At 48.1% G+C, this 71,266-nt stretch overlaps 1 protein-coding gene and 1 non-coding gene across 9 annotated transcripts; one reads left to right on the top strand and one right to left on the bottom strand.

Moving 5' to 3' along the window:
• Positions 1-21,734: 21,734 nt before the first annotated feature.
• Positions 21,735-61,200, bottom strand: RFT1 (RFT1 glycolipid translocator homolog). 8 transcript variants are annotated; one of them, XR_011648198.1, is made up of 13 exons: positions 61,088-61,200; positions 57,483-57,568; positions 55,396-55,512; positions 51,288-51,477; positions 50,164-50,289; positions 46,378-46,515; positions 39,353-39,431; positions 34,711-34,761; positions 33,490-33,620; positions 32,239-32,383; positions 28,350-28,455; positions 22,424-25,522; positions 21,735-22,135 (listed from the first exon to the last, which is right to left on the bottom strand). XR_011648198.1 is itself a non-coding variant. In XM_071213609.1 (13 exons), exons 1-13 carry the CDS (start codon positions 61,148-61,150, stop codon positions 21,968-21,970), a joined length of 1,650 nt encoding a protein of 549 aa, XP_071069710.1. In that variant the 5' UTR covers positions 61,151-61,200; the 3' UTR covers positions 21,735-21,967. The 8 variants fall into 8 exon arrangements, 7 of the variants coding, with proteins under 7 accessions (XP_071069710.1, XP_004464502.2, XP_071069712.1 ...); XM_071213609.1 differs by having other exon boundaries at positions 22,424-22,673; XM_004464445.4 differs by having other exon boundaries at positions 22,424-22,673; positions 50,164-50,265.
• LOC111765591 (U6 spliceosomal RNA) lies at positions 52,235-52,341 on the top strand. The gene has a single exon (XR_002797889.1). It is a non-coding gene; the product is annotated as a U6 spliceosomal RNA (small nuclear RNA).
• Positions 61,201-71,266: the final 10,066 nt, after the last annotated feature.

Genomic DNA, 71,266 nt, shown 5'->3' with positions numbered 1-71,266 from the left:
AAATCGTGGCAGCGCAGGGCCGCGCGAGGTATGAGAGGGCAGAGGAGAGCCGGGGCTCCTTCAGTGGGGTGGGGTGAAGGGGGCGGGAGCCCAGCCAAGTGGGAGATGGCATAGGGGTGGGTGGAAGGATTTCGAAAGCTTTGGGGAGGGGAGGGCAGAGAAGAAGGAAGAGGGGTGCAGTGGGGCCGGACCTGCCCCTGCAGAGGTCTGGAGGTGGGGCTGGGGGCGCCTGCGGCGTGGTGAGCAGTGAGCTCTAAGGCTGCAGGGGGGAGCTCGGGGCGCCTCAGGAAGGCCTCAAGCCCAGAAAGCTGCTCACACTGGCCCTGACGTCCCGGGGCTCACAGTACTCGCTGTCTGCTTAAACTCCCACGGCAGCTCCCTGGGGACAGAGGCTCCGAGAGGGCCACCAGCCAGAGGGGGTGGTGCGCCACACCTTCCGTCCCTGTGCTCCCTGCCCGGCTGCTCACTGGGCTTTTCATCTGTAGGTACTGGGGAGACAGTCACGACTTTTAGCAAGGAAACGACAAGACCAGACGTGCATTCTTGGCGAGAAAGCGAATGTCCGTATGACAAATGGCACCATACACAAAGTTAAAATACAAGAGAAAGACTGGGGGAAACATTTGCAACAGGTGTAATAAAGGTTTAAAGTCCAGATTATATAAAGACCTACAAATTGATAAAGAAAAGAGAAACACATAGTGGGAAAATGGGCAAAGGATATCAACAGACTCTTCAGAGAAGAGGAAATAAAAATGATCAACTAAGCAAAGAGCAAATTCATAAGTCATGAGGGAAATTCACAGTGAAGGGAGACACTTTGGAGCTATTCTGGCAAATGTTAATGCCACCAGTGGCCTCCCGCTGGGGGTGGGCACAGGATTTTCCTGGGGTGATTTAACACCTGCCTTTCAGCCCAGCAATTCCAGTTCCGGTAGACTCTGCTGGGAGCACCCCGGTAGAGAGCCTGGAAGAGGGGGTCCTCTGGACCGGGAGGTGGGCGCTTCCTGCCCTGTTTAGATGTTGGCTTTCCCATCTCCCCACTCTCCCCATTCCAATCCAAACCTAACTGCTGTGGGGAAAAGGAGAAAAGAAATTCTGGAAAGAATTTGAGGTTTAAGGCTTGTAAAGGAATAGGATAGGACAGAGTCTTTTTTTTTTTTTAAAGATTTATTTATTTATTTTATTTCTCTCCGCTTCCCGCCCCCCTCCCCGGTTGTCTACTCTCTGTGTCTATTTGCTGCATCTTCTTTGTCCCCTCCTGTTGTCGTCAGCGGCACAGGAATCTGTGTTTCTTTTGTTGCGTCATCTTGTGTCAGCTCTCCGTGTGCGCGGCACCATTCCTGGGCAGGCTGCACTTTCTTTCGCGCCGGGCGGCTCTCCTTACAGGAGGTACTCCTTGTGCATGGGTCTCCCCTACGAGGGGGACACCCCTGCGTGGCACGGCACTCCTTGCGCGCATCAGCACTGCGCATGGGCCAGCTCCACACGGGTCAAGGAGGCCCGGGGTTTGAACCGCGGACCTCCCGTGTGGTAGATGGACACCCTAACCACTGGGCCAAGTCCACTTTAAACCCTGAAAAGAGGCTGGTCAGGACCAGGACAGCTCGAGCAGGCTGCTCCCAGGGCAGGGGCTGTCAGCATAGCCACAGGCACTGGAGACACAGTCCACTGTCACTGGGTGCAACGAGCTGAGACATTCGACAGATTGGTTATACTTGTTAAGCTCAATAAAACTCAATAAAACTCCTTTTTAAAATATATGAAATAAACCTGTTTGGGTAGCACAAGTATTATTATTCTCATTTTATAGAGAAATAGCAAACTGCTAACCCTGGTGAACCCAAGCTTGTGGAGAACAGGCCAAGCAGGTCTTTTGATTTAATTTTATTGTATTACATTTTCACAACTAGGATGTATGTACTTGTATATTTCTTACGTAACTTAAAACTGAAATAAATATTTTTTTAAAATCTGAAAACACGGAAGTGGTTGTTGCTCAACTGATAGAGCATCCACCTACCATATGGAGGGTCTGGGGTTCGATCCCCAGGGCCTCCTGACCTGTGTGGTGAGCTGGCCCACACACAGTGTTGCCGTGCGCAACAAGTGCCGTGCCATGCAGGGGTGTCCCCTGCGTAGGAGTGCCCCAGCGCAGGGGGTGCACCCCGCAAGGAGAGCTGCCCAGAAGAGGGGCTGCATGCACGGAGAGCTGACGCAGCAAGATGATGCAACAACAACAAAAAAAGCAACAGTTTCCCGGTGCCACGTGACAAGAATGCAAGCAGACACAGAAGAACACACAGCTACTGGACACAGAGAGCAGACAACGGGGGTGGGGGAAGGGGGGAAGGGGAGAGAAATTAAAAAATATATATATATATATAAATTCTGAAAACAAGGAAGAGAGAAAAGAGAGAAAACTGAAACCAAGGAGTCCAGTGAAAAAGCTACCAGCCAAGGGGCCGCCTGAACCTGGGTGTCCCGTCTGTAAATGGGTGCACAGATCCCCGAGGTCACCAGGGGTTGCTGAGAGGACCCCTGCACTAACAGGGGTGCACTCTGTAGTCTACGGGTTTTCTCCCTCAGATATTGGCAGAGGGACTCTCCCAGGCGCCTTGCCTGGTCCTGCCTGCAGAAATGCCCTCCCAGGCACGCCTGACGCTTAACATCCCAGGGGCCAATCAACATGTAGAGAAAGAGCCAGCCTTGGGGCTACCACTCCCGTCAGCCCCCAGCCCCTGACAGGGCCTCCACTCTGGCCCAGCAGCCAAGCTGGGTCTCTGTGCAGATAAGCCACGTGAGCCACAGCTCCGCTCAGTCCTGGGCCGCAGGAAGAGGTCACTGAGACACCCGCCTTCTCCAGGGCTCCTGGCAGTGTTAGGGCAGCCGGGACCGGCCTCAAACTGCTTGGGAACCTCACCTGGGAATCGTACCAACAGCTCCAGAGCCTGTGCCTCCTCCCTCTCTGGGCAAGGGCAGGGGGCCCTGCCTGGGCCAGGCACTACCCAGCGCCGAGCCTGGCAGCAGGAGCAAGGCCAAGCCAAGGGCATAAAGGCAGGTCCTTGTGCCGTGGCTGCAGGCACAGCCTTCAAGAGGTCCAGCAGGCCTGCTGTTGGTCTCCTCGATTGGCACCCACTTCTGGTTTTAGTGTCACTGGGGTGCCAAGTGGCCCTAAAGGAGGGGTGGTCATGGCCTGCACCGCACCTGCTGCCCAGAGGAGGGGTGGGCGTCCCCGTGGAGCATGTGCCCCAGGGGCAGCTGCTCCTGGGATTCGATGACGGCTGGGCCCCCGTTCCTGCTACAGCAGACAGGGCGCCCATGGGTGTGCACACACACTCATGCCAGAGGGTCCTAGGAGGGTGTCTCTGGGTGTGATGATGCAGGGGCAGGCAACACCGGGCCGTGGCTCAGACGGCAAGCTCTGCTGTCCCCCATCTTGGGATGGAATCCTGGTGTCACCTTTGCTGTGGGAGCTCAGGTAAATGCCAGCCCCTCCGAGCCTCGGTTTCCTCATCTGCACAAGCAGGGTGAGTCTAACAGCACCACCACCGTTAGGTAGTCATGGGTGCCATCCCTCAGGGGATGTCTGCCCCGACTTGGACCCAACCTCTAGGGTGCGGTCAGGTGAGTCTTCCTCACCTGTTTCCCCACTGGACGCAGAGGGGGCTAGAGGGCCCACTCTCCTGACTCCTCTAAAGCTGATGTTCCAAGGGGAGAATGGCCGGGCGGGTCACCCACTGCCAGTTCAGAGCCAGGCGCCATCCCCGTCCACTCAGGGCTCTGGGGATGCAAAAGTCTAAAGGCTCAGGGAGGCCTTGTGGGGTCCAGGGCCCAGATGGACCCCTGGCCGGCATCCCAGCCTCCCCTGGGCCCCGCTGGCCGCTGTGTGGCCCCTGCCTCCAGCTGCACCCCGCTCCATCACTGTCTCCTACCCGCCCTGGTCACCGGCCCTGCCGAGGAAACACAGGCGGGTCCTGCCCCCTAGCGGCCGGGCCTCCCCTCTAGGGCTCCCGGGCCGCAGAGGAGCCCAGCGCCTGCCCTCCGTTTTCTAGTGCCAGCTCCACAGGAAGGAGCCCCGGGCTCCTGACAGCTGAGCCTGCCAGGGGCTGGCACCCAGGAATCGGCCTCCCCGAGCACCTTTGAGCCCTGAGGACCCCACTTCCAGATGTGAGCACCCCACCCCCAGACCCTGGGTGGTCCTAGGCTGGGTCACAGGGTCTGAGTCCGCTAAGAGGGGAGGCTGGCTGTGGCCCGGATAAGGCTGCTCATGGTCGATGGTCAACACGAGTAGCGCAGAGAGAGCCGGGGTGGGGGCAGGGAGAGCCTGCAAGGCGCTGGGGCGGGGGCCATGCCCACATGCCCACACCCCGTACAGCCTCTGACATCAGATGGTGACCAGTGCCCATGGGGGGGCATTCCAGGAGTTGAGAACCTGACCTAGGGCTTGGCACAAAACGTGCTGTGCCTTTGATCACCCCATCCCTGCCCCAAGTGGAAGGAGGCAGGGACACGGGGAGGCAATCCAGGGAAGACGTGCCTCTAGACTCTGCTCCCAGAGCGGTTGATCCTGAGGGAAGCACAGTGCCCGGGAAAGCAAGTCTTCCTATTGCCTCAATAAGAGCCATGGGCTGAGGCTGGACGGAGGGTCCTCGAGGAGCTTCGGACCCTTCAGCCCTCTGCGCCTCTTGGCAGGCCCTGAGCCCCTCTCCCCTCCAGCCCTGGACCTGGGACACCTGTAAAGAGGTATGCCCTGTGCCGTGCGTTGAGGATTCAGGGTGAAGGGGGTGGGGGCTGCCCCGGGCCCCCGGGGGAGGAGGTGGCCCTGACAGCCCGAGGCCTCTGCAGAGCAGGGGCCCAGCTGCGCGTGGACATGTACACGATGCGCGGGGGAGCCCCTGCAGCTCTGCCTGGGACCCCCCAGGCCCCGCAGCTCTGGGGAGGGGCCTGTCCCAGGGCGCCAGGCGCTTCTGGGTCCCGACAAGGACATCAGGGTGCCGCCCCGCACCCCACACGCACCTCCTGCTCCCAATTAGCACTAATTGGACTGGCGGGAGAACGCAGGCTGCGTGGCAAAGGCCGTGAGTCTGCCGGGGCCCGGACCCCGTCAGGCACCAGGTGAGCCAGGCTCTGGGGACGGGCCTTGGGCTCGCTGTCTCTCTGAGGGGGATCAGATGACAGGGCCACATCTGCCAGAGGCTCCTGTGGCCCCTCTGGACCAGGGCAGAAACGGGGGAGCCTGGTAAACACCCCCTCACAGCCTGGCGCTGGAGGCCTCCTCACCCCCCCTCGCCACGCCTCGCCCATTTTCTCTGCTCCCGGTGCTCACGCGCCACGTCACCCATTCGTCCATCCATTCATGCCTCAGGCGTCCATGGAGACCCCCGTGGCCAGGCCCTGGGACCACAAAGTGGCCTTGTCCTTGAGGCCCTGCCGAGGGGCCAGGTCTCATCCTGGGGGCCCGGAGGCAGGCCAGAGGTGGGGGGGGGGGCTGAGGGCAGGGAGGTTCCTGCTGCTCACCTCTCTTTCTGTCCCCACCCCCGGCCCCCCCAGGCCCGGGGCCACGTCGGCAGAGGCCACGTAGCCACCGCTGAGGCCTCTCCATTCCGTTCCCAGTGGGGAGGCGGCCAGGTGGGCAGGGCTGTGCTTGTGCGTGCGTGGCTTTGTTTAGCAATCGCTGCGCGAGGCTGTGGGTCCCCGGGGCCCTTCCGGCTGGACTCGAGCGGGTGCTGCCGGGTGGCCCACGCCCCTGCCCTGGCATGTGGGCAGAGGCTCTGCCAGGAGGGCCTGGGATTAGGGGACAGGAGGAGCAGCAGGCTCCAAACCCAAGACGCTCGGCGGGGGCAGGGGGACCCGGGCCTCAGCAAGGGGCTGGCTCTGGAACCCACCATTCAGGCTCCCTGGGCCCCAGGCCCCAGAGTGACGGCCTGAGCCTGTCAGCCCCCTGGGCACTAAGCTCAGGCCCTCCGCCCCCCTCCCACACAGGGGGTCCGGCCTGCTCCATCCAGAACAGCCCCGCCAGGGAGATGAGCTCAGCTCTGCTCCGCCCCCTTCCCCACCTCGGAGACCAACCCGGCCCCGGCAATTTGGTGTTGCCATGGCGACCACACAGTTCCTTCTTCCCTGTTTAGCAGATTGAATCTGAGTTGCAGATTGAATCCTGGTGAGTTGTCTGCTTAGAAAGCAAAGGTCTACGCTCCTGCCATCGCCCCCGTGAGCCTGTCGCCCACACCTTGTCTCTTGAGGGCCGAGGCAAGGGAGGGGTTCCCTGCACCCAGTCCCTGGCCCCCGGGGCAGAGCCTCGGACCCGCCAGTGCGGGACGCCCGCCCCAGGTGTGGCCCCGGCGGGGACGGGGCCCTGTCCGCTGGGCACTGGTTGCTGGAGGCTGGCGACGCTGCTCAGCCTCTCCAGTATGAGCCAAGGGCCTTCCCTCTGTCCTCTTCAGGCGTGTGACTGACCTGGGCCACCAAGGGGCCCCTAGCACCACCGTCACCTCACCCTTTCCCCAGAGCTGACCTCAGGACCTGGGATCGGAGTCGAGCTCTGTTCCCTGGACAGAGGAGAGCTGGGGCGGGGGCAGAGAGCAGCCCCCGGCTGAGGGGAAGCAGGGGGAGGGCCAGAGAGGACCGTGGCCCTGGGGCCTGGGATCAGCCTGGGACGGGGGATGGAAATGAGCCTGGGGAACACCCCGGGCCACTCTGGGACTGAGGAAGGGCGGGGAGACGGGGCCTGGAGCCCCTGCACCCCATCACACGGCTCCGCCCCCCTGGGCCGCAGCACCCAGCGCCCGCCTCTCACCCCACCTTCCTCCACCTCAACCTGGGAGGGGGGGGGCAATGGACAGGACCGGGAGAGGGCAGCAGGAGGGTGAGGGGCTCCCAGATCCACGTCTCCAGAGAAGCAACACAATCCACGAGACGTGCGGGGTTGACTCAAGCGGAGAAGAGCTTCGTGATGTTTGGTCAGAGTTTTGTGATTTTGTAGGCAGAAGCGAAAAAAAAAAAAACACAGCAGATGAAAAAGCTGAGATAAACAGAGTTGTAGCAGAAAGGAAATGTAATAATAGGATACTACTTGGTTCAGCAGAGAGAACAATGTTTACACAGTTTTAAAAATTTAATCTCTATCAGCTTATCCAAAAATCGTGACATTGGGAGGACGGGGAGGGAGGTGTGTGGAGAAATGGCCAGCAGAGCTGTTGTTCCAGAGTAGGAAATCAAAAACTGCTGTCAGAAGACTTCTCCTGCACCCTCCCAAAGCCCGGAAGCAACAGGGGGCAGGGAGTCCATCCTTCAGCAATGGAGAAAGCCACCCCCAGAACCCCTGAAGAGACGAGAGCGGGACCCTCGCCTCCCGCTCCCGCTCTGCTGTCTGGGTCAGCAGGCAGGGTCAGCAGGCAGTGGGCCTGCGGGAAAACGGCATCCCCCAAGCTGCAGAGGCGCCTGAGCCTCGCAGAGCTGGGGAGGGGGCCGTGCGCCGCACAGGGGGCTGCGTGGGCCCCCACCAGACGCACCCCAGATCCGGGCTCTGGGGGCGAGGAGGAAGGGCTGGTGGGCCGCCGGCCACTCATGCCATCCAGCCACCGAGGGTCAGAGCCCCCCGCCGCCCCCAGGATCAGTGCCCGGTCTAGACGTGTGGCGTCTCCCTACTGGCCTCGTCCCCACCATGGCCAGGACACCTTCTTTTTAGAAAACCCCGTAACAGGGGCCCTCGGACAGGACCCTCTGGGGGCCTTAAATTCTGACCTTTCTCTTCCATTCATCCTCTCCATCCAGGAAAGGAAAAACAACAAGAGCAGAATTTGCAGGGTTTTAAGTCTGAGTGGGTGGCGGGGGAGACGATTTGCTGTCTTCTCTTTTTAGGGTGAGGAGGAAAAACTCAGGAGGAATCAGAAACAGCTTGTGAGGAGTGGGGGGGTGGGGGTGGCCAGAGGGTGGGTGAGGCTGTGTGGGTGGGAAGGTCCTCTTGCCCCATCGGGCCTGGGGAAGCGGGTGCCGGGGAAGGCCGGCAGCAGTCTGTGCCCGCGGTGGCCGGCAGAGGGCGGGCAGGGGCAGGCCCCCCGGGGCTGGTGCCCGCGGCACTCACGGGCACGGCAGGCCTTTCCATTTTCCTCAGAAACCACCAGCAACAGTGGCTCTCCCTGGACAAAGCCACGCTCTCCTCCATCACCGGGGGCCTTTTCTCCTTTCTGCCTTAATCGAAGGCGGCAGGGAAAGCTAAACGACCGGCTGTGGCCATTTCTGACCTCGCTGGAAATCATTTAACAAGCTGGTTCTGGGCAGACGTTAGGCCGCCTGAAAGAGGGCATTCGCCGACAGCGCCCGGCCCTCCCCAGGAGCCATGGTTCTGCTCCCCCCGGACTGGCCACAGCGGTCTTCCAAAATTAAGGAGGCCTCGGGCCGCACCCAGATACCTCCCTGCCCCCTTCTACTCCTCCTGGGCCGGCTGGGCTTAAGGGGAGCGTCCACTGCCCTTCACCTGCAGCTCTGCCGTCCAGGTGAGGGGAACGAAGGTTTTCACTGAAGGAACAAGGCTCGCAGCCGTAGGCATGCAGCTTCCATGGACAGGCACTAGGCAGGGAGGAGGGCGCAGGCGGAGGTGAGTGGAATGTTCCCAGGGCCCTCGGCCCCTCTGAAACTGTATTGACAGATTTACAATCCCCATAACTAAGCAAACACGAGGCTAGCATAGGCAGCCCCTGCTTAGTGCCTGACCTACATCCTCCCACTTCATCCTTGCTACACCCTATGACGAGCGCTAGTAGGCATCTTTTTAGATTAGTAAACTGAGGCTGAAGGTTACACATTTGGAGAGGTGCAGCAGGGCTGGGCCTGAAGCCCCGCTGTAGAACCCCCACCACAACCTAATTTTCAAGGGAGAAAGAAGATAGGGCTGTTGGAAGAAGGAGCAACAAGATGGAAACGGGGGCGCGGAGGTGGTGAGCTGGAGGTAGGGAGGTAGGGCACTGGGGCCGCAGTGGCCCAGGGCAAGGGGCCTGCAGAGTGGTGGGAAGACGTATGAGGGCTGGCGGTGGACAGAGAACAGAAAATGGTCTGGGTTTCCCAAGGGCACCCTGGGAACCAGCCCATGTAGGAGCCTAGGAAAAGGGGTGGGGACCTGCGTTTACCAATGCAACGCATTCGGGGCTAAGTGCCTTCTGTGGGTGACAGGGCTGGAGGACACGCCACTAAATCCTCAGTATCTGTCTAGATGGGTATGATCTGGTTTGCAATGATGAAAGTCTGAAAATAGTGGTGAAAATTACACAGTATTGTCTACATACTTAATGTCAACGATTGAACACTTAAAATGGTTAAAATGTTTGTTATGTATGTTTTACCACAAATAAAATGGCTTTTAAAAATCATGCATGTTTGCGATGCCTCTGCTTCTCCATCCCTTGCCAGCTCAGCCATAAACAGGCCTTGGCGTTGAATCAAGAGGGGCGAGGATGGATAGGAGCAGAGCCTGCGGTGGGGAGGGTGGTAGGAGAGGATGAGAACTGCCCTGGGCAGGGGAAGCAGAAAAAAAGGAGGGTATATTGGCAGGGGGTAGGTAGAGAGAATACTGAGGAAGCCTTGCTATGAGTTCGGTTTGCAAAGCTTCTGGAGCCGAGTCTGCCTGTCCCGCCTCTGCCCTCCTTTCATCTTCACTGGACTATGCGAGGACGGCTAGCGACATGTCAGGAAACTGAGGCACAGAGATGCCAGATCTCCTGCCCACCGATACAAAGAGGAAGTGGCCCCAAGGGCCCAATGTTAGCTACCTTCCCACTTCTCGGTGGTGTCACTTTGGGCCCATGACCAGGGTCGTGAGGTACAGAGAATTTTTTCAGATAAACAAAACAAAAATTCATTTACTGGGCTTTGTAAATGCAATATAATTTTTTTTTGGCCAGATTTATTTCTCCCAAACATCTCTTATTCATGTTAATGCTTGGACCAAACAATTAGCTTTCATTATTTAAAAAGGGATGAAGAATGAGGCAGAGAAGGAACTACAGGAAAATAAGTCATGGAAGGTCAAGAATGGAGTTCAAAACAAATCCCATCAAGTACAATTTTTTTTAAAAAAAGACCCCTTCTTTTCAGCAAACTTTTTTTTAACAAATCAATTTTATTGATATATAGTAATACAGAATACAATTCATCCAAAGTGTACACTCAATGGTATTTGTTATAATCACATAGTTGTGCATTCATCACCTCAATTAAAAGAACATTTTCTTATTTCAGTAATAATAATAAAAAACAAACTAACAAGAAAATTCTCTTGATCCCTAAATTGCAAAGCAGGTAACAATGGTGCTGCTCCAGCTGAAGTAGGAGCAAGGGCCGGGGCCCCCCAGTCCTCTCAGGATCCCAGTCCATCCCCCTTGTTAAAAAAAAAAGGGGACCCGAGCCCAGTGGCAAAGGGCATGGGATCAGGAATCAGGCAGACCTGGGGTCAACCCCGGTTCTACCCCTTCATTCCTAGCTGTGTGGCCCTGGGCAAACCAATCTACCTCTCTATGCCTCCTTTTCCTCACTTGTAACGTGTAGACAATAGATGGCGGCTGCGGTTTAGCTGCAATAGCCAGCACGCGGAAAGTGTGTCTCACACAGCCCCTGGCATGAGCTCGGCGGGCACCCCATAACTGGTGGAGCAAGGAAGGGGGCGTGTGTTCAAGGACACCCAGTGAGTTAGAAAAGGGAAGCCAGGTTGGGGTAGAGCCGATGGCTGCAGGCAACATAAAGCATCATTTAGGAAACCAGACCTGAAAACGAAACCCTGCTCGTGTACTGCAAGAGGCAGATGTGGCTGCGAGCGGATTTCCCCAGTGACGGCACAGGTGGAAGAAACCCCAAAGGCAGGACACCTCTGGGGTTCTTCTACTGAGCCTGGCTCTCGGGCCCGGTGGGGGGCGGGTCCGGCGCGGGGATAGCAGGGAGGAGGCGAGGCCAAGTTGCCAGCGTGCGTGGGCAGCATGCCCGCCAGCCCACCGGGAGCCAGCGCCCCAGACGGTCTCGCTCCTGGTTACAAATGAAAAAAATGCACGTAGCTCCCTCCCTCCCATCGCCCCCACGGCCTGACATCGGCACACCTGTGAGCACGTTCTCCTGTCATTGGAGAGATGCCATTTGCGGATCTCAGAAGCCACACGGGGAAGAAAGGAACCTTCAGCTCTAGCTCAGAAGACAAATGTTAACACGGCTTGTCCCTAAAACGTCGATGTTAATGCCCAAGAGGGCCAGAAAGGGAGGCCCTTTGGGGATTGTGTGTTGGAAATGTTTCGAATCTTTTGATTCTCCGGGTCTTCGTGGTTCTCACTGCCTGTGCCGGCTCTGAAGAGACATACAAGCACGCCTCGGACTGGGGAGGCTGGAGCTCCCGACGCGCACCCGCTGACAGAGCCAGGCTCCTCCGCCACCCCGCTGCCCTCTCTGAGTTGCCTCATAATTCTGGGAACAGGAGGGGGAATCAAAGTCCTCCCGAGAGGGCCCTTGGGCACCTCTTATGCTGTTCACCCTGTATCGCCTTTTGTGATTTTCAAAAGGAAGTGCAGAAGTGAGTGAGGAGAAGGTGAGCTGGGAGCGAAACCAGCGCTGCCCACGGTGAGTCACGCTTTCGCTTCTGACTGCCCCCTACCCCCCAACGTGGCTGTGTGGACGCTGCGCACACTATTAATTGGAAAGTGTGTTAGGATCTCCCAGACACAAACCAGAAACGTGCTGCTTAGCTGTCACCTCCAACGTGACTAATGCTGTCGTGTCTTAATTAGTCACTGCTCACTGACTGCGCTGAAAGCGTCGGCGGCCCATTCCAAGGCCCCCAACGTGAGATATGGTGGTGCAGATGAGATGAAAAGGGAGAGGCTGGTGGGAAGGGAGGGCAGTAGCTGGCCAGTTTTTGAAGCCCCTTTCCCACTGAGTGCTGGGAGCCTTGGTGGTCTTTGCTGAATGTATTTGTCAGGTCAGAGCAGTCACTGTGACAGTAGAGTGACAGTAGAGTCAAGAGGGACATCACTTTGGGACTTATTGGAGGGAGGGAGGAAATGAATCATGGAATGTGATCGGAAGATCCCTTCTCGGGCCAGTGTTGTGTCGCGAGCCCTCATCCTGCCAGATGGGCTGGATGAGCCTGGCCACCTGCCCAGCCCCCACCCTGGTGATAGCTGATTGGGTCGGGGGGCCCACCTGACCCAAGGGCAGCCCATCCATCCACAGGCTCACTTACGACCCAGGACTACAAGAGCTGCCCTGTAAAGGTGACCTACGCCAGATCCATTTCTCCTTCAGGAACAGAACCCAGAACTGAGCGGGGGTGGGGGCTGGAGACAAAAGGTGGTGAAAGAGATACCATCTCGTTAATGGAGGAACATGGGCCTCTACCTGAGAGCAACACCTGGCTCTGGGCTTCCTCCTCTCACTGCCCACCAGCCGGCTGCCGGCAGCCGGAGCCCCAGAAGCAGTGAGAGCCACCCAGCCTGACGCCAAGAGGAGCTGCTCCAGGCCCGGCCCCGCTAGCGCCATAGAGGCTGCCCCACAGGCATCGCCTCGCTGCCCCAGCACCGCCTTCCCTCTCTCCCAAGCTCAGGGCCCTTTGTTGGTCTGGCCTCACAGGCGCGTTGTGCAGGGCCCCCCAACCTAGTGTTCAGGAACTCACAGAAATGATCAAGATGGAAACAAAGCTTCATGGCTCCAAGATGCAGACAGAGAGCTTCAAAATCGATGTCTAAGTGTCTGCAGAGCATAACATCATGTCAACTTGCCAACCACAACTCTTCTACACTGAAATACTAGTGGGTTTTTCTGTTTTTAAGATTTATTTTTATTTATTTCTCCCCTCCCATTCCCTCCCCCCCCCCCCCCCCCCCGTTGTCTGCTCTCTGTGTCTACTCACTGTGTTCTTCTGTGTCTGCTTGTATTCTCATTAGGCAGCTCTGGGAAATGGTCCTGTGACTTTCCAGAGTGGGAGAGAGGTGATTATTCTCTTGTGCCACCTCATCTCCCTGTTCTGCTATGTCTTCTCATTTCTCTCTTCTGTGTCTCTTGTTGCGTCATCTTGCTGCACCAGCTCTCCACATCGGCTGGCACTCCTGCACAGGGTGGCTTTCCCACACAGGACGGCATTCCCACGCAGGGAGGCACTCCTGCATTGGGCTGCATTCCCGCATGGGCCGGCACTCTGCATGGACCAGCTTGCCCTCACCAGGAAGCCCTGGGCATCGAACCCTGGACGTCCTATATGGCAAACAGGAGCCCAATTGGTTGAGCCACATCCGTTTCCCCTAGTGGTGTTTTAATGTGGGACACGAGTGTACTGTAACAAGTTTGACAAGCTGTGGGTGGGGTGGGTGCCTGCAGAGGTCAGGACAAGGTTCTGGGTGCGCTTGCCCTGCTGAGAACCTTTCACGTGAGAACAGAGGCCTCATTCCGACATCTCACCTCCAACACTTTCCCTTATCCACTGTCTGAGAAGAATGGAGAACTGACTGCATTTTGGGACAGGGCAACTTCTGCCAATTTATCTGGAGGATAATTAAGGAGGCTCTATGAACCTTCCTTCATTATGTCCCTGGAGGATACTAAACTACATAAAGAGCCCAGGTTTCCTGTTTTGCTGTGCTATACCCACAAAGTCTGTTTAAAAATAAATATGAGGAAAGAGGATGCAGCTCAGTGATTGAGCACCTGCTTTCCATGTATGAGGTCCTGGACTTGATCCCTGGTACCTCCTAAAAAAAAAAAATTTAAAAAAAGACACCAAATAGTGGGACTGATTATGTGCCAAGGTAATTGGGTACTGACTGATGACACAAATCAATCTTCTCTCTCCCCAAATTCTTCAGATATAACCGTTTTTTTAGGTACTCTCGGACATTCATTAGCAATTGAAATATTTATAACATTAAGGGCTAATTCACCCAGGTACAGTAAATAAGAGTAAAACAGAGTTTTTCCTCTGAATATGACTGGCTCAGAAGTCTTATCTCCAAGCTAAATTCGTGAGTCTCAGGCACTTCCTGGATACTCACAGAATACTGAGCTAATACAAGTGGTATTTCAGACCAGTGTTTTGCTCAGTTGCTTTCTTCTGTTTCACTGTCTTCAAGAAATTCTAAGGGACCCCTGACACTTCCGCCTCAGCTCATTTTCTTTCCAAATCACGTGCTTTCTCCTGGCTTTCAGTCTGCCTTTCAGATTTTCTCCTCAGGGCACCGCACCCTCGTGCCAGGGTGCCCTGAGCCTGTGGGCCAGCTCCCTGAGGGTCCTCAGGACTGGGCTCCTGGCAGGAGTGCTCAGCGAGCACCTGCCACGGGGGCACTTGGGGCCACACACCCAGCCTCACTTTGCCCTCGAGGTGAAGGCTCACCTCTGCCTCCCCCCTGGCCTCCCCCCGATAAGGGTTTTGTAAGTATGCAAAAGGTTTCTCCTGCCTTCTTTTGCCCCATTTCCAGTTAAGGTTCTTCCTAGACCGGACAGGGGTAGGGGTAGGAGTCTCTCCTGATTCCCTGGCTGGAACTGAATTCCATCCATCCCAGAGTGACAGGGCGGCCCTCAGGGCCTTCCACCTTCAGGGCCCGCCCAGCCTCTCATCTGAGCCCCTCTCCCCATTTCAGGTCCTGGGTGCTCCCGGCTCCTGTCTCCTCCTCAACATCAAAGCTGCTCAGGAAACGATCCTCAACGGGATTATTCTTTTTTTTTCCCTATCTGGTTGCATCATTGTCTTTTTCTTTTTTTTTTTTTGAAAGATTTATTTATTTATTTCTCTCCCCTCCCCTCTGCCCCGGTTGTCTGTTCTCTGTGTCTACTTGCTGCGTCGTCTTCTTTTGTCCGCTCCTGTTGTTGTCAGCCGCACGGGAATCTGTGTTTCTTTTGGTTGCGTCATCTTGTTGTGTCAGCTCTCCGTGTGTGCAGTGCCATTCCTGGGCAGGCTGCACTTTCTTTTGCGCTGGGTGGCTTTACTTACAGGGCGCACTCCTTGCGCGTGGGGCTCCCCTACGCGGGGGACCCCCCTGCGTGGCAGGGCACTCCTTGCGCGCATCAGCACTGCGCATGGGCCAGCTCCACACGGGTCATGAGGCCCGGGGTTTGAACCACGGACCTCCCATGTGGTAGACGGACGCCCTAACCACTGGGCCAAGTCCGCCGCCGCATCATGGTCTTTTTGGTGCCACTTTGCCATGCTGGGACCTGCACCTCTCCATGCCGCATAGATCTAGGACACCTATTTTCTTTTTTTACCAGGAGGTCCCGGGGACCGAACCCGGGTCTTCCATATGGTAAACAGGAGCTCGATTGCTTGAGCCACAGCTGCTTCCCTCAATGGGGTTATTCTACATCTTAGTGTGAATGAGTCAGTCCTCTGATGGATTTGATTTTCTAGTCTCCTCTGAAATATGAGTCTTGGATCTCAGTGAAAGGATATTCAAGCACATGACTGAGGAAGATGGAGGGTGGACTGACTGTTCTGGACCCCTAAACTCACAATGCCTAGGGTCATCCCTTGCTCTGCCCACCCCTGAAACTAGCCTGTCAATGAACAATTGTTTAATTTTAAAATGACCAAGGGGTGGGGTAGGGTGTGGGGTATATGGGAACCTCTTACAGTTTTTAAGATTTATTTTATTTCTCTTCCCCCACCCCATTGTCTGCTCTCTGTGTCCATTTGCTGTGTGTTCTTCTTTGTCCACTTGCATTCTTGTTAGGCAGCACCAGGAATCTGTGTCTTTTTGTTGCATCATCTTGCTGCGTCAGCTCTCCATGTGTGCGTCACCATTCCTGGGTGGGCTGCATTTTTCGGGTGGCAGCTTTCCTTGGGGACCCACTCCTTGCGCATGGGGCACTCCTACGCAAGGGGCGCCCCTGCTTGGCACAGTAGTCCTTGTGCACGGCAGCCCTGTGTGTGGGCCAGCTCACCACACAGGCCAGGAGGCCCTGGGTACCGAACCCTGGACCTCCTATACGGTAGGCAGATGCTCTATCATTTGAGCCATGTCCGCTTCCCTCTTATATTTTTTAACATCACATTTTTTGCCATCTATATATCTTTAAAAAAAAATAGACAATAAAAAAAAAATGACTAAGAGCAAGACCAGGCCATATAGAAAAGCCAAGAGGGAAGAGACTGAGATAAACAGTGGGAACAATGCTTAGGGAGGGAAGGGGACAGAGTGAGTAAGATGCCAGGCCTTTCAGTCTCAGAAAGATGCTCCACCCAGAGGGCAGGGAGCTGGCACCTGTTCCAGCCCCAGCCCCAGGCCCAGGCCCAGCCACGACAGCAGCATAGGGGAATATGAGGAAAAAGTCAACGAGGAATAGAAATGCCTACCTTCTTTATGAATAAGAATTTTTTCCCCTTTTGGCAGGGAGGAGAGGTGTAAAAGATCTTTACAAAAATAGGAAGAAATTTATTCCTTTTTAAACCAGGGAATCTACATGAAACTAGCAACATGAATATACGATTAAAGAAGGGGAAAAAAAGGTAGGAGGAAGGGAGTGTTTTGCTTAAATTAAGTTGGTAAGTGGCAGGAAACAGGACAGTAGCCAAGTCGCCATTAAGCATTCAGTAGCACAGCACTGTGCCCTCACTGAAGTACCCCATAGGCCAGATGTGAATCACCAGTGCCTCCGGGCAGCCAGAGGAGCAGAGAAAGCCAGCACACTGGTCTTCCTGCCACCAAGGGCTCCTTCCTTCATAAAAGGACGTGCCTTAGAGAAGTTTCTGTGGGGAAGTAGCCCACTATATTTTAAGTGGTATTTGAAGCCAAAAGTATGATTCACATCCCCCCACCCCACCCCAGCCCCATAAAGTCCTTTTTGGGTAAAGTGAGGCAGCCTGGTACACATGTATTCATGAGTATCCAGGAAGTGCCAAGAGAACAAGTGTGGCTCTAAGGGGACCAGCAGGGGAAAGAATGGGGCGCTGACCAGGTCCAGTTAACAGAGCTTCAGGAGGTGGCCAGGAGCCAGAGCATCCTTGGAGAACTGGACAGGGCCTGCTGCCAAAGTGACAACAGCCCAGGAGGTAGATGCAGTAATGGGAAAGACACCTGGCCACAGGAAGGAGCCCTGGGCTGCTGTCCCAGCTGACCTGGGCCTCGAGGCTGCCCCACAGGGACAGCAGCACCAGGTGAATGGACAGGGATGAGATGAGAGAATAAGCATGTGCAGTCAGGGCCTCACCACCCATGAGAGTGGAAACCTTGGTGATTCTGCTCCCAAAGAGTCTCCGAAGTCAGTGTCTTAGTTTCCTAGGTGCTAAAACAAATACCAACCAATGGTTTGGCTTAAACCATGAAAATTTATTGGTTCACATTTTTGAGGCTAGAAGTCCAAAATCAAGGCATGAGCAAGGCAAAGCTTTCTTCCTGAAGACTGTGGCATTCTGGGGCTGGCTGCTGGCGCTCCTTGGCTTTTCTGTCACATGGCAGTGTACATGGTGGCATCTTCTTTCTCTCCCAGGTTCAGATGACGTCCAGCTTCTCCTCCTCCATGTGGCTTTGTCCACATCAAGCCTCCAGTAACAGGATTAATGCCCAATCTCAGCCATTTGGGCCACACCTTACCTAAAAATAACATCTTCAAAAGGTTCTAGTCACTCTAGGTTTGCATGCACAGGAATGGAGTAAGATTAAGAGCATGTTTTTTTTTCCTGGGGTACCTAACCCAACCTACCACAGTATCAATTCAGCTCTTGCGACAGCAGCTCTTTCTGGAGCAGAGAAAGGCCACTGTGAGCATGTGCACATCTGGCCCTGGGCCCTGAGGCTGAAGAGGACGGCAGAGGGTGACAGCAGTTCTCCAGCCCTGGTGGCATGATGGTTACATGCGCTTGCCAAAGAAGTTGGTCCCAGAGCCCTGCCCCCAGAGATGTAGACTCCCAAGATCTGGAGTGGGTCCTGGGAATCTGCTTCTAACCTGCAACCCCAGGGATTCTGAAGCAAGTAGCCTGAGGACACACTTTGGGTCTGGGGTCAAGTGGGCTTGGGGTGGGTGGCAGGGTTCTGGGGGGGAGGGGCGGTCAGTGGCTGCAGAGGAGGGGTCTGTGAGGGCTGAAGGTCCACCCACTCGACTCCATGGGATAATCCATTTTTCTCAGCCAACCTGACCCTAGCCAACAAAAGCATGACCAAGACCATGCTTTTGGAGGGCCTCCGATTGCTCAGTGACACCTTGTATTTAGCAACTTTCCCCCCAAAGAGTGCAAGGCATTTTCCCTTTGAAGAGATAAAAATGTGTCAAGGTGACTAGGCCCCAGTGCCTTGGTGCACTGGAGGGTCTTGATCGTTGGCCCCTCAGCACTGGTTCTGGGCTACTGGATGTAAATGAACACATTTAAGCCAAACCACTGTCTGCAACAAGTTGCCCTTACTGGCCCAGGTGAACAACCTGCTCTCTCAGTGTAAACATGGAAGGCTTAGAGAAATCAGAGCCATATGATCATTACCTATCAACATCTCAAATACAGTTGGTACATGTGGCTCCAAAAGTTAATCACATCCGAAGGGAACAGATACATTAAAAAAGAAAGAAAAGCCCTTTACTACCCTGGAACAAAGCTCGGTGACCTCACCTGGAGGATGTAGGCTGCAGGGAGGTAAGGCTTAGCCGGGGCTCACATTGTCGCCTGAAGCACCAGACCCCTTCTCTGGGCCTGGGGCTGGAATTCAGTCGTACTGAGTAATGCTGGAAGTGCTGGGTCAGTGGGAGGGCTGGACTCAGTGATACTTGCCACAAAGAATTTGACTCTATTTTATTCTGAAGGAAAACACACTTATTCAACTTTGTCACCTGTGCAGTTCCCACATGGGAGGTTACAGTCACCTGCAAAGCAGCGTTTCCTTAGAGCACAAAGGATCTTACACTTGGATTATGATTTCCTTCAAAACCCCTTTTTGGGTGGCCAGGCCAGGAGTCTTCAACCAGCGTTCATCAAATCAACAAATAATGAGGGCCCACTCAGCGTAAGGCCTGTACTGGCCTGGGGATACAGCCATGAACAAGAAACGAATCTGTACACCAGTTTCAGGAAATATGATATGAACAAGTTAAGAGATTATCGCTGTGGAAGGTAAAAGGTTTTATGGTGAATCTGGGGAAGTACTGTATAGTGTATATATGAATTTCAGTGATCTAAGACTCTTGTGAAGCTGACATTATGCTGGGATTGACTTTACAGGAAGTTTTGGATCACAGAGTGGTTCAACAATGGCAGCGGAAGAATACTGATATAGGATGTTATTGACAGGATATATATGGTTGACAGGGAGTTATACAGGGCGTATGCCCAGGGTATATAGTAATGTCTAGATATACTCATAGTGGAAACAATTAAAAACAATAGCCGGGGGGTCACTGTCGTGGACCCTGGGGGAGCAGCGGCACTCCCCCAGGTGCAACGGCAAGAATCAGGAAGGAAGGAGGGCCCAACAGTGGGCTCCTGATACTTATGGCTATGCTTTTGGGCCTATACACCTCCAATAAGAATAAGGCCTAGAATAGCACTGTGCCTGGGAGTTTCCTCCTGACAGCCTTCATGTTACTCAAATGTGGCCACTCTCACAGCCAAACTCAGCATGTAAATGCAGTGCAGTCCCCCCAGCGTGGGACATGACACCCGGGGATGAGCCTCCCTGGCACCGAGGGATCACTACCACATATCAGCTGAAGATGCAACTAGAAAAGGACCTTGAATTAAAGGTTCAACACGGATCAGCAGAATATCCCTGTCTACATATAATAACATGACTTCAAAATGCTATTTGACCTAATATAAGGGGGAAATGGAAAGGAGAAATGAGAATATAAGGCTATGAGTCTCTAAAAAAGAGTCTGGAGGTTGTCAGAAGGAATGCACTTATGCACAAATGAGCAGAGTCTGAGAGACAGACAAAGTAGATACAACCCCAGGTATTGGTTCTTTTGAGGAATAAAGAGACCCACGGGTTCTATGATCATGGCAGATGGGGTTCACTACCATGGCAGATGGTGGCCCTTCTTTGGAGCTGGTGTTTCTGCATGATGGAATTGGACTCAGAGGGGATCTCTTTTCACAAGACTTGCATGCTACTTTAATGGAATTGTAGTAGGTACTGGGGTTTTAGATATATTTAGGGGATTTGAATCTCTGGACTGATAATATGACACCCAGGCCCAGAGCCTCAACAGACTTCAGCTCCTACACTTTGATTTATTGGACTTACCCCACTCAGCTAACATCGAGTTGAAGAAGGCCAACCACCACACCATGGAGCCTAGAGTGTCTACAACTGAAAGCAGGAGGAGTGCATCCAGTATCCATGTGGAATCTAAACCCCCACTTGACATAGATGTGCAATGGACACAACCAATCCAATGTCCACAGAGAAAATGTGGAATGGGTGTGGGAAGGGTAGCCATGGGGGCTGCTGGGTTTGGGGAATGGGAGGAAGAGATGAGATGTGGAGGCGTTTTCAGGACGAGGAGATGTCCTGGGTGGTGCTTCATGGACAATTACAGGACATTGTAGATCCCCCCCAGGGCCCACTGGATGGAACGTGGGAGAGTGTGGGCTATGATGAGGACCATTGACTAGGGGTGCAGTGATACTCAGAGATGTACTTACCAGGTGCAATGGATGTGTCACGATGATGGGAGAGAGTGTTGCTGTGGGAGGAGTGGGGGGTGGGGGCAGTGGGGTTGAATGGGACTTCATATTTTTTGAATGTAATTTTTAAAAATAAATAATTTAAGAAAAATAAAATAAAATAAAACTGATATACTTGTAAAAAAAAAAAAGAAAATGCTTGAATATTAATCAGAACTTTAATAATGAAACATACTGTGTACTTAAGTGATTTGATGAACTCTAAGTGATACATAAATGTTCCTTGTTGAATGTATATGTAAATCTCTTGAACAATCCTGGGACTGAATATTTTGAGAAAAAATTTAGTGAATATTGTTTAAACCTAAAAGTGAAAATATCATGCAGGAAGCTTTGTTAATCAGTGAAACGTCATTTGCTTAGACTTCGCAAAAACAAAAAGGGGGAAATATGGAAAAAAAGAGTTTCACCTGTTCTATTGTAGCTATTGCCTTATTGTAGATGTTGCAGTTGTTCCTTATTATTATTAAAATGATGTTGCAGTTCTAATAGCAAACAGTTGCTTGGTACTTTCCAATAAACACCAGGTAGAAACTAGGGTTGAGTCTCTGAGTTCCAGAAGCTGTGAGTCCCCTGGTCCTAGCTGTATTTCCTCTCTTGTGTCTTCTCTGCACTTTATTTTGTAAAGTTTTGCCTTCACTTCCCTTGAGCACTATTGTAAGCTGATCGAAGCACACAATAGAGGTACTCAATAAATTTTTGTATTGTTAATTGATCAAAAAAAAAAAAAAAAGAAAGGTGTGATTCCCCCTAGCTAACTCTGGGAAACGTGATCTGAAAAACTTCAGTTTTAATTTCGTGGATTTCTCACTGAGTAACATTTTTCTTCTCTAAAAACTCAGACCACAGAGTTGACCCACAGAAAGCCACAACTCCATGGCCACTCTTTGCTCTTTTCTGTGCACAACATCAGGTCTCCTTACTTCCCTAAAGGAAAAAATTAAGTATTTGTGTGAAGGGTAAAAAAGTGACATCTCTTTTCCAGGGCCAGGTGATGATTAACTGTAAACATCCAAGATATAGTTTGTTGGAGCACAGACCTCCAGAAGTTAATCAATCCAAAAGGAATGCATACATTAATAAAAGACCAATTAGAACAAAATGCTGAAAAAAGTTTATTTAAAAAGGACTTTTGGGTCCCCATTTAAAAATGGAATCCTCATTTGTGTTGAAGACTCAAATGGACAGTAGAGGTTTATCCAGTGTCCCCCAACATCTCCCCTGGCTGGGCTGGTCTCACTCTGCTGCAGGGCTCTTCAGGGCAGGAAATGCGTCCCACCCACAAAACCACCCTGCGACTGGTCCACGCACCACAGATGTCAACGCCTCCCCAAGTCACGTCGTCTTGTCGGGGAGTCTGGACACACTAAACTGAGTCCTAAGAAAGTGGATCAGCTTGGTCTCTGTGAGGAATGCTGTTCCAAGAGTCACGGCCAAACAGAAGGCCCCCACGGCAACGTGCACCAGCCTGGCTGGCCAGCCCCGCTCACAGCAGAGCAGCACCTGTGGGAAGAAGTCACTGCCACTGCCGGGGCCTCTGGCTGTGCCTGGCTCCCCTGGACACCTCCTTCCTCTGGGGCTGGCCAGGAAAGGCCCTATTGTTCCAGCTTCCAATTCAGGTAAAAGAACTAACAGCTGCATACTGCGGCCTACTTTGTCCTCCTGGTGACAGTACTTTGTCACAGGGTCTATCATAAGGTGCTGTCCCAGAGGCTTAGGAGAAGGGAGAGGAGGAGGCGATAGGGGGACGCCTAGGAGGAAGGCCAGTGGACCACCTGCAGGGAGTCTCACCTCTGAAACACTAGTAATCCCACCGCTGAGGGCAAAGGCCCCGAGGAGGACGGGCGACAGGTGCAGGCCAGCCAGGGGCCTGTGGGGGCTCCCTCGGTAGTAGCGGTGGATAAAGCGAAGGCTCTGTGTGATCCGCATGCTCATGTTAAAGCAGTTGGCTAAGATGAAGCCCACGCTGCCACACCAACGGGTCAGGAGATAGGAGAACAGCAAGAACGAGGATGACAGGGCCAGCATGGTGAAGTTGTACCTGAGGGGAGGGAGACCAGCGAGGCAGGAGAGTGGACATGTGGTTCCAAGACAGCAGCAACACAAAAAAGGGGCCGTGAACATGAGCTCACAGAAGACCCTCAGAATCCCCATAACCCACCTGGGTTTAATAACACTGACTGCTGAGTGGATAGCATGGGAATGTTGCTGTCCCCCTCACCCCTGAAGGAAGAGTAAGAAAAGGAACTCGAGATATTTTTGGCTTTCAAAGGAAAATAATTGGGTAGTTCAAGTGAGACTTAGTGATCCAAACACATAGAAATCCTACTCAGACTAAGCACTCAATGTGAGAAAAAAGACTATGACATGGGAAGTAGTTAGATATTGAATGCTAACTTTGTGCCAGTCTCTGTGAGGAGTCCTGGGATACACTGGTGAGAGACACACCTTGCCTGTGGAGCTTAGGTTCATTTTACAGATGAGGAAACCAGGCACAGCAAGGTTGAGTAATCTGCCTAAGGAGCCAGCCGATACTCCAACTGGACTTCTGGCCCCAAGCTTCGGTGCCTCACACCACTTTTCCTGGGAAACGCAGCAGTCCCAGAACCCTGGGCAGTGGACCATACTCAAAGCAAACGACTGACCTTCAAAAGGTAATTTAACAGCGAGCAAAGTCTGGATCATCTTTGATGTTTCCAGACTCCTGCATATCCTTCCTCCCACTCTGTACTTCTATAACTCTCTGTGACTGAACAGGATTAGACTGTTCCTTTCACTTCTCTGATTTCAAATCAGCACTTCACTTCATCATCATCATTTCTCAGCAAAGGAAATTGAGTGTCAGCATAGATACACTGGCTACCACAGTTCTCCCCAAAAGGCATGTGCTACAGCCATGAACAGAATCCCCCCAGGATCTGGTTTCTGCCTAGTGCATAGGAGGCACTCTAAGTATATAGTTGTTGATGAAGTCGAACCTCTTGGGTCACCAAGCTGAGTCTTCCAGGTTAGGTAACTTCAGAGATTCTGCATATGAGGGGTGGTAAGCAAGCCACTGTGTCCCCTCAAGTGCTGGGGCACCAGTCCTTGAGCTGACCAACTGCAAGGTGCTATAAAAGTAAGCTGTACCATAATGGGAGGTAAAAGTACAGAAAAGAAGGAGGGGGGGAGGAAAGGAGGTAGGGAGGGATGTTATACTCCCAAAGGGGAGGTGCACTTTTGTCCAGAATTCCAAGGAGGACGATTATTTGCCTCTCAGTTGAGTCTCTTTTGATGCGCAATGGAAAAAGAAGCGTCTTCACCTCCATAGAATAAGTTTCTTCATTAACTACTAATCGATGATCACAATAGCTAACTTTTCGACAAGCCACTGAGGATGGGCTGCATCACAGACGCATCATTCTTTTTCAAATAAGAAGACAAGGTATACAATCTGATGTTTTTTGGGAACTCTCTTAGAAAGGTCTACTATACCAACCCTTGGAGTTTAAGGCATAGATTGACAAACTTTCAAAGTCATCCTACCCAATCCAAGTAAAATGGTAATAGTGAATGAAACCAATAGTTAATTTGTGCTAATTTAAGCATGGACAAATTTAGCAGTGCAGCTTCTTTGGTTGGCCATTTGGGGGGAGCTGATAATGATGAGGCCTGTTGTTTCCCATAGAAGAGGGCTCTGTAGCTGCTAAGCTTTCCAGAACTAACAAATCTACAGTCTAGAGGCCTATCCACTTAAGGGGAAAAATAGAATTTGAAAGATACAATTAAAATACCACTTTCTCAATCAGTACAAGATTATTAATCAGGAACAATGACTATTCTATAAGATTTGGTTAACATGCACAGTAATTATTTATAAATACTTATTTCTCCATGCCCTCAAGAAGATACTAGACTTAAAATCAGGCTTATCAAAATATGGATGGTCACAGATGCCCACTGTAGCAACAACCCAACTGTTTCCCCAGTGAGTGCTGGTGGTCTACATCAGGGCACAGACAGATAGTGCAGCCTCTGGAGCCATTTAAAGGATGGCACCAATCTCGTGTGCCAACGTGAAAAGATCATGCTCATCCTTCATTCAATGGTTGCGGGGTCCTACTCCACATTGGGCACTTGATGGCCAACACAATCTGGGGTTGTACCACTGTCCCCTTTGTCGGAAGGCTCTGTATCCATCTTGGCATGGTGGTCTCTTCTTGGTTCACCCAGGTTCAACCTAAACACTACATTTCAGCATGGCCGACCCAGCTCCATCTAAGAGCACCCCTACTCTCACCACATCACTTTGTTTTAGTTCTCTGCACAGCACAGTATAACATTTTGTTTATTTACTTGTTTGCTATCTGTCGTCCCCCCCTTCACACACACACTAGAATGTCAGCTCCAAGAAAGCAGGGATCTTATGTGTCTTGTTCACTACTGTATCCCCCAAATCATAAAACGATGCCTATGAGATAGTAGACACTCAAAAATATTTATCAAATAGACAAAAGGGGATATTCCTAACAAAACAGAACAAAAATTGTCTAATAGGGCATAATGAAAAATCCATCAATCAGATAATATATATACAGAAAGAGCATATAAAGTTATTTTGTAAAGAGGAGCTTGCGGTAAGCAGATGTGGCTCAACTGATAAGAGTGTCCATCTACCATATGGGGGGTCCAGGGTTTGATCCCCAGGGCCTCCTAACCCGTGTGGTGAGCTGGCTTGCGTGCAAGGAGTGCAGTGCCATGCAGGGGTGCCCCACGTGTAAGGTGTGTATCTTGCAAGGAGAGCTGCCCTGTGTGAAAAAAGCACAGCCCACCCAGGAGTGGTGCCGCACACATGGAGAGGTGATGCAGCAAGATGACGCAACAAAAAGGAGATGCAGTTTCCCAGTGCCACTGGATAATGCAAGCAGATACAGAAGAGCACACAGCGAATGGACACAGAGAGCAGACAATGCGGGGGGGGGAGGGAGAAATAAATAAAAATAAATCTTTTAAAAAAATAAAGAGGAGCTTGCAATTCAAAGAAAGCTATTTCATATCCAACTAAAGTACCACTTTTATTTAGAAAAACACTGGTTAGCCTGAAGTTGGCTAAGTAGGAGTCCATGTTTTTAATTAATGCTTTCTTTTCAATTCAGAATCTGAAAATGTCTAACGTGAAGTCATCTTTATTGATAGTACATATAACTACGCTGCCCAGTCCTACAACAAATAACTCTTGTAGCTAGAGTTTTGATGGTATTCCATGTGCTTAGACCAAGGCTGGGGGCTGGGGCTCAGGATCCAGGCAGAACTGGGGCTGGTATGTTTAAGACGTGCCTAAAGTCTGTGCTTAAGATTACATTTACTCTGAGGGAAAGTGAGGTACCTCAGATGAGGAAAGTATTAGAAGGTGCTCTGTCATTTCTCTATGTTGACTAACACCAGGAAAATACTTTTCCAGATGTTTTATATACTGTCAAAATTCCATCACAGCTAACTTAAAAAGTTGTTTCCTTTGGCTCAACACACTATAATAGGAAGGAAAGCAACCAGCCACTGTCTTGTCTCCCTCAGGATTTGGCTGTAAGAGGTTTTGTGTTTTCTTTTCTCCTTTTTAACCAGCTCAATGTTGACTCTCTCCAACACTAATGCTGAAGTCACTGTAATAAAATTCCCTCCAAAGAGTCAGACAACTAGCCCAGTGCAGCAGGAGTGAAGAGCTTCACTTAACATCTTTTAAATTCAATTTAAAAATGATTCAATATTAGCAACTTTCAAATGAAAAAACTGGATTTTGAAAGTTAAATGTGGGAATTGGATGTGGCTCAAGCAATTGAGCTCTGGCCTACCACATGGGAGGTCCTGGGTTCAGTTTCTGGTGTCTCCTAAGGAAGATGAGCAAGACAGTGAGCTGACACAAAGGGCTGGTGCAGTGAGCTGATACAACAAGGTGATGCAACAAGAGACACAAGGAGGAAAACCTAATGAGAGACTCAATAAAGCAGGGAGCAGAGGTGGCTCAAGTAATTAGGTACCTCCCTCCCACATGGGAGGTCCTGGGTTCGGTTCCCAGTGCCTCCTAAAAAAAAAAAAAAAGGAAGATGAGCACACAACAAGCAGATACAGCAAGCACTAAAAACAACAAGTGGGTGGGGAGAAATAAAATAAATCTAAAAAAAAAAGTTAAACATAAATAGATCTTTTATCACTGGAAAAAAAATATGGAGTCAAAGTAGTTCGATAGCTATAAATTTAATTATCTGAAGTAAAAAACCTGACTAGACTACTATTTTAAAACTGTGGGTTGTAACCTATTAGGTTGGGAAATCAATTTAGTGGGTCATGACATGGCATATTTGAAAAATGAAATTGAACAGAATAAAATCCATTGGTGTGTCCTGTGCGTAACTGGGGTGATCACTGCTTTGTGAAACCTGTCTCCGTTCTGTACACCTAAGTGTGTAATGGCTCCCGGTGCTCCATGGATTTTTTGTTGAGGAAGTTGAGCTGAGCGAGTAGTACCACCCAAATCTCCTGGAGCTGTGTAATAAAACAGAGTCCCAGGCACAACCCCCTTAATGTTCTAACTCAGTCGGCCTGGGAGGGGGGCCGGAACTTCCTAAGGGAATGGGACCAGTCTGGGCTAGGACCTGCTGGTCTAGACTCTGGTTCTCAACCATGGTGTAGCAAATGGAGTGACAAAGCTTCTATCTGAGCCAGCCCAATAAAGGAAGCTGAAGAGGCTGCTGTGAGCAAGAGGAATGGCTCCTGACCTGAGCTCAGCCCCCCTCCCTCCAAAGGGCCTCTGAGGGCTCTCAACAGCACTCAAGGCATTTCAGAGGTGGCATGAAAACACTCTAGGGACCCACGCCTCAAGGAGCAGTGGGATAACTAGGGCCACTAGCCCCACCTCCTAACCCACCCTCTCTATTCTCTTCTCCATGTTCCTCTCTCTTCTTACCCCCTATCGGATTTATCCTCCTCAACTTCATCCTGCAAAGATGCCATAATATACTGTCTAGCCACTTTTTGGCATTTGGGACACAAGAGGCGGATAATTCTGCGTGTGGGCCAAAGGTTCTTAATCAGGAGTTCACATCAGAATCATCAAGAAACTTGTATAAACATATACATGCTTGAGGAGGTCCCCGCTGATGCCACAGGCATGGTGGAAGAGAGTGGTGGAGGTAGGGTGAGCATGAATTTGCATTTCTAACAAGCTCCGTGGGGGATTCTGACCCATAACCAGCAATAAGTACCACTGGTTGAGGTTCTAGAGCAGGGGTCCTAAGATGGGGTTAATGGATGGGGAAAAATGTGGCAAAATGCCTATGTACATTTACATTTTTCCCTGAAGAGAGGAGTCACAGAAACCCTGAGATTCTCAAAGCCTGTGAATCAGAGTCTCAGGGGGAGGACTCTGTGCCCTTAACAAGCTCCTGGGTAACCCACTGGAGTTGAGGTCCACTCATGAGCACTGGGCAAGGAGATGAACGAATGCAAGTCTAGCTTGTCTTGTGACTAACTCTGCAAACCTGGATGAACACAACACTTTGGGGCCTATATTTCTCTCTCCACAAAGTGAGACTAAGGGTAGGTGCTGCCTCCCAGCCCTTCCATGGGGAGGGAGCAGTAACTGAATCACGGCTGTGCAGCCTAAGGTTACCTCTGAAAGAGCCCTGTGTGAATGCATATTCAAAATGAGATGGCCGAAGACCATGACGAAAGGTGTACCCACCTGTCAACCTCCTCTTTGCTCATGGCGGCAAAGGTGAAACACTCGGTCACTCCGTTGATAGCAAGCAGGAGGACGTAGAGACAGTAGGAACGCAGCAAAACAGGACCTAGAAGGAAACAACCCACCAAGACTCCAGAGCCCACACTGGAGGCCCACACGCACCCTCGACTCTGCTGAGGGCTGGGAGAACACCAGGGCCCAGTCATCTGCCCTGGTGGTACGTCAGCAGGCAGGACTGCGTGCTCTAGCCTCTGATCTTACCTATCTGGAAGGACTCCCAGCATTTCATGGCACTGACTAAAATAAACAGCTTAAAGGAAAATTACAGACTGATTTGCTTGTTGGCCCATGTGGCCAGCCAGCAAATCTTCCTTATTCATTAGTATGAAGAGGCCTGCTGGTTTAAACACTCAAAGACATCAGAGGCCCTCGGTGTTAAGAGAAGCTCAGCTAAACAGGAACTGGTGAAAAGATCCTGAGGAAGAGCCTGGGGCACAGGGCCAGCAGGAAACTATGAAGACAGAGCAGTCACAAATCTCAGTGAAAACAAAGCCCATAACCAAGTGATGCAGTTCTACAGCTCACTGACAAGCTCTAGAAAAATCACTAACAGAACAGGAGCCTTAAAAATAGGATTCCCCTCTTTAAAGAAAGCCAGCGTCAAGAGGCAGCCATGCAGTTTCTAATAAAATAGACAGACACCCACCGTATGACCCAGCAATTCCACTCCTACAGGCATACACAGAAGAGAAATGCACATGTTCACAAAATCAATTCTATAAAAACACTCACAGGGAAGCGGACTTGGCTCAACGGATAGAACGTCCTCCTATCACATGGAAGGTCCACGGTTCAAACCCAGGGCCTCCTTCACCCGTGTGAAGCTGGCCCACACATAGTGCTGATGGGCACAAGTGGTGCTGTGCCACACAGGGGTGTCCCCCATGTAGGGGAGCCCCACGTGCAAGGAGTGCACCCCATAAGGAGAGCCACCCAGCGCAAAAGTTCAACCTGCCCAGGAGTGGCGCCACACACACGGAGAGCTGAAGCAGCAAGATGATGCAACAAAAAGAGACACAGATTTCCAGTGCCGCTGACAAGAATACAAGCAGACACAGAAGAACACACACCAAATGGACACAGAAAACAGACTACTGGGGTGGGGGTGGGGGGGAGGGAGAAAAATAAATAAAAATAAATCTCTAAAAAATAAAAAAATAAAATTAATTTTAAAAACCCTACTCATAGCAGTTTTATTCCTGATAACCAAAACTGGCCATCAATAGGAGAAAGGAAAAACACACTGGTTCATCCTTACAAAGGAATACTTCTCAGCAACAAGGGGGGAAAAAAACTATTGATCCATGCAAAAACATGGATGACTCTAGTTGTATATTTTTGCTAATCCCAAACAGCACAGAGTAAAACCACACCGCTACATAAAAGCCTGTCTATGCTGTGCCCAGGTCCCAACTTAGGAAGGGCCAGCACGGAGGAAGGAGGATCTAAGGGGTTTCTACAGGTCACAGGTAAGTCCACTTACAGGGTGAGGACAAAGACAAACACACAACTGGGGGAAACAGGACAGCAGTGCTGCGGGTTCCACTTTTAAAACTAACATCTCCACTTTACGTAGGGCTGTCACAGAAATATGCCATTCTTTTCTGATTAATCCAGGAAGACTTTCTGGAGAGGGCCAAGTTTTGTGAAGCATTTATGAGATCAAAAAATATGGAGGGGTTGGTTAGAAATACTTCCTGGCACAGGAAAGGCATTCAGATAAGCAGCACTGGCCCAAAGAGTCAGGAGTGGGGCTGGAGCTGAGTGGCGGTGTGAAGGCCAGGGGAGGCCAGCCAGCTGGCACCCTGGGGAGAGGCGCTGCTCCACAAGAGGACTCCATGGGCTCCACTGAACTGGAAGTTTAGTCAAAATAAGAGGCAAATACAATGAGGAGAGAAATGTTAGAAGACTTCCCAGGGCAGAGATACTGGGGCAGGCAAGAGGCAACAACTATTCATTCTGAAGATACTACAAAGACATACCAAGCCACACAATCTTTTAAGAGACAAGAAGCTAGAACCATTTTTGAGACTTGACTCTCTAAGAATGAGATTAGGAAAGCATCTTTTTGAGTCTAAAATTATCTGTGCCTCTGATATCACACCATTAGGGACAGAACATATTCTCTTAGAACTCAACTAACAGGGAATTGGATTTGGCTCAACTGATAAGAGTGTCTACCTACCACATATGAGATCCAGGGTTCAAATCCAGGACCTCCTGACCCGTGTGGAGCTGGTCCACGCGCAGCGCTAATGTGCGCAAGGAGTGCCGTGGCACGCGGGGTGTCGACACCCCGCATAGGGGAGCCCCTACACATGAGGAGTGTGCTCCGTAAGGAGAGCCGCCCCGCGCGAGAAAAGCACAGCCTGCCCAGGAGTGGCACACACACACGGAAGTTGATGCAGCAAGATGATGCAACAAAAAGAGACACAGATTCCCAGTGCTGCTGACAAGAATCCAAGTGGACACAGAAGAATACATACAGCAAATGGACACAGAGAAGCAAACAATGGGGGTGGGGAAGGAAATGGGATAAAAATTAATTAAAAATAAATAAATAAATCTCTAAGGAAAAAAAGAACTCAACTAACAATGGCTCTTTTAATCAATAAATCTATTATCAACATTCAAAACTGGCATCAGCAGCTCACTGGAATAAAAGGACTATACAAATACAGTAGTTTGCATATATCTCTTCTACGTTTACTCTACCAGTATAATGATGGAGCAGCCCTATTATCACGGCAATGTCCTGTGATTGTGTTACATTAACATTAAAGGTTATTCCTTGGTGACTTTCTAAAGGGGCAGAGATGCGATGAAATAGTTGAGTCTCTGCTCTTGGAACATAAACTTAATAGTGGCTTCCTAGGAAGGACCCCTGCAGTCGCCTGATTGAAATGTACTTCTCCCAGCACAAGCCCCAAAGATCTGCAAACCACTGCACTGGTTTCACAGCAGCTGTTTCTCCAAATTTGATGACCTTTGATCTAGTGTAGAAACTTAGCCCACTTTCCCCTAATACCAAAAGCTTGGACCCCATTATAGGGGAGAGTAAAACAGGCCAACGAACTTGTACAATGGCATTTGACAAAGATCTTGACATTGAGATGGAGCAGCAGAAAAAAATCTTCAGGATTCTTGTACTAGCAACCTGAGGAATTAAAGAGATTTTTGCTAACCCACTGCAAATGGCCCGCCAGGCTATGCCCCAGTGCAATTTGAAATCGGTAAAGTCCCCGGGGCCTAGATGCTGCGCCCTGATGTAAAGCTAGTGCTGTGAGACACTCACTATCCTGGACACCAGGTGCTTCAAAATCGGACACATTCAATACTTTTCTCCTTTAAAACCAAGACTCACTGGATTAAATATACCATTTTATTTGCCAAGATCAATTTTATTCTCTGCAAATGGCTCTGGGTTATCCTTCAGAGGCTTTTATGAATCAGGCCGCAAGATTTATGTGGCATTTACTGTCCTCAGATGTGTTTAGTACCAAACAGAGACTCATTAGAGCCTGCTCCCTGCTTCCTCCCTCACCAAGCGGGGTCGAGGGAAGCACTTGGCAAAAAAACCACTTTAGGCCTGTGAAGAAAGCCTTTGGTGGAGAGGATTCACAACAACATCTCCAAGTGAGGCTGGGGACCTGCACAGCTTGGGGGCGTGCCGGGCTTGGCGGGAGGGGAAGGGTCCCACAGCCCCAGCCGCCAGGCAACTTTCCCTCCACTGACACAGATTGCAACTGTGCATGCAGAAGTTCTTGAATTTCACAAGACTCCTATTTCTGTTCAGAAATTAGAACAAATTCAACAGAACTCTGCGTACCTGATCCTGCGCTAAGCATGGCCCCTCCGTAGATATCCAAAGCCAGCTGAGAATAAGCAAAGCCAAAAACAGTGATGGTCAGGCCAGCCAGCAGGGCCAGCTTGAGCAGGGACTCCAAAACCGCAGCAGCCACAGCGACGTCCTCCTGGGGCCAGAGGGAGAGGGAAGGAAGTTGGATGAATCATGAGCTAAAGAAAAACTTCCCATCTGGCCTTCTCCCTTCGCTGTTTTACAGATCATTTGTACGACTGGGTGAGGGGCATCGACTGGGTGAGGGGCATCGCTGTTTTTCTGTGCCTGGGTTTGTTTCTATGCCAATCAGCAAATGAAGGAAGAAAGATAAAGTGGGTCTCCTTAGGCCATGACAGAGAGGTTTGGTCTTTAACTAATTTAGGATAAAGTATTTCAAATGTTGCTTAGGAAGTATTCAAGCCCTCTTGAATATTGATTTTTTTTTTCTTCTGGTATTTATTCTTAAATGGGCAGCAAGTTTTATATATGCTAGCTAGCTCTCAGTGTGCTTCTCCTTACAAACACCTAAAAATTCTGATGTAACCATCAACATACACTTAGGAAAATATTCCTAAATCACACTGAGAATTAGCTCATTTGGAGATATTGTGCATATCTACATTTTGCAACAATATCTTTTAAGAGACTTTAAGAGTCTGATCTCACTTGCTTTCAATTCTAAGTTGTCAGGCATTTTTCAATGGTTTCAGAAAAAGGGAAAAGTACCTACAGCCAAATACTCCTGGTAAGAATGTGGCCCTGAGCGCCTCACAACCCTAAGAGGTTTAAACAGCCAGTGTGGTGAATGAAACCACACAACCTTTTCTTTCCTCCCCTTCTCTAGCCAGTTCCCCTTTCCCCAACCTCTACATCCTCTGGCTCACCCAGAGGGTTCTAGAGAATCTGAGGACAGAGGGAGGTAACTTCATTCTTCTGCCTAAGACTAGACCATGGGAGGACAGGTGCACCGCAGAGGCAAGCTGCCAGGGGGAAAGTTCTAAGTCAAGAAGGACAAAGGGGTGAGAAGGAATGGCCAGCCAGGGGAAAAGAGAGAAGGCCAGGAAAGAGGAAGGGAGCTCAGGGTCCTTCCAACACTCAGGAAGTGAGAGAAGAATGAAAGCTAGAAGAATCTTGCAGTTCACACAACAGGGAAATGGACTGTTTCACACTTCTATCTCTTCATCTGGAAATGAGAAGCAGAATTCATGTGAGAGATGATGACAGAAGAACCAAGACTACCTGCTTCTGACGTGAGGCATCCTTTTCCCTCTCCAGCACCTTAGCAAAGAATATATAAAAACTCTCCTCTATTGGCTGGAAAATTAATCTGGCCACAAGGGAGCCAAGATTATTCACTATATCATACACACCTGCAAAACAAAAAAAAGAAACAATCATGCTAGTTTTTCTGTTTTAATTTTTATAGCACTATTAAATAATTTTTTCTCATTTAATTCCTTAATTAAACTTTTAGAGGTAACTGTAGGTTTACATGCAGTTGTAAGAAACAACAGAGAGATCCATGTACCCTTTCCTGGATGGTGACATCTGCAAAACTAGAGTACAATACCACAACCAGGATATTGACATTGCCACGGTCAGGATACAGAACATTTCCATCTCAACAAGAATCCACAGCAGTATTTCGTAAGTCATTAAAGAATGTTGATTTTTTTCTATTTTTATTTCTACTGCTTTGGGATTATATTCAAAAAATAAATGTGGGGAAACAGACTTGGCCCAGTGGTTAGGGTGTCCTTCTACCACATGGGAGGTCCGCAGTTCAAACCCCGGGCCTCCTTGACCCGTGTGGAGCTGGCCCATGTGCAGTGCTGATGCGCGCAAGGAATGCTGCGCCACGCAGGGGTGTCCCCCGCGTAGGGGAGTCCCACGTGCAAGGAGTGCACCCGTAAGGAGAGCCACCCAGTGCGAAAGAAAAGTGCAGCCTGCCCAGGAATGGCGCTGCCCACACTTCCTGTGCCGCTGACGACAACAGAAGTGGACAAAGAAACAAGACGCAACAAATAGACACAGAGAACAGACAACCAGGGGGGGTGGGGGTGGGATTAAATACATAAATAAATAATGAAAATTTTAAAAAAAATGTGAAAAAATATTGAGACCTATCTAGCTATACAAACACTGGTGGATCTGACTTGGTGGCTGTGCTGGTGATCTCCCTTCTCTCCTCTCCTAGCATCTCCCCCATAATCTGGTATCTAGAGACACTAGAATTCTGCAGGAAATAGCATAGAGGGCAGGGGGTTTCAACAGAGAGCCTGCCACACAAGTCACATTAGAGGGGATAGCCAGTACACTGTATATATACTTACACACAAAGAGCTTTAACTTCCTATTTTCAGGAACTGAAAGGTTCATTTTCATTAAATGTATCAAAGTACAGAGAAGCACCTATTAACAGTATTCACTTTAATTAAATACCACAGATAATCACCTTACCCTGATCACCAAAATTTAGCACGTTCAAAAATGTCATTACATATCGCTCGCCTATAAAAGGAAAAGCAAAATGATTAGCAGTTCAAATGCACATTAACTTCTTGTTTCCTTTACTCTTTCTTTCAATTTTCTCAGTTGACAAATACTCTCAAGGAAGAAAACTGATAGGTTAAAGACATGTTCCATGTCCTAATCAAATCATCTCAAAATAACATTTTAGGAAGTGCTGGGGGTTTATTGACAGCAAATCTACAAACCAGTTAAATAAATAAAAAACAAAACACATTTTAAAAAAAGCATGGGGGTGGTTTACTAAAATGTTAATAATGAAATGACTGTCCCTATCCTTAGGGAGGTCAGATAGTCTGAGTGTAAATTCTGTGATATGAAAGAGCCATGGTTTTGTGTACATGCCTGTCCAAAGGTTCCTCCTGGGGTGCAGAGATTTCCAGGAGGCCGGCACAGCTCTGGATCCCAAGTTCATGATTCAAATCTGACATTCTGATGCCTACAAAGCGGAATGACCAGTCCAGAGCCCCATCCCCTCTTGCTTCCACAAATTATGCTATTTTCCTGTTATCCCTGAGTGAAAAGCACTGACCACTGTGGAGATGGAGCCCAGGGCCTATGGAGTAAATGCTTCCCTCCTAGCAACCTGCTCCATCATTTCAGGGGAGGGAAAGCATTAAGAGATGAGAAGCAGTACGTTTCTTCTCTCTCCGTGCTCTCCTTAGTCCCTGCCTCCTCACAATCTCCTGTCACCCCGCCAGTGGCAGAGACCTTGGCAGGTCCTCCCAAGCACTGGCCCCCACTACTGCACCAGACCCCGTTGTATCTCTGCATCTGGTCTCCCCTGCTCTGATTCATCCCAACTGTTAAGGGTTCCACCTTTTGATCTGATTAGGTCAACCCCTGCTTTCACGCCTATAAATGGCTCTTTAGTGTTTGCAAAAAGTCCAGGGTCCTTAATTCTGCAAGTAATAGCTTTTACAAACTGACCCCAAAGATACCTTCCTCCAGCTTAGCCTCCACCTCCCACCATCACATGCCATCCTCCACTACAATCTACCAGGTTTTATCCCCTCCAGCTGCTGAGTCAGGCTGGGCCCAGTCGTGTTCCCCACCCCCCTTGGTGTTCTCACCACCTAGAAAGGCTTTTTCTACAGAGATCTCCCAGTCTGCTGGCAGAACGGGGCTCTCCTTCCCACATTCTGTAAGCTCCCTGAGGGCAGAAACCATGTCTGGGTCATCTCTGTGTCCCTGGTTTCTTTTTTTTTTTCCCACTAAGAAATATTTTATTACCTAAAAGTGTAACACTATCAAGGCAGTAAACATTGTTCATAATGTAAGTATTAGAATACAGTAAAATTCAAAGAAGAAAATGAAAATCATTTATAACTTTAATCTTTATATGAAATTTCTACAATTATTTTCCTTTGGGCAAAGCTACACAAATAATTTTTATCAAGCTACATTTTCAATAATATCCAGATTTTATCACTAAATAATATTTCTTGTCCTAAATTATAGTACACTTTCGTAAAATGCATAATTTCATGTATTTTGCATTGGCTGGTAGAGCTTAACTATCTTTGCTTTTGCAGTGTGCACCACCTGATTAGGAGACTTTTTGAGGTATCACGAAGAATTCATGGTGTAGTTTCTCCTTTCAGATTTTGTAGTTTCAACCAAGTCATTAATGCAGCAGATGTATTGCTATATTCATCCACAAAAATATTTTTATGTATTTTATTTTTTAATTATCTTTGCTTATACTTTATTAAAATCAGAAAGGAAGAAAGTGAATATAATTGATGAAATGACAATTTATAATTAGTGGCCAAGAGCTTAAGTCCTCTCTACATAATCAGGTGAAATGCTTTCTTTCTAACAGAGATCTAGGAAACAAGAGGGTGCTTAAAGGACAGCTGATGAGCTGATGTTTTTGGGTAAAACCCTCGTGGCCTTGTAGCAGAGCTAACCACACACACAAATGCCAGCGTCTTTCCCAAGAGACTGAAGTCCTTGAGGCCAGGGCCTGTGACTCACTCATCTCTGTATTCCCAGCGCCAGGCACATGGTGTTCTGTAAACGCGGGGGCAGGAGGTAACAGCACGTATGTTTTTGCTACTACAAAGGATGATTTCGACCTTTTTAGAGCTGTGGTTTGTTTTGTTTTGTTTTAATTAGAGAAGTTGTGAGCTTACAAAACAAACATGCATAATGTGCAGAATTCTCATACATCACTCCTCCACCAACACCTCACACTGTTGTGGAATATTTGTTACAGATTATAGAAGAACTTGATCAAGCTATTACCACTACTTATGGCTCACAGCACATATGTGGTATATTTTTCCCATATACCCCCTATTATTAACACTATGTATTAGCATTGTACATTTGTCATAGTTCATGAGAGAACATTCTCATGTTTGTAGTTAACCTTCAACAGTCTATCTTCCACAACATGGTTCACTGTGTTATACAGTCCCATGCCTTGTACATTCTATCCGAAGTGTACACTCAGTGGCTCTCACTTTCATTAGAGTTCTGCAGTCATCACCCCAATAAACCATTGAACGTTTTCCTTGGTCCACAAGAAAAAATCCCATACTCCCTATTACTGACCCTTAGTGTTGATATAGGACCTTCTTTGACAGTGATGCAAGAATATTACAACATTGTTGTTAACTATACTCCATAAATTACATTAGTTGTAATTTTCCCAAGCATAACTATATTCTTACCACCCTATAATAGTCACGTACATTTGTTCTGGTTTGTAGAAGAACATTCTTGTATTTGTACTATTAATCACAATTCTCATCCACCTCTGGGTTCACTGTGTTATTCAGTCCCTGGATTATTCTCTAGCCTTCTTTCAATTGACACTGACATCCTTAAACTACCCCTTTCAGCCACAGTCCCATTTATAAACCTGCTGTGTTATTTATACTCACTATAATGTGTTACCTAGAGCTGTAGTTTTTAAAAGATAAAAAGAATCTGGGGGTCCCCGGTCAGGCCATTTCCTTATTTCACAGCCATGGAGATGGGGCCCTTGAAAGCTGGCCAGCACCAGGCCTGTTCCTACCCCTTTGGCCATCAGGCAGCCAGGCCTAGCTTGGGAGGCTTTAGCATCACAAACACATGTCAAGTGAATGCAATCCAGACAACCAATTTAGGGTCATTGCTTGGACTGGATCCATTCCCTTGAATTCATTAAAACTGCTCTTAAAACTTCAGGAAGAAAAAAAGAAGTACATCTAAGCAACAGTCCTTTCCAAAGCTCCCTTCATTGATTTTCATGTTTTAACAATAATGTGAATTACCACAGCACACAATTTCACTACAGTTACCTTCCAATGTTGCTTTTCTTATTCTGTTTATCAACAAATATTTTCCAAATTCCTACCACGTGCCAGGCTCCAGGTAGAGAGCTGGGGACACAGCAGTGAACCGACACGCCCTGCTCTGGAGGCCCTTGTGATCAAGGCACATTCACCTGGCTCTCCGAAGGTATCTGACCCTTACTTCCCCCAGCAGTCCTGAGAACACTTTCACTTTTGGAATGACAACGTTATTGGTGCAGGCTCACGTTATTGGCACACACTCTAAAAGCTCAGAGAGCCCTCGGACACCTCCTGGTCCAATTCCTCAGTGCAGACGGTGAGAGCGAGGCAACCAGGGGACTTACTTCCCTTTGGACACATAATTAGCAAGAGTGAAAAATGAAAAGGAAAACACCAATACAATAATAACGATGGTTGTATTAGAATGCTATGATTATGGGAAGCTTTTTCTTTTTTCTATTTTATAACATTTTTGTAATGGAGTTGTATTACTTCTATAATTAAAACTTAACTTTTTAAATTATTTCAAAAATATGTGCAGTATTAGATATGTAGATGTGCAGACATATGAACTTTATAGAGAGAAACTACTACCTTCAGCAGCTTATGGCCAACAAACCCATTCTTGGACTTGAAGTTGGATATAAACAAACCAACACACATACATTCAAAAACCAGGTATGCTGGCAGCTCCTGCTGGCCCTCTGCACCAGGCACTCTCTCACTGTCAGACTGGAAGGACAAGGGCTTAAAAAGCCTGAAGGCTGACCCCACAGGTTTTAAAAAATAAAATGGTAATAAACTGGTTAAAAGTTGAAAAAAAAGAAGATATATAAAAAGTTAAGCTAGGATGATATGATAGGTAGTTTTCTCCATTCTCTAAATTTTCTATAATTGGATATAATACTTGTACAATAAATTGATTAAAAGTGACATATCATGGGGCTTTGGAGGACGACTTAGATTCAAATTTTGCTGTTCCTCCCTTCTGTAGGATCCTGAAGAGGTTACATAATGTCACTGACACTCAATTTCCTCATTCATAATAAACGGGGACATCTTTCTTACAAAGCTGTGGAGAGATTGAAATTAAGCATAAGTAAAGCCTAAAACTAAAGAAATGTTAGTTTCCCTTCCCTTATTTCTAACACTCCCGTTTCTGAAGGTCCCCTGCCCAGGGGCCCTAGACAGCAGGTGGTCAGGATCCAGGCAATTAGCAATGAAGTCCCCAGTTTATACCACGTTTCCTGACTGCTCAGCAAAATCCCATGAGACCTTTTACTTACCTTCTGTCAAAATCTGTTTTAAGAAAGACTGTTTGAAAAAACTCCAAGTCAATTTAGCCTCACTCCAATTTACAAAAACCTAGAAGAGAAACAAAACAAAGCAGACAAACAAGAAAGACTAGGCATTTCCAGTCTAAGAATTCAATGCTACAAGAAAATAAATTCGTTCAGGTCCCTAAATCCCAAGTTCGATCCATCCCCACTAATTCTTATTTAATGCTAGGCACACAGAAGCCATCTACCAAATACTGGGAAAGAATTTACATTACTAAATACGAAGTCTTTTTTTTTTTTTTTTAAGATTTATTTATTTTTCTTCCCCCCCCCCACCCCCAAGTTGTCTATTCTCTGTGTGTATTTGCTGCGTGTTCTTCTTTGTCTGCTTCTGTTGTCAGCAGCATGGGAATCTGTTGCTGTGTCAGCTTTCTGTGTCTGGGTGGCTCTCCTTACGGGGCGCACTCCTTGAGCGTGGGGCTCCCCTTCGCGGGGACACCCCTGCGTGGCAGGGCACTCCTTGTGCACATCAGCACTGCACGTGGGCCAGCTCCACATGGGTCAAGGAGGCCCCGGGTTTGAACAGCGGACCTCCCATGTGGTAGACGGACGCCCTAACCACTGGGCCAAGTCCGCTTCCCAAAGACAAAGTCTTTAGGTATAAGAGCCTTCCAGAAAGAGGCCTGCCCCAAGATCCATACACTAAGACCCGTAAAGAGTTGCTGCTGTCACCTTAGAGGCCTGGACAGTAAACTGACCACATCTAACTCACACAACTCGGAGTCAGTTCTTTCTTTTAAAAATGTCTAAAGCACTCCAAGCAGCAGAACAAATTTCTGCTCCATATATACTACGTCTTACTGGTATTATATACTCAGCTGTATATCCAGGGCTCCTTTACACAAAGCACTTTGCTTGTACATTTCAAAAGAAATTCAGCCTTTCAGTTTCATTTAACCACTCAGAACTGGTTTGACAGAGGAAAGAACAACAAAATTTCTAATATAGTGCTTCCCAAATTCCCGGGGAGGGCACCAAACTGCCCATTTCCTAAGGAGAAGGAGAGTAAGAAGGAAGCAAAGTGCCTAGGTAGGGCAGAGGTCAACCAGGAAGAGACAGGCGCCCTCAACGTCATAAAGCTGACCACAAAATGGAGGAGTGGGGCAGCCAGCTGGAAGTCAGTGACCCCTAACTACTTTTTTCTACCCCCCACTTCCCTCTGGGGCACCTCCACCATGCAGACATCCTGTGATCCCAGAACGTTCAGTCTAGATGTTAGGTTCTTAATCCCAGGGTACCTGCATTTCTGATTATTCCAAGGTGATAACTTCTGAATGATGAGATTTCAGAGGGCTCTCTGGGAGGGGAGGGGCTTCCCAGCACCTTTCAAACAGAATCACAAAGGCCAAGTCCACTCTGCCTTTCCAAAAGGTCAGCCTCAGCTGTGTTCCTCAGTTATGGAACCTGCACCAGGCACATGGGCCCCTGGTCTTGCCTTTCCATCCAAAAGAAATATAATCAGGCCACATTGGTAATTTCAAATTTTCCAGTAGCCACAGTGAACAGTAAAAATCAACAGATGAAATTAATTTTATTTTATTTAACCCCAAATATTATCATTTCAACATGTAATCAATTTAAGAAAAATACTAATGAGGCGTTTTACATTCTTTTTTTCTCACTAGGTCCTTGAAATTGGGTATGTATTTTGCACTTTCAGCACATCTCAATTTGGACTGGCTACATTCCAAGTGCTCTAGAGCCACATGTGGCTAGTGGGTACCGTTTAGGACAGCACAATCTAGACTACTCCTTTAAACAAGGGTCATTTCCAGCCCCGAGTCTCCTCACCCCTTGGTTTCTGAACCATTCTTCCAGACAACCAACCTCCCAAACTACACTGTTTTCAGGGCATCAGTGAACCTGGACCAGATGTCAGGGGGTAAATCTAGCTCAGAACATCTTCCACTATGAGAAGGAAATTGGGCCACAAAGGTGAGGCCACCTTCTTTCACCAGACCATACAGCACCAGACCACTCGCCACCACTAGGGGGCACTGTGGACCAGGCCATCCTCCAACGCGGAGCTGTCGCAGTCAGCTTTGGGGGAGATATGGCCACAGCACCTTTTCTCTTGCACACACAACCCCGTGGGATGGTGGTCCCCTGAGGGGACTGCACAGCAGTAATCTGTGCTCTTTACAAAGGAAACTAAAAGTTGTGAAGCCTACTTGCTGGTAGGTTGCAAATGGACTGGGGAAGATGATTGAGCTGTTGAAAAAGTTCTTTAAGAGTGTGAAATCATGACAGCGTATCTGACCTGAAAGTTCAGATTTAAGGATTCATTTTTCCTCATGCCTTCCATTTAAATGGGCCTGAGGTCCAGAAGGAAGGCCACACTGCTCACTGTCTCCAAAATGCTCATGTCTTTAACATGAAGGTCAGATCTGAGATTGGGTTTCTTCTCAGACTCACCTGCTAAGTGGTAGAAAAGAAGATGCACATTCTTTGGATTTTACCACTCTGCTCAGAGAGGATTTGTCACTTGAGACAGTCAAACAAGGTCTATTTTGCAAGAGTTAGACCTGCACTGGCAAGCCAGTCTAAACAGCTGTGAGTGTCTCTGGAATAGCCTGACCACCATGCCATTCCACTATCCTGGTGGGAAAACTGAGGCTTGGATGAAGAAAGATGACGGGAAGTAACTCCAGAGAAGATCTAGAATCAGGTCAGAGGTTGGCTGTACTTTACCCTGAGTCGCTTTTCCATTTCCCAACCAATTCTGACTCAGGATGATCCTTTCAGCCACATCCTTACTACAATGACCAGGAGTCACCAAAGGTCCTGCCCCCCAGGTGCCCGTCACCAGCACAGAGCATCCCTGCCTCTCCCTCTTGCTCCACCTATCCCAGTCACTCCAGGGTTATCAAATCCTCCCCATCCTAAGGTAAGCGCCTCAACACAGGCAATTAGATCTGGCCTTGTTGGGAAAAAAACCTTTCATCAAACCTGAATTAAATACAAATCCCTTGGCATGGCAATGTGGCCACCACTACCGGGTTCAAGCCCAGCAGGCCAGGTTATCTTCCTCTGCACCCTCCTTCCAACTTTGGCTTCCTCTCCTTCCCCAACTGTCCAGCCAACTTAAGTACCCCAGTCATCTCTTTCCCAACTCCAACACAAAGATGGGCAAAATTCCTTCCCACAGCCATGAATGCCCATTTCCACCATACATATATATTTCACCTCTGCCACCCACACGCCAAGCCTAACCCAAAAGCAACTCCATCCACGAAGCCATCCTTAAAAAGTGAAACTGATCAGTCTTTCCACTAATCTTTAGTGGGAAGATTATAGTCTTTCCCTCTGTGCTTCTATTCTGATAACACTAGACACATACACTGTCTTACACTGTAGTTAGCTGGGTACACATCTTATCTCCCCACAGTGCAGGGACCCCACCTGGTCATCTGTGACTCCACTTGGCACTGCCCAGTACAGTGCTTAACAGAGAAAAATGCTTAATACATGCTTGCTGTGTCAAGTTCCTCAGCTTTACTTAATAGTAGCAAATTTCTCCTAATAAATCACTGAGAAGGGTCAAAGGATGTATTGAAGTATCACTCATTTATTTTGAGGCTAAATATCTCTAAAGAAGATGGGATTTTACAAGAACAGGAAGGAAACTCTCACAATTTGGCCATCTTGATCCTCCGCGTAACTGTCTGACCCCAGAGCAGAGGCGGCTCCCAGGGGTCAAGACAGGCACGCTGCCTGGGCTAAAGTCGCACACTGCACTCAAGGTCATCTCGTTCCTTCTCCCTTTTTTAAAAAAAATAAACCTGAATAATGACTTGCTCTACCTGGAACTTTCTAATCTTTAAGTCAACAAATGGGCCACTTTCTTCTTCTGGCAGACCAGAGAGCATAGAGGTTACACGCACAGAGTAATGTTAGTAAAAAATAGACCCAAATCCACAGACAGGAGTTTAGACAAAACTGGATCCAAAACTGGCTGGGCAATTCTAGCTTAACCACTTAACTCCTCTGAACATGTCTTCTCATCTGTTATATGGGGACAACATTATTAATTCCCTAGGATTACTGTGAGGATTAAACACAAAAATCCATGTAAACTGCTTGGTATAGTGCCTGGTACACAGCTAAGTATCCAGTTGACGGCAGTTATTATCATAAGCAGCCCTTTTTCAAAGCTTATAACTTTCGCAAACCCCCTGACGTCTTCAGAGGTGCCTCACATAGAGGTCACGTAGGCCAATAGTCTTACTTTATTTTTATTTTTTAACAAGTCAATTTTATTGATACATATTAACAAAGCATACTATTCATCCAAAGTGTACAATCAATGGTATTTGGTATAATCATATAGTTGTGCATTCATCACTTCAATCATTATTAGAATATTTTCATTATTTCAATAAAAAACTGAAAACAGACAAACAAGAAAATTCTTCACCTCTCAATCTCTCCATTTCCCCTGCTGTACATAGCTGCTATTTCTGGCTATTCTTGTACAACTATTTATTATTTATTAAGCCATTTTATTGAGATATATTCATATACCATATGCTTTATCTACAGTGTATAATCAATGGCTTTTAGTATAATCGCAATGTTGTGCATGCATCATCACAACAGTCTCACCTGAAAGATGAGGCACCTGAGGATGGAAACAGTCCTCCAGGCTTCAGACCTCTACCTGCTACTTCCCCAAGCCCAGAGGAAAGTCCCCGGGGCCCAGGGATGGCCTCTGCTAAAGGTCTGCATCCCAGACAGCACCAAGCCTGGGGTCAGGTTCTCATTGTGTTGACGGGAACGGTGCCAGTGTGCATGACTAGCATGCACCACCTTCTCATGGGCAGGGCTTCTGTCCTGGCAGCATGACCATGGGTATCTTCGGGGTAGACAGCCAGATTACACCACTGCCAACAGTGCTTGCCTTGCTAGGATGTCCCAGCAGAGCCACTCCTGCTCCTGCACCCGGTGGTGATGGCATCAGCTGTCATCTATGGATGCCCTCTCTGTGCCAGGCCACAGTGCTAAGCGCCTTACCCGCCCCAGCTCATCCAGCCCTCAAAACATCCTTAGGAAGGAGGTACTATAATTAAAGCCACATTTGACAGATAAAGAAAGTTCAGAGTTCTGAGCCTATCACAGTCTCTCCTTCCTTATACAAACAGTCCAAATGCTCCTTTCCAAAATGCTGCTGGGGTCCAGAGGCTGCCCAATGTGAGAAGCTGGCTGGCCTTGGTGTAAGTGGGCACTGGGGAGCATACAGAGGAGGAGGGACCATTCTGCACTCTCAAACTTGCTATGGGGGCAGGTGGTAGAAGCTCTGGAGGAGAGCAGCAGTCCCTGAAGGCCACAGGATGAGGCAGAGTAATACACAAAATCTGTCCTGCTGATTTAGGTTAAAGGCAAGATCTACTTGATTAGAGTGGAACCTCTTATCTAATAAACGAGAGCCTATCAGGGTTGTTACGTAATATCTGTTTTTTCTTAAGAAGTTGTATAACAGGATTCCAGAAATTCTGAGACATGAGTTCCAAATATTTTACTCCTTTTTCAAGTCATCACAAAAGAGGAACAAGAAGTGCTCTCAATGCCTTGCCTCAATCAAGTGCACCTCATTCGGTACACAAACAAGTAGGGAGCAAAGGGAAAGTGGGTCAATCAGAATGGAGCTGCTCACAGAGCTGTGGAGCAGAGGCAGTACAGTGTGCCTCGACTGCAACTCCAGGGCCATATTCAGCTGCACCAGCCCCAGGAGGGTCAGGAAGTAAAAGTCATAGGGGCTGGGAGTGAGGGTTAAGGAGCTGAGGAGAAAAAGATTATGCCTCACTCCCACCCATCAGCATCCCGGGTCCTCAGTGGTCCCGGACAGTGGGTCATCTGAAAGACTGACTGACACCTACATAGAGAAACTATGTAGGGTCCATCCCTGCATTCCCAGCTTACTGGACTGCCTGTGCTAGAGGACAATGAGGGAGAAACCAACGGACTCAGTAGAATACAGACAGTGGAGCAAAACTCTCAGAGCCTGTGCTCTGCTGAGATTCAACCCATTCCAGGCTCCCACCCTCACTCCAACCCTCACCGTGGGGAAGTACTGAACCACAAAGCCTCAGTTCCTCAACCCCGAAATAGAAATAATGACAAGGTCAACCTCACAGGGTTGTTTTAAACATTAAATAAGGCAGCGGACTTGGCCCAGTGGTTAGGGTGTCCATCTACCACATGGGAGGTCCATGGTTCAAACCCCGGGCCTCCTTCACCCATGTGCAGCTGGCCCATGCACAGTGCTGATGCACGCAAGGAGTGCCCTGCCACGCAGGGGTGTCCGCCACGTAGGGCAGGCCCATGCTCAAGGAATGCGCCCCGTAAGGAGAGCCACCCAGCACAAAAGAAGTGCAGCCTGCGCAGGAATGGTGTTGAACACGGAGAGCTGATGCAACAAGATGACGCAACCAAAAGAAACACAGATTCCCATGCCGCTGACAACAACAGAAGCGGACAAAGACGACGCAGCAAACAGACACAGAGAACAGACAACCGGGGTTGAGGGCGGGGGAAGGGGAGAAAAATAAATAAATAAATAGATAGATAAATAAATCTTTTAAACAAATAAAATAAAATAAAAATAAACATTAAATAAGATAAGTCAAGCACTCGGCATGGGGCCTGGCACAGTGGTTCCCAAGCAGGGGTATCTGGCAATGTCTGGAGACATCTTTGGTTGTTTCCTGGTATCTAGTGGGTAGAGGTCAGGGATGACACTAAATCGTGCTACAAGGCACAGCACAGTCCCCCTCACAGCAAAGAACTGCCCAGCCCAAAATGTGAACAGTGCTGCAGCTGAGAACCCTGGCCAAGCACACACAGCAAGTACCCAATAACATGAGCTACCAAATTATCTTTATTATTAAAACCATAAACCAGTTGCAGTTTCTTTCCCTCAAGGATACCCAGCATCCGTAATGAGAATGATAAGAGACAAACACATTACTTACTCCACTTCCTGTAATATTGGGTAACAGATCTGTCATTCTGGAGACAGGAAGAGTTTGTTGCTTGGTTGATTCTGGGGAACCGAGTAACTTTGTAAAATAAATAATATAGCAGAGCACCAGAAAGGTGGTATAGAAAAGCTGAAAAAGGAAAAATGGGTTGAAATTAAACTTTTTAACATGAGTATAATTAATATTTGCCTATAAATTTGATTTCAAAGGCCAATCAAGAAAAAGAATTCTGTCTTACTTCCCTGCCCTCTATTGAGCAACACTGCATCCTCTGGAAAACAGTACTTTCTCTAGGACCCACCTCCACTGCAGCACCTCCTTGGAAAGTGTTCCAAACACTTAACCTAAATGTGAGGACCTACGTCTTCCTGGCAGGCAGAACATAACTTCTATGCTAGACATCCACTAGTTAGACTGCCAGAGCAACGTCAGAAAAATTCACAGAAGATTCTTATTTGGCCAAAGGAACGGCTAGACAGCAAGCTGTGATAAGCAGGTGTCTTCTAGATGGTGCTCCTATCCAGGGACCTGCCGTCACCAAGGACCAGGGATTTTCCACAAACCCCGGAAAGCTGTGACATTTAAGATTACAAAGCAGAAATGAACTTCTGCTCCTTCCTCTCTGCCCAGTGCATGGGCAGGGTGAGGGCTACTACTGGCCGGGGGAGGGAAAGGTGCCGAGTGATGAGAGGGCCCCCAGCGCCTCCCGGGGCCACTCCTCCTCTATCTGTCCAGGAGAAGAGAATGGCTTCCAGCCAGCAGGAGCAGCCCGGGGTTTTGTTTGCAGGTTAGGGAAGAGCAGCAAAAGAACCCCTTCACAAAGTCCCATCTACCGTCTCCCCCTCCTGAGAATAGCAGTGAAACTAGTTCAAGAAGAAATGAAACCTCCAGCTTCCTCTTTCAGCCTGAAAATACCAAGGCTGCTCCAACAGTAAAGACACACAGCCAGGAGTCCCAGCTCAGCGGGTGCAGGCTCCTCTGCTCTCCACTCCCATCCGCTCGCTAGGACAGAGCCCACCATCCACCACCCTCCTCCTTCCGGCACGAGCAGCACCGCTGTGAGCCACACTGCCTAACGCCCACACTGTCTGTGGCAAGAACCCTTTTCCTAGTCCCCTTCCCACCTCTCTTCAGCTTCCTGCTGGGAAGAGCCTTGGGGAAATAGTAGAAGCCCAAGTGCAGGCTGAAGGCAGAGTGCCAAAACCACGTGACTCCTTTATTTTTATTGAAGAAAACCCCACATAAAATAAAATTTACCATTTTTAAGTGTACAATTCAGTAACTTTTAGTATATTTGTAATGTGCAGCCATCCCCACCATCTAGCTCCAGAACATTTTCATCACCTCAAAAGGGAACCCTTTACCCATTAAGCAGCCGCTCCCCATTCCCACTCTCCCCAGTCCCTGGTACCTCTAATCTGCTTTCTGTCTCCATGAATTTGCTTATTCTAGATATTTCATATATGTGGAATCATACAGTATTTGTTCTTTTGTGCCTAGCTTCATTCACTTAGATAATGTGTTCAAGTTCAACCATTTTGTAGTATGCATCAGAACCTCATTCCTTTTTAGAGCTGAATTATATTTCACTGCCTGGATATATCACATTTTGTTTATCCATTCATCAGTCGATAGACATTTGAGTTGTTTCTGCCTTTTGGCTACTGTGCATAACGCTGATACGAACATTGGTATATACAAGAAAATGTTCAAGCCCCTGTTTTTAATTCCTTTGGGTACATACCTAGGAGTGGAAATGCTGGTTCATATGGTAATTCGACGTTTGACTTTTTGAGGAACTATGTTTTCCACAGCAGCCGCACCATTTTACATTCCCACCAGCAAAATACGAGGTTTCTAATCTCTCCACATCTTTGCCAATATCTCTTATTTTCCATTTTTTTACTATTATTTTTATTATAGCCATCCCTGTAGGTATGAAGTATATCTAATGGTGGTTTTAATTTGCATTTTCCTAATGACTAATGAGATAAGCATCTTTTCATGAGCTCATTGGTATCTCTTCTTTGGAGAAATGTCTATTCAAATCCTTTGCCCATTTTTTTTCTTTTAGATTTATGTATTTATCCGCCTGTTGTCTGCTGTGTCCATTCCCTGTGCATTCTTCTGTGTCTGCTTTGTCTTCTTTTTAGGCAGCACTGGGAATCGATCCTGGGACCTTCTGGAGTGAGAGAGAGGCTTGCACCACCTCAGCTCCCCGGTCTACTATGTCTGTTATTGTCTCTCCTGTGTCTCTTTTTGTTACATCATCTCTTGTGAGCCAGCACTCCTGCGTGGACCAGCACTCTTCGTGGCCCAGCACTATGCATGGGCCAGCTTGCCTTCACCGGGAGGCCTTGGGAATCGAACGCTGGACCTCCTTTTTGGTAGACGGGAGCCCAATTGCTTGAGCCACATCTGCTTCTCTCCTTTGCCCATTTTTAACTTGGGCTGTTCATGTGTTGTTGAAATGTTCTTTATATATCCTGCATTGATCCTTTTATCTGACGTATGATGCCATGGTCTAAGCACTGGCAAGGGGCCAGTTTAAGGAGAAGCCTGGAGATGGGCTGGGCTGGCAGAACAAAGGGGAATCCCAGTGCCCTGGATGGAGCTCACTTGCTGCTGTGAGGGATGCTGGTTCTTAGACGTCACCCACTGACACTGAGTCAGAATTTACCAGAGGAGAACTTTCAGAAGTCTTTGATAAGGGAGCAAACAAGTTCAGAATTGGCCCTGCTGACCTGCTGAATCACCCGTACCCTGGCTGGGAGTTAAGACGATCAGAAGGTTATCATGCAAGTGCCTTTCCCAAGAGGAGTCAACCAATAACCAGCATTTCCATGGCCCTCCCAAACTACTAGGGAGAGTACATCAAAAATGATGACCAATGCTGAGCAGGGTGGTTCCAGCTCCAATAAAACACGGCAAAAATAACTGCAAATAACTTCTCTAAAACATGCAACTGTTGGCAAACTGCTTTCAGGAGGCAGTTGTCATTCTTATTCTAAATCTAGCTCTTCTGTGGTTCTCAAAAATATTTGCGGTTTTTGCCTCAAACACGGGAAAGAATTTCATATAAATCATTACTGAAAATCTTAATAAAAAATCAGTAAAATTAAAAAACTGCTTTGCTCTATAAGATGTTCTGGTAACTATCTTATCTTAGGTTTCATTTTTTAAAATGACACTTGTACTTAAGTTACATTTTTATTAACCAAATAGACTTAGAAAATGATGAGATGGAAATGAAACCAAAATGGCTAAAACTGAAAATGCACCTGCTCTGATATGATTCATGCCTGGTGAATTATGTGAGATTACAATATAAGTTTAAAATAGGCTTGGCAGAGTTTCCTTCTAGTCTGCAAACAATAGTCTGAAGTCCAAGGAAAACAATACACATGGCAATTTAATTCCTACCCCACCTCCACATCCTATGTGATCAGTCTGATATGGGCTTACCTAAGGGTACCTACCAGGAGTTCTGGGTTTATTACTATCATTATTATCATTTATTTTATATTCCCTTTATTCTACCAGGAGTTTTTGAAGTCTGACACAAGAGACCAAGTGCATGGCCATTATCAGCTCCTCGGGAACATCAATGTTTAGATTGGGATGGAAGTGGTAGCCAGACAAGACCCAATCTCAAGGCCAGCCTTCCCCACATATGTAAATACTGTGAATGTAAACCACATAGCAGCAGGGATGAAAAGGAAAAAATGGATGAAGAAACACAGACTTTATACAAAAAGCTAAAGCCATGATGCTTACCTGGGCCAAAGAGAAAATGTACAGTCCCCAGTGAGGCAGCCACAGCACAAGAAAGGCTGTCAGGACACTCTTGAGGATGACTGACAGGCTCTCAGCAACAACCTGTAAAGACATGGTAAAGGTGCACTTTAGCACCATTATTAACAAATTAAAAAGCAAAGAATGAGAAACAGAAAAGCTACAACAGTGGTTACCTTGGGAGAAGGCAGGGTATAGGCTCGGCATAAGTTATTGGTAATGTTCTCTTTCTTGGGTTGTGTAACAAATTCATGGATCTTTAGTATATTACCATGCTTTAAGATTTATACATGTTACATATACTTTTTTTATTGCTTGTATTTTTTTAATTAAAGTTAATAGATCACAAGGAACATTACATTTAAAAACATAAGAAAAAAACAAAAAACATAAGAGGTTCCCTATATATAACCCACTCCCCATCCCCCCCACATCATTTTTGTAAATTATATTTTTTGAAGATATGTACATCACAAAAAAATATATTACATTAAAAAATATAAGAGGTTCCTGTATACCTCCCACCCCCCACCCACTCCTCCCACACCAACAACCTCCCCCATCATTGTGGCACAGTCATCACACTCGGTGAACACGTTTTAGGGCACTGCTGCCCTACACAGATAATAGTTCACCCTGTAGTTCGCACTCTCCCCCAGTACATTCAGTGGGTTATGGCAGGATATATAAAGTCCAGCATCTGACCCTCCCATATCATTTAGGACAACTCAAAATCCCAAAAATGCCCCCACATCACATCTCTTACATATATTCTCTGGGCAAAATGTTAATATTAGTGTGCAATTAATTAGAATCACTAGAAAAATCTGAAAAACCTTTTCTCAAAATCTGAAAAATCTAAATTCTTACTTAAACTAGTAACTTCACGGCTAGCAAAAAGTTTTTCATTAATAGTATAGCAGAGATAAACTTGAGACCAGCCCACCTGTCAAATTTTAAGTGGATGAACTTAATTGATTATCTTTCTTCAAATATTTTTTAGATGCAAGTCTCAAGAAATCACTCTCTTCTATAAAAGCCTATTTTAAAAACCACTCTTTCCCTTATTCTTCACATTTCCCATCCACAGCAGAAAGCACACTGACCTTGAGCTTGACAAACATATGTGCTTGTGCCAAGATCCAGAAGGGCTCTCCTAGAAGTTCCACCACTGCCGAGAGACCAAACAGCACGACTCCGGTGCCATAATGGGGGACGACATTAGGATTGGGCACTTCGAGCAACTGTAACCAGACCCAGCCCAGGAACATGGACCAAAACACACCTAGGGGGACTCTGGAAAGGGGGGAGGGATGTTTTTTAATATGCAAAATTTAAAAATATAAAAATCACATTAATATAGTAACACTCAAAAGAAAAGAAATATAGTCCTAATAAAAATAGTTACCTCTTAGGTCCCCTACCACATGCCACACTCTGGGATTCACTACCATTATCTTACTGACCTCTTGCAATGATCTTCTGACATTACTCATTTGAAAGATGAGGAAACTGAGGTTGACAAGAACTGGGTTATTTGGCCAAGGTCATGAACAGTACCCAACCCCAATCTGTCTAATCCAAAAGCCTAATGCCTATCCACTGTGCTACTGACTCAAGAAGCAAAATGCTCCCCCCAAAAAGTACCTCGTGCCTGTGCTTGGAATGACTGACAGTATACAGCTGGTTTGTGCACCCCAAATGACCAAAAGTCCAATGCACAGTATCCTTTCACATGTGTACCATAAGGCACTTAATTTGACTGGGTAGTTAGTAATTCTTCTAACAAAAAATGAACACCCACCAGCTCTCATGACAATCATTTCCATGAGGCAATGAGTTACGCAAGGGCAACACTGGGAAACCACCTCAACCACCAGGTATCTTTACAGAAATCTAACTGCAGAAAAGCCATGACATTTTTCATATGATGTATTTGGTCTCCAAGAAAATTCTGAAAGGCTCAGAAAAGAAAATGAACATAGCAAAACTCAAGTTCCTAAAAGGCTTTCAGAAAATACTAAGACTAAGTGGTTGTTAAAAGCTCAAAAGAGTTCTCACTCTGGCAGGATGTATACTAAAACCGGAAAGATATAGAGAAGATTAGCACGGCTCCTGCACAAGGATGACATGAAAATTTGTGAAGTGTTCTGTATTTTTCTTTTAGCAAATATGGCAGGGAAGGGTTATTGGTATAGGATATCAGGGAGGATATATGGGAAAGGGAGTACCTGGGTATGCTCTATGGAATTTATAAGTGTTCATCCTGTCATGGGTGTTATCGCAGTGGATAGAGATCCACATGATAAACAAGAAAATATTAAACTCCCATCCTGGGGAGTCCTGCTATGTTCTCAAATAGAGGGGCAATAGTCTCTCGAGAACATAAGCAGCGCCAAATAAAAGAAGAGGGGCCAATATGTCAAGTCCTCAATATTAATGCATGTAATTATGAACATTATTCTTCAGAAACTGCAAGTAAGTGGATACCATGGGTTCTGAGGGGAGGAAGAGGGAAAAATGAATGGAGAATGAGGCATTTTTAGGACACTGGAATTGTTTTGCATGATCTTATGATGACAGATACTATATTGTATTTTGTTATAATCCATAAAAGTGTAAAGAATGTGAACCATAATGTAAACTATTAATGATGGTAAGTGGCAATGCTTCAATATTTGTCCACCAAATATAACAAATGTACCATACTCATGTAAGATATTATTAATAGAGGAAAATGTGAAGGGGGAGGGGTGGGGTATATCAAAATCCCTTATATTTTCTATGTGATTTTTCTGTAACCTACAGCTTCTTTGAAAATAAAGTGAAAAAGAAAAATAAGACATTGGGGGAACATACACAAGAAATTGTCACTGTACATAAAAGATAACATATCTTACAGGGATGAAAGACACAATGTAAAAATTTTATTTTTTATTTATTTTTATTTTACTTTTTTTATTATTTCTATTTATCTAGGCTTTGTTTTGGGGGAGGTTTTGGATTGCAGAAGAGTCCCAACTGTGGCAGGGGAGGATCACTGGTACAGGGTATTGGTGGTGGGGGGATATGTGGGAAAGGGGGTATATGGGGCATGCCTCTATGGAATATGACTGTGTTCAAGTGGTCATGGAGTGTTGTTTCAGTGGGTGGAGAGGCACAGAACAACAGAGGGAATACTGAATTCCTATCCTGGGGAGTCCCGCTACATTCTCACAGAGTGGTGGGAATCTCTAGAATACATGGCAGTGCCTAGCGAAGCAGGACAGACCAACATGCCAAGCCCTTGATACTGATGCTTGTACTTATGCACTTTATTCTTGTGAGATTCAAACTTAGCCTAGTAATATATATTGCCTAAGAGTTACCCCCTGAAAGCCTCCTTGTTACTCAAATGTGGCCTCTCTTTAAGCCAAACTTAGCATATAAACCCACTACCTTCCCCCTCCTCCCGCCAGCATGGGACATGACTTCCAGGGATGAGCGTCCCCGGCACAGAGGGATTATTACCAAGTGACAACTAGAGATGCTTTTGAAAAAATACCTTGACTAAATGGGGGAAATATTAAATACAAATGAGTTTTTATGGCTGAGAAATTCCAAAGTGAGGAAGGAGGTCATTCCAGAGGTTATGCTTATGTTCATCTTAACAGGATCTCACTGACTGCTGCAGTAAACAGTGCCTCAAGCAAGGGAGCTCCTGGGGCTCTAAGAACATCTGGATACTTTAGGCAGAGCAGACAACCCCAGGAATTCAGAACCCTGTCAGTGGGCCTTACCTTGGAAAATATGATAACCTATCCCCCCCAGTGTATCGGAGTTGTATAAAGACTCATTTATAATTTTCCTACACATGGTTTTTATGTCCCTTTTATTTGAACCTATAATTAGCACTATACCCATTAAATAAATGTCCCAGAGACTTAAATTTTCTGACTGTTCAAATGATGATTGAGTCCTGAATCAAAGCAGAGTTGTAGCCAACACCTACTCTCCAGTTCATCAGACTCACCCAGGACAACTAACAAAAGGACGGTGATGGACAATGCCCATCCCAAAAATTGCCAGCAAGACAGTTCCACACATCTGCACCATGGGATCTAAGCCACCTCTCAATAGGAAGCAGAGTGGTTATCACCATCCCCAAATCTTCAAGATTGAGGAATGAACAAACATAAGGTGGGAATGCAACTACGGACTAAGGTATACTTATTATTCTTGTAATGTAAGAATTTGTAACATTGATATAAAGACAGAAGTTCTGAGGAATGGGAGGGAAGAATATGTGCAACTAACATAAGGCATTTTGGGGACACTGGAATTGTTCTGGATGACACTACAATGATGGATACAGGCCATTATACATTTTGTCAAAACCTACAGAATTGTGCAGTGCAAAGTGTAAACCATAATGTAAACTATAGACCACAGTTAGTAGCAGTACTTCAATATGTGTTCATCAATTGTAATAAATGTATCACAGTAATGAAAGATGCTAATGGGGAAAAGTGTGGGAAGGATGGGGATGGGGTATATGGGAATCCCCTATATATGTGTATGAGTGTGTGTGTTTTGTTTTTGTTTTTTTTAGGTACCGGGGCTGGGGTCTGAAACTGGGGCCTTGTAAGGGGGAAGCTGGTGCTCAACTGCTGAGCCATACTGGCTCCCCTGAGTTGTTTTTTATATCATTTTTTGCTTGTTTCTTATTTTGTTGTTGTTTATTCTGGAGGCACCAAGAACCAAACCCAGGACTTCCCATGCGGGAGGTGGGTGCTCAACAGCTTGAGCCACACCTACTCCCCTACCCATATTCTGACGTAACATTTATGTAATCTAAAGCTTCTTTAACAATAAAAAAAAATTAAATTAAATTTTAAAAAGCTCAAAAGATACCATGGGGGAAAAGATTAAGACTAAAATAAAAAGGATGGCCCAGGCCTAATCAGAGTGTGATTAGGAATGGCAGAAAACAGCCTCCAAAGAGGGTAGAAACAGGCTAGAAACGTGACCTAGAAACCCCAAGCCTGGAGCCTCTTCCCTGCTCCTGGCCATGCAGAGAGAAAACAAGCCAAGAAGCTCCTTCAACACAGGCACTCTCCTCTTCCTGTCCCACATCTAACCCCCTAAAATCTACTAGAAAACCACACACGGACACGATTCAGCTTGAGGCAAGTGCTGCTATTTAACTACAACACTTACGCGTGCACAACTCACGTGAGCCACAGGAGGTTGAGCGTCTGCTTCCAGTCTCGCCGTGGGGCCCCACTCAGACAGGCTCTGCGGAAGGCCTCTCTGGCCAGGAAGGTGGTGGTCGAGTAAAGCAGCATTAGCCTGGAAAGGAAAAGCAGAAATCCACAAGGACTCGAGTTTTCTCATGGAGAGCACTTCTGGGATTGGCCAGCAGCCAGGAGGAAAAAATGTTTGGTCACAACTCACTAATGGAGATGGGAGGTCGGGAGGCTCCTACAAGAATTCCCATCAGGCCCATCCTCATGAAAAGTCAGGAACCTAACCAGGGGCACCTGAGTGTGTGCCAACCGCGTGTGACACCCTCCAGGATAGAAACTGCAGGCTTTGTATGTAGCTAAAGGCAAGGTGTGGCTCTGAGCACAAGGAGGGGAAAAGGACAAGACCACGGACCTGTACAGCAAGGGGAACTCCTGGTCATACTGATACGATACTACCGACGTGGCAACCTCTGAGAGAAACTGAAGCTCTGCTGGGTAGAGGCTCTGGCCAAGAAAATCTCAACACACGCGATGAGGCCGGCCACCGGTCCAGAGGTCGCTGCAACTCAGCCCAGCAAGGCTCACGTGAGGACCTCCTAGGAAGGCAGCACCTAGGCAGACCTTCCTGCACCTTAGCGAGGAAGAGCTGAGATTTCTCTTCCTTAACAGACTGAGGTCCGGATACAGTCAGAGTGGGGCTGACTCAGCACAAGGTCTCCGTGGTTATTCCAGGATCATCCTGCTACCCAGTGCTTCCGTCCAACTTCAAACGAGGGGTCTAAATCACACCTTATATGCAGCAGGTCAGACAAGAACTGTCAAAGCAGGAGCCTGCTGATTGCAGGGAAGCTGGCTGGCGAGAGGTCCAAACTGCTTTAAAACCTAAGTACTTAGACCTTCCTTCCTTCCTGCTTTTAAACAGTATTTCTCAAAGTGTGGTCCCTGCTTCAAAATCACCTAAGAAGTTTATCAAAATGCCAATTCCTGGGCCCCTTCTTGTTCCCACCTAGTGCAAAGCTTCCCTGATGATTCCTCTGCTGACCAAAGTTTGAGAACCACAACTAAGCTCTGAGAACATATGGTTGGTAAGTTTTAAACATGAAATGCTGCCTGGAACATATTGCCTTGTTTCTCAGGACCTGAAGACACACTGAGAAACTGAGCTATTCTAAGCACCCACATCACTTCATATACTTTTTGTCATTTTGAACACAAACTATGTGGGTATACCTGAAAGGGGGAGAGTAGGAGAAACACGCTGAGTCTAGAAGACAAAGCAAGGCATGTTACCAAGAGCCTCCAAGGCACTAATAAGGACTCAGGATCTCATCCCAGTTACCAAATTCCAATTATAAAATCATTAAGGAAGGAAGGAAGGTAGCTGTTCCAGCCCTGCAATTATGAAGGCATAACTCCTGCTTCCTCTGCTGTCAGCAGGACAAGAACACAGCATTTTACCTGAGACAGGGTTTGTAATACATTACTCCCACTCCTCTCCTGGGTTCTAAGAGCAGGCAAACCGGAACAGCTGGCAGAGAAATGTGCGGTTAGAGGCTGCTAATGGAAAACACTCCATGGGTTCATTAAGAGCAACATTGCTTGGTCACTGCTCCACCCCAGCACACTCCTCTCTAGCTGGTTGCTGAAACACTCTGCTTCTGGTAAAAGTTTGTGCTTCTAAAATCCAACGGCAGGGAGCAGATGTGGTTCAAACAGTTGCATGCCTGCCTCCCACATGGGACGTCCCAGGTTTGGTTCCCAGTGCCTCCTAAAGAAGACAAGCAGATGCAACAAACTGACACAATGAGCAGAGAGCAGATGTGGCTCTAGCAGTTGGGCACCTACTTCCCACATGGGATGTCCCAGGTTTGGTTCCCAGTGCCTCCTAAAGATGATGAGTAGACACAATGAGCAGAGAAAACAAATGGACACAGCAAGTAGACAACAAGCAGGTAGACGAGGGAGTCATCTGGGGGCAGGGGGCATCCAACAGCAACAGACCGGTACAGAGTTTGCAGAAAAACTGGCTAGGGCAGTGAGTTGTGGACAGTGCCAGGGTACAGCACCTCTTACCTTACATTCACTATGCCAACGATCTCCTTTGACAGGAAGCGAAGAATAAATGCATTCAAGACAAAGGTGATCAATCGAAACAACACCTACCAAAAAAAAAAAAAAAAAAAGGAAACACACGTAAGAATAAATTATGTTGGAAATGTCTGCTGAAATGAAAACAAAGTGGCTGATCAGTTTTCCTTGGCAACTCTCTAAAATGTTCAGTCTGGCTGCATTTCTTCTGAAATTTCATTCCTTAGGGCCTCTCAGCATTCCTATGCAGTGTCAAAAAACCCAGGAAGGCAATCAAAAAGTCTCCCTAATTTGCTGATGAGAAAAGAGAGCCCCCAACAAATTCAGTGAAATCTTCAGGTTCAGAGTCAGATGCTCCAAGAAGCAGAAAAAGAATTCGAGTCAGTGGTTCACACTGCCTCTCCATCTAGCTGACAGCCTCCAGCCTGTTTAGAAATGGCACACACTTAGAAAGTGGGAGCCTGCAGGGTACAGAAGACTCACTGAGAATCATGGGGTCTACTTCCCCTTTCTTCTCTGCTTGGTAAGATCCAGGGATTCCAATAATGGTATTTAATTTCTCTGAACTTTGGTTTTCTCAGTTAGAAAAAGTTGAATTTATTGATTGATTATTTGCCACTTTCCAGAGAGTTGATGTAGCTTTTTTAATGACGACTCAATAATAAGTTTAATAAAATAGGGGAAGGGACAAAGGGAAGCAGAGTCCAGCTACTGCCATTTGCAATGAACATATCCTAAGACTTTCAAAACCTCTCAATTAAAAAAAAACACCTAAACAGAGAATTCTTCCCATGAGACATAGAGAACAAGGCTGCAATTAAACGAGGTTACTAAATGGGGATGCTGGCTGGGGCATGAGACTCCTTCACTAAGTGACTCTCCCCCTGCGTCCCAGAAGCACCATGGGTGTAATTCAAGTGCACTTCAGTGCAAATGACAAATCACTTGTGTCAAGCACATTCAAGGTTACCCACAAAGAACTACAAATCTGAAAGATTCAATCCAAGCATGCCAAAGACCATTATGGAAATAACAAAACAGAAAAGAAATGAACAAAAAGGAAGAGTGCAGTGTCACCCAGGGGCAAGGTCTCAAAACCAACATATCACAAACTTAACCTTGTGGGAGGTGACCATTTGAGAGTCTGATGAAAGCGCTGTTGCCTCTTCATAGAGACACACAGTTATATATATTCATACCAAATTTTGACTCAGTTTTAGAGGTCTGAAGTCAATGCAGAGAGCCATTAATGGAGAAAGCAATCAACAGAGAGTCTCTCTTAGCATTTTGCTGCTAGACTCATCACTTTTGAACTTTTACAGGCCTCAATTTCTTCTTCTGCCCAATAAGGCTATCTAGCTCAGAGAACTGATAACAAAGGATCAAATGAGATTGTAGAGATAAAAGCATTTTGAAAAATGCAAGCAAATGAAAGGCAATACTTTTACCATGGCCAGCTCAGAGTTAAGGTGGAGAATAAGCTCTGAAATTCTTGCAGAATAAAATGTAATTGTAAAGCTACTTCAAGTGCCTGCATTGTAATTTGAGAAAGCATGCAAAACTGAAAACACTTAAGAAACCTAATGATTATGGCTACTAAAAACAACACATACACACATTTATGTTAATCTCAAAGTCAAAGTTATCATTGTCTAAGAAACAATGTCTCAGGCTACAGCCAAATCTTCTAACTGGTTTAAATATAAAGTTTTGACCTAATGAAGCCCTCAGGCTGCTCATAATATCCAGTATCTCCTCTATACATGATCCTTAAAAACAACCCAGTTCTTCATTTACTTTTGTTAAGGACTTTACCCGTTAAAAACAAAACAAAAAACTCTTTCACATCTGTTCATTTGGTCCTTAAAAGCAAGTAGAGGTTTTGTGTGATCTACGTATCTTTTTTAAAAAAAGATAATAAAAAAGCAAGCACAGAAAGCAAGTAAGGTTCAGAACAAAGTAAACAAATGGTCCTATCTTAAGGGCAGGCCATCTGAGTCCTAGCAGTGCATTTTCTGCTACAAATTTTCCTTCTAGGAATCAATCTCATAGTAAGACATCATCAAAGGTTGGACAACCAACTAGGCAAATTTAGGATTAGATGTAAAGACACATTCCAAGAAGAGCTAGAATTTATAAAGCACATATCACGTGCCAGTCACTCTTCTATGTGCTTTACAGATTGTCATTTCATCCCTATACTAACCATTCAAAAAAGCATTACCCTAACAAAAATAGTTAACATTTATTAAGTACTTGTAATGTGCCATCCACTTAGCAGGCATGATTTCATGTAGTCTTCCTAATGACCCTAAGAGATTGCATTCTCTTTTTTTAAAGCTTTATTTATTTATTATTCCTCCGCCCCTCTTTGCGCTGTCTGCTCTCTGTGTCCTGTCACTGTGTGCTGAGTCTGCTTGTCTTCTCTTTAGGAGGCACCAGGAACCCAACCTGGGGCCTCCCACGTGGTAGAGAGGCACTGAATTGCTTGAGCCACCTCCATTCCCTGCTTCATTGTGTCTCATTGTTTACTCTTTTTCTCCTTGCTGTGTCATCTTGTTGCATCAGCTTGCAGCCCATCGCACCAACTCGCTGTCTTGCTCATCATCTACTTTAGGAGGCATGGGAAATCAAACCCAGGACCTCCCATGTGGTAGGTGGGAGCTCAATTGCTTGAGCCTCATCCACTTCCCTGAGGTTGCCTTCTTGCTCTCATTTAAGATCAAGAAACTGAGGCTCAGAAATCAAGTGACTTTTCCACCAGAGGAATTTGGCAAGTGACAAGGCCCAAATTCGGGCCCAAGTCTGCCTAGTTCTTTATTCTAACCTCCATGTGAAACCCTGCCTCTGTAAGATAAGGGAGAGGGTACATTCAAGACTTGTGTGAAGATTTGTAAGGGTCAAGAGTGGGCCACAGATAACATGAATCCCTTGACTTAGAATGACTAGCTCCTAAGATTGAAAGAATCTTCAGAAACCATTTGGTCCAAGTGGCATATATCATATACAACAGATAAGGAAATTTAGGCCAAGAAGGGGCAGTGACTTCTCCAAGGTCACACAGCCAGATGGAAAATGCAGCCAACATTTACTAAGTGTCCAAGCATTTTCCAGGTGAAGTTGCTTGTCCTGGGTTGCATCACATAAATGGTAGAACCAGGATTCCAATCCAGGCCTGCCTAAGCCTAGGTCCGTGTTCTCGGCTAAGTTACCGTCTCCATGAACTGAGTGTGAAGAAGGTATCTGAAAGACAGGGGTGGAACAAGAAGGAAATAAACCCCTTGCCTTAAAAATATAAGATTTTAGAGCATGTTATTGCCCCCCTGCCATCTGATCTAATCCTCTCCTACTACCATATGGGAAAATTAATAGAAAGCGGCTTGTTTGCAGTTTCCCAGCCAGGCCTCTCTCTGACAGCAGGCTCTCAACCCTCGGGTCCAATAGCTCCCTTATCGCCGCCACCAGTTCCGGTCCACAACCCCAAGTCGGGACCGGGTATGCCCCTAGGGAGAGGTCTCAAGAGCCCCGGGGCCGCCTCCCCGCGAGCCGCAGCGGCGAGACGGACTGGAGACTGGCAGGGCAGAGAGTACCTGCAGGAGGAGACCAGAGGAAGCCAGCCGAGCGGCCTGGCCCAGCACCTCCTGGCTGCCCATCGCCTCCGCGCCCCAGTGGCGTCACCAAGAAACGCCGTAGCCAGTGGGCTTCGCCGCGAAAAGATAACGTCACGGAGCGGCCCGCTCGCTGATTGGTGGTTTCGAGATAGCGGGGGCGTTGCGAGAGAAGTTCTGGTCCTTTAACTGGGCCGGGCTCGGGCACTTCAGTGCGCCTGCGCCTCCGTGTCCGTTTCCGCTTTTGTATTTTTAAAACTGGGCTGTGTGCTTTCTGTGCCTGTTCCTCCCTGTCCCAAAATAAGTTAAGTATTGTGACCAGTGCTAAGAGACTCAGCCCATCGACCAAGACACACCAGCTTCCCTGGGCTCATCTGTCAAACGAATGACGAATTGCCTTAATATTCTTGCCGTTAGCCCTTCTCGTACAGAGTCACGCCACTGCCCTCCGATTTAGGCTGGCCAGGGATTTTTCTCGTTTTGCAAAAAAAGTACTGAGGCCTAGACGGTAAATATAGCATGGTCTCCTCTAATCCTAACTAAAGCGCTGAGAATTGGGCCCTGTTTCAGAGATGCGTGAGGTAAGACTTGCAGATTTGAAGTGACCTGTCCAAATCTGCAAACCTTGTACCCAGGCCTCCTGATCTAAACTTGCCACTCTTTCTTTCATGCTACTAGGGTAGAGTGAAAGAATGGACGGGAGCACTTTGTAAAATGAAAAGCATCTGACATACATAGCTACTGTTTTGTGGTGCTCTTATTTACGATGTCAGCTGTAGGAACCTCGGGTCTTTTTTCAGTCTCCTAGCCTTCCATGATCTGGGCGAAGCTACCTTCTTGGCTACCTTCACACCATCACTACCCTTTCCCAGGACACTCTAGGCTTTAGCTCTTTGGGGCCCTTATCCCCATGTAGTCCCTGTCCCACTGGCCTTTGCTCCTGCAGGTCTCTCTGTATCTTCCCTGATGGTAGCCACCTCCACTCCCCTCCTCCTGGGTCCTGCTGTGAGCACCCACAGTCAGCACTCCTAAAGCACTTTGTACCCCTTTATAACTCTTAGCACAGTCTGTTTTGCAGTAAAAGACTAGAATATGTGTCTCTTAAGTAGCCCATGAGCTCCAGGAGGGTAGCAACAGTGTCAGAAAATGTTCCTAGAACTCTCACAAATGCCTTTTGACTCATTACTGCTGCTAGTGCTGCAGGAGCAAACTGGGGCTCAAGGCCTGGGCACCCCCGTGAGTCCTCCCTCATTCTGCCACTCACTAGCTGGGTGACCTCAGTCTGCTCTACTGTTAAATGGAGCCCTGTAAAGGTCATCATAAGGATCAACGCAGACAAAGTAGAAGGGAGATGGGGAAAAAAAACTAATAAATAACAAAATTTCAGAGAGGTGAATGCCATGAAAGAATGAAACCGGATAAGGCAAAAGAAGCTCTTGGAGGGGAGGTAAGGATGCTGTTCTGGAAGGCGGGACAAGCAGAGCACTCACCTGGGGGAGGATGGTACCTGGGGAAGAGAGCACAGCTCTGGAGGGCCAAGAGTATTCAGCCAAAAAGACCCTGGACCCCACAGGTTGGCAGGTGAAGTGGGTGCCCACTCCCTTTATCCCCAGCCCAGCAGCTGTCTCCTCCACAGCTCATCCCTGGAGCAGAACCAGCCAAGAGCTCTTTATGTCCACACATTCCTAAGCTGGGCATCCAGGTGGGCAGGTCTGGGACGGACCAGGGGATCATTTCCCCGGGGGCAAAGAAGCCAAGAGTGAAATGCTCCCAAACTAAGTCCAAAGGACAGAACCTCCGCAGAGTCCAGGGTACAGACTCTGCGGGCTCCTGAGTCAGGAGTGGAGACTCTTTCTCTTGTTCAGGGAACTCAGACTTAGCAGGGAAGCACTGATTGGGCACTTTGTGCCCAGGGCCATGCTGGGTGCTGGGTGTGTGGGGAAGGAACTGTAATGAGAGTCAACAAACACAAACCACTGACTCCATGTTGGGCATTATCTGAACACCACAGCAGAAAAGGAAACTGTGTTACAAAAATGTTAAGTAACTCCTGCAAGTCAACACAGCTAAGAAGCAGTCAGGCTGGTATTTGAATCTGGATTCTTGCTCTTTCTGTGCTTGTCATCAAAAGCTTCCAGTTCTGACAGAGGCTGGAGAGTCCTCGTATGAAATCACAGAGCATGTGTTAGGCCTCAAGAGGAATGGACTCTGGGAGGGCAGGAGTGGTTGAGCTGCAGCGACTCTGGAAGCTTCAACTCTATTAGAGATCTTGGCGCCATTAGGACCTGGCACACTCTCGGGCTTGTGTGTGGATGGCTCAAGGCCGGCAGGCAGTGGGGGCACATGTCAAAAGAGAGGATGAGGGGAGCTGATGTGGCTCAGTGATTTGAGTGCTGGCTTCCCACATAAGAGGTCCTGAGTTCAATACCTGGCCCCGGTACCTCAAAAAAAAAAAAAAAAAAGAACAAGGGGCGAGATTATTTCAGGTCCCTGTCAGCACCCTCCAGGGGCTTCCCATCAAGCAGGGAGAATAACAAAAGACCCAAGACTCCTCTCTCTACCCTTTTGCTTACCTCTTAGCTATATTCCTAGCCATCCTATTTTTCAGGCTTCTTCTTAACTAGCTGGAGTAATAGACCTGCTTTTTGTTTAACTTACTCCTCCCCATCTTTCAAGTCTCTGTTCTTTGCCCCCTCCTCCCCGCAAGACCCTTGCCGACCACTCTGCTGAGGGAGGGCCTTTCCCTTTTATTCCCTATTATGTCCCAGTTGTTTCCTTCCTGGCATGCCTCACTATGTGTAATTTTCTAAGTGTTTTGACTTTTACTTTGTCCGGTGTTGATCCATGAGACAGAGACCTGTCTGTTTAGATCTGAAGTGAACAAGCCATAGCTTGCTGGCTCTTGCCTGTTTTTGTACAGCCTGCAAGCTAAGAGGAGTTGTTTTTTTTCTTTCATTTTTAAATGGTTGGGGAAAAAAATAAAAAGAGTAGTGATATGTGAAAATTATATGAAATTCAAATTTCCGTGCCTATAAATAAAGTTTTATTGGAGTGCAGTCATGCCTATTCATTTGCCTATTGCCTGCAGCTACTTTCTTGGCCTGCAAAGCTGAAATATTTACTATCTGGGCCTTTACAGAAAAGTTTGCCAGCTTCTGTGATCACCGTTGTGGTTGGGCACCTGGCATGTAGTAGACATTTCAAAATTGAATCAATAAATGAGTGATGAAGGACTAGGAAAAGAAGAAAGACAACAAGTTCTTTGCTGGGGTCACCTGATTTGAGGGGCAAATGCGCCTTAACAATCCCAGACTGTAATTGGTGGTCATCGAAGGAGCCGGGGCCCTCGGGCCTCTTCCTTGCCCCCTGCCTGCCCTGCCAGGCGGACTCCCTGCCAGGAAAAGCTAACCCAGTCCTGCTACTTTATTACAAAGCTGAAGGGAAGCACCAGGGCTGGTGCCAGGCCAGTTATGTTCCCAAGGCAGAGGGATGGGGCAGGGGGGACTGCCAGCGGGCAGGGAGGCAAGGTGGAGGCTTTGGCAAAAGGGCTCTGGGCGTCAGCTAGGTGGCATGGGTGGGAGCGGAAGAGCTGGCTGGTGCCCTGCACACCAGCTACCAGGCGATGGGGCATCTTGGGCAAAGGCCCAGCCCTGCCAAGGCTTCCTGCTGCCCAGAATACCCGCATTGGGCCCCTCTCCACAGTCGGACCTCAAGGCTCTGTCCTCAAGTGTCCCTGGGTGTGAGAACACAGCTGTGATGTTAAGAGTCCACGTTAGCCGAGCCCATACTGTGTGCCATGCTCTGTGCTGTGCACGTCACTTTCCTGATCTCATTTGAGATCATGTAGGCACAACTAAAAATAGGCACCACTAAAATGTGGGAAACCATTTTACAGACTAGGAAACAGAGCCTCAGTGAGGTTAAGGGCCTAGCGAATACCAGTGCCAGAATTTGAACACAGGCAGTGTGGCTCCCGGACACTTGAAACCCAGATATTTCCTGTTAATGCTGATTTCCAGGTTGCATCTCAGCAATTCTGATTCAGGAAGGCTGGGTGGGACCCAGGAATCCACGTCAGCCGGCGCTCAGTGCGGCTCTGTGCAGTGGCCCAGGCTCTGCCAACCATTGCCTGCAGGCAGATCTTCAGGCACCTTGGAAGAGTGCCTGTCTAGCTGCCTAGAGCAAACCAGGCATGTCCTGAGGGCTGCCCTGAGGCGTGTCCAGCCCTCCAGGGGTCTTGCTCTCAGGTTTGGCCCAGGACCCAGTGTTCAGGGCAGCAGTGCCTGGGTGATGGCCTTGAGGGGATTCTGTGCCAGGAGGGTCTGCCCAAGCGTCAGGGTGAACAACCGGGCGAGGGGCCACGAAGCCCTGGCTTCGCCCGTCTCCTCAAGGCTTGAAGAAAGTAGCCTGGGATGCCCACGCATCGGTGTGGTTCACTTCGATGCCGCCTCTAATTCCAGAGGCACCGCTCCTTGACGGGCATTGGCAGGGGGCTCAAGGTGAATAAGCCACGGTCACTGCCCTCCCGGAGCTCAGGGTTCCTCTTGAGTAGGACTTAGAGTGAGACAAGGCAGGCTGAGGTGATTTAAGACCCGACGAGGGCAACTCGAAGGACAGACAGACCTTTCTGGCTGGGGCATCAGAGAAGCTTCCCTGCTGGGGCGATATCTGAACTGAACCTTGAAGGGTGACGAGGGCTTGGTCACACAGAGGGACATGCGGGGTGGAGAGAACAGTAGCAGTGAAGGCTCAGAGCCTGTTGAAGACCCAGGAGTTGGCTTCAGCTGGTCTGGTGGGCAGAGGATCTTCCACGTGCCCCCTGTGACCAGCCCTGGACTGGTGGCCCTGAGAAGTTCAGCAAGTTCATGGGTGAATGAATACAAATTCAAGTACGTGTGTGCACAGGCATGGGGGGAAGGGGAGTGTCATTTGCATGTGTGTGCAGGCCTGTTGCCTTCAGATATGGAGTCTGTGGGGCCGACATCATTTCTCCCTGTGAACTTGAAAAAGCACTTAGTCTTCCTGGACCTCCACCTCCTGTCCCATGGATATTCTTTTTTTTTTTTTTGGTTAGTCTCATTTAAATATTTTCTATTAAGATATAATTCACATACCATAAAATTCAATATTTCAAAGTGTACAATTCAGTGGTGGTTGATATATTCACAAAATCGTGCAATCATCACCAAGATCTAATTTTAGAACATTTGCACCACCCATTAGCAGTGATCTTCATTCTCCTCTTCTCCCAGGCCTTGTCAACCATGAGTCTACTCCTGCTGCTATCAGTTTACCTATTTTAGATCATATAAATGGAGTCATAGAATGTGCAATCTGTGTATCTGGCTTCTTTTGCTTAGCATGATGTTTAAGGTTCATCATGTTGTACCATGCATCAGTAATTAATTCCCTTTGATGACTGAATAATATTCCAGTAGCGGGATACACTATATTTCATTTATCTATTCATCCGTCAGTGGACATTTGGGTTGTCCCACTTTTTGGCTATTGTGAATAATGCTTCTGTGAACATCTGTGTCTGGTTTTTGCATGGATATATGTCTTCAGTTCTCTGGAGTATATAGCAAGGACTGGAATTCCCGAGTCATCGGTCATTCGTGTTTAACCATTTGGGGAACTGCCAGACGGAAACTGTTCTCCAAAGCGGCTGTACTAGTTTACGTTCCCACCAGTGATGTACGAGGGTTTGATTTCTCCACATCCTCTCCAACACTTGTTATTGTCCATTTTTTAAAAAAATTATACCTATTGCTGTGAGTGTGAAGTCATATCTCATTGTGGTTGTGATTTGCATTTGCCTAATGACCAATGATGTTGAGCAAGTTTTCATGTATTTATTGGTCATTTGTATCTCTTGTTTGGCAAAAGCCCATTCAAATCCTATGTCCGTTTTTTGTTCTTTTCATTTTAGCCAACATTTACTGAGCACCTACTGTGTGCTGGACATACTGGGGAGTGGGGAGAACACAAAGCTAAGGGAATCTGCTTGAGGCATGAAGGTTTTCCCTGCTCTGACTCCCAGGGCTGCCATACCAGAGCAGGAGCGTGAAGGAAGTTACCTGCTCCAAAAGGGGCGGTGCAGACTGAAACCGTGCAAGGGCCTCAGGTTTCAGAGGCCCTGCCTGTGCAATCCCCCCGCCCAGAGGGCAGCACCTTGAGCAGTCCCCGCTTAAGTCCACCACCAGCCAGCCAGGGTCAGCCACACAGCCCCAGCCATCCCTGGGCAACACTCAACCCAGGGTGGGTGCTGGACACAGCCCAAGCTGCTGAGGCCTGAGCAACAGGAAGACAGAAGGACCCAGCTCCACCCCCACCACTGTGTCCCTTGACCTCTCTGAGCCTCGGTTTTCTTATCCGTGAAATGGGAGAGTAATGGCACAACCTCTTGAGATAGTTTTGAGGCTGAAATGAAATGATACATACAGAGGGCTTTGCACGGGCCAGGGCATAGGAAATATTCTCCAAATATACCTCATGTTATTTTATTCCTCATCTGCAGACTAAGAGGGATGGTCTCTAAGGACCGTCTCCCTTAGAGAAAAAAGACGTGGAAAAGGCAAATGTTTATTCTGTTTTTTATTTTAAAACACCTATCCTTAAAAACTAATGTTTTTTTAAATGGAGCAGTGTGAAGCAGGTAGGGACACCCCGGGTCTGACAGAAGGAACAAGGAGCAGGGCTAGGGTCCCTCAACTACTTCTGTGGAGGGCAGCCACCCCAAGGTCAAGGCTACCCAGAAAGGACTTCAGAGGCAGCAGTCCTGGCTTGGGCAGCCGGGCCATCCCAGGAGCCCTCCCGCCTCCAGGACCCCATTCCGGGGAGCCCCCCCGCCTCCGGGGCCCCGCCCCGGGAGCCCTCCTACTTCTGGGGCTCCCTGGTCCCCACCCTGGTTTGCCTCAGCCCTCCCAGGCCACCCCATGGCAGCCAGGAGGTCTCATGCAGATCTGCCCAGCTTATGACCCAGGGGAAATATATTTTCAGATAGGGTGAAAATAGATCCTTCTCCAAATATGCTCATCGTGGCTAAGAAAAATAAATAGAGCCAAGAGGGAAAAGGGAGCAGCTATCAGACAAGGCCAGGCCTGGGCACTTCTGGAGGGCAAGCTGCGGGACCAGCAGGGTGGCCTTACGCAACAGAAGGGTGGGTGTGAGTGCATGTGAGTTGTGCCCATGGGTGTATGAGTGTGTGAGTGTGCAGGTGTGGGAGTGAATGAGTATGTATGCAACTACTTGAGCGTGTAAATAGAGAGTGCATGGGCATGCGTGTGAGTGGGGATGTGTGTATGTGTGAGTGTATGCATGTGTGACAGTGTGTGTGCAGGTTGAGTTTAAGCATTGTGTGAGAGACTGTTAGTGCATTTGGGTGTGAAAGTTTATGAACAAGTGTGCGTGTGTCACTGCATGACATGTGAGTGAGTGTGGATAACTGTGTGTGAGTACATGTGTGAGTAGGCACGGGTACAAGTGCGTGCATCTGTGACACTATGCAAAGGGGTGTGAGAGCATATATGAGCACAAAAGTGTGTGACTCTGTGTGTGTCTGTGCAAGTGTATGTGTTCACCTGTAGGAATGCGTATGTGAGTGTGCAGGAGAGCATGCATGCATGCGTTGTGGCTGTGTTCACTTGCGTTAAGAGTGTGCGAGTATATGTGTGTGTGCATGCAGATTGAGTATGAGTACTGCTTCTTTACAGTGTGGCTAGTGTGTGTGTGCACGAGCGCGCCCCAAGTCACATGCTCTGGGAGGCGCCCCGAGGGAAGGAGAACTCTCCAGGCTTACTTACTCACGGCCCAGACACAGCCAATCGGAGAATGTATTTCAAAATAGACCCGACTGCCTTGTCACAGGGACTTCCTGCTAGCAGCACAGTCCTGGAGTCGCAGCTTGAGAGGGACTTCTCTCAGGCCCGGAATGGTGGAGGCTGAGAGGGTCTCAGAGCTGATCTCCCCAAAAGCCTCACGGCACAACTGGGGAGACTGCAGCCCAGGGCCACACAGCCGCTAGGGGTAGGGCCAGCCTTGGAATTTGGACCTCTTGCATCTCCTGGTCTCCCACCAAGATATACCTTCTGCCTCCCTAGTCGTTCGTTCCGTGAATGTTTACCGAGCACCTAGCGAGCGCTGGGCACAAAGCGAGGCTCTAAGATACAGACAAGGACCCTGCCTCAAGGAGCTGTCCTCCCAGTGTGGGCAGATGGACTGTAAACCAGCCACCAAGCTGGTAAGATAATTCCAGATCCCGATAAGCACCTGAGGTCAGGAAGGCAGGGTGACGCGATGCCGAGCCCTGCTTCAGAGGGGTGGTCGAGAAGGGCCTCTGTGGGGTGACACCGGAGCCGAGGCTGGGGGGGGCCTCAGCGCTTCACCACTGGGTGTCCAGAGCCCTTGCCTAACCGCCTTGTAGGGGCAGGCAGAGCTGCCAGAAGTGCCATTCCCCTAATTCGATTCTGATGGGGTGTGATGGAGAAAAGCCTTCCCACGGGGACCAGAGAAACCCTTCTCGCCTTCTCCAAAGGCTAGGAAGGAGTGGGTCCTGAGGCTGCCGGACCTGGATATCACCCCTGGGGCTACTGAGAAGCCGTCATGCTGACCCATGCCCTGAGGCTCTGGCCCAGCCTTTACAAAAATAATAGTAACCATTGATGTTCTGTAAGCACTTAGCATGTGCCAGAGAAGTACCAGATACTTTGGATACATTAGCATATTGAATCCCCTCAACACAGTTTAGGAAATGGGCGTGGAGATGACCCCATTTTAGAGATGAGGAAAGTGAGGCCTGTTGAAATAACTTATGCAAGGTCACACAACCAGGAAGGAGCTGGGCGGCCACACCTACCCAGGCCAGGTGACTGCAGAGACCAAGGCCCCAGCACACTCCCCACCCCACCCCGCCCCCACCTGCTCCACCTGACCTGGTCTCTCCTCCAGAAAGGGCCTCCGGGCACCCTGGGATCGCCCTGCCTGAGCACCTGCCAACTCAGGCCTCGTGACCTGCGACTTGGCCCTGAATGGATGCTTCTGCTTTCACTGGCCGTCAACGGCATTGTCCTAGCAGCACGTCGCTGTTCCAGAAGCTGCAGGACATGGGCCCTTTCCGTGCGTGATGGCCATCTGCACGATAACCCTGCCAGCTTGGGATTATTTCAGTTTACAGCAGAGGGAGGTAAAGGAACTGGCTCGAGGTCATGCAACTGAGGGTGGGGAGCGGGTGACCTGACCCCAGCGCCTGATGGTCCCCCATTTCTCCCCAGTGGCACCTACCAAGATGTTCTGGAGCTTGTTGGAGGTGCTGGCAAGGAGCTCAGCCTGCTCCACTTTGTTTAAACCTCAAAATCAGTGACACCTTCCCACCAGCAGCCTTGACCTGTGCGGGGTTCAAATTCATGCCTCAGCAGTGCTACAAGTGACAGAAAATCTCCAAGCTCTGGGGTCACTCCCAAACACTTGAAGCACCAAATGCTGAAATGGTCAATGCCAAGGGATTTCTGTGTCTACACCTCAAGCTGTGAGAGAATAAACGTAAACTAGCCCAGCTGCACCTTAGTGTGGGCACCCTGAGCAAAGTGACTTACCTTCCAGAGCCTCGGTTTCCCCATCTGAAAAATGGGATTCTCTAATAATACTCACCTCATAGGGTTGGAGTCAGGTAGAACCAAGACAACACGTGTGCAAGCACCCAGCGCGGTGCCTGGCAACACAGTAGGGGCTCAGTAAAGACTCGGGGGCCCATCGGTTGATTGACAGTTGGCCTCCAGACCTGAGGGCTGGAGATGCTCAGGGTCTAGGTGGCAGGATGGAGACGTCAACAAGGCGTTGCTCAGAGGTCCTCAGCCATCTCCTCATGTCCCTGGCACTTGGGCCCAGCAGGACATGGCTCTCCCTCTGGTGCTCTTCTCCTTCTGGGGCAGAGGCCCAGGCCCCATGCTCTGCAGCCGCAGACGAGCCTTGAGGAGGAAGCAGTGGGCTGTCCAGCTGGCTGTGCCCCGGGGCTGCAGCTGAGTGAGGGAAGTGGACACCCAGTGGGGAACTTCCTGCCACAAACACGCAGAAGACAACCATGGTGGGGAAAATCCACCAGGCTGCCCGGCCCTGGGGAGGGGGATCTCCAAGGGGGTGGTTCATGCAAACCACTCTTTGTCC

This window comes from Dasypus novemcinctus, unplaced genomic scaffold, assembly GCF_030445035.2.
Source record: "Dasypus novemcinctus isolate mDasNov1 unplaced genomic scaffold, mDasNov1.1.hap2 scaffold_157, whole genome shotgun sequence".
In the NCBI taxonomy this organism is placed as follows: Eukaryota; Metazoa; Chordata; class Mammalia; order Cingulata; family Dasypodidae; genus Dasypus; species Dasypus novemcinctus.
The sequence above is the reverse complement of the archived record's forward strand: the minus strand, read 5'-3'. Positions and strand labels throughout refer to the sequence as shown.

Bases quoted from the DNA above. Each gene is read 5' to 3' on its own strand.
- RFT1 (XM_071213608.1), bottom strand. From the start codon at position 61,150: ATGGGCAGCCAGGAGGTGCTGGGCCAGGCCGCTCGGCTGGCTTCCTCT. The intron at 33,621-34,710 runs GTAAGGTGATTA...TTTGTTTTGCAG, and splicing joins GCTAAATTTTGGTGATCAGG to GTGTGTATGATATAGTGAAT. The intron at 22,674-28,349 runs GTGGGTACACCT...CCCTCCCCTCAG, and splicing joins AGCAAAGAGGAGGTTGACAG to GTACAACTTCACCATGCTGG.